We start from the raw sequence: 60948 nt of genomic DNA on the forward strand, positions 1-60948 counted from the left end.
TAATCATGGATTATGAATTGCCCTGTGACTGACATTTGATGTCACGCTGTCCCACTGACTTTAAAATAGTATGGTTCTGGCCCCACCAGAGTTTAGATAGTAACACTTCTCCCCTAGCCAGCGTTGGTAGATAAGAATTGTTTTGTTTTCCGATTGCCATAACACCCAGCCTCTGTGTTTTTGCCATTGAAGTTAGTATTCTCTCTAGCAGACTGGTAAACTGCACTCAATGACGTTATGCCCTGTCCCCCGGTTCCACTAACTGATATTGCATATCCGGACTATCTCTGCCCCGTGAGATGGTTTCTGTATGCAATATTCGTGACGTCTTGCATTATCTGTCCATTTGTAAACACATTTTCCGGTGTATTGATTACGATATGCTATATTAACCCTGTTCAATTTGAACATGGGCAGAGATCCTTGTGAAAACGCTGTCCGGACTGCATGCCTCCTTCTCTCCCGGTACAATGGTGAATACGAATATATCTGATTGAACCTCCTTCTAGCTCTGCTTGTCTGAAGTTGTCTTCCTTGTGTCTGTCAAATTCATTCTAAGGTATTTTGGTTAACTCTGTTATACTCTGACTTTTACTCATTATAGTCTAAAAAGGTTTTTAGAACCATTTCTGTAAGGTTACAAGCACTCTGCTTCTTTTCCGGTGAAGAGTATTTTATTGTAATTAGATTACTTCCAAAAGTATTTATACAGTTCCGGTGTTCCGTAGCTCTAGCTCCAAGCTAGCTCTAGCTATCGATCCTATTATATATTTATTAAATACAGTCCTTGTTTAATATAGTCTTTAAAGTATTTTACAGATAAATACTTGTGGTGGAGATTCTGTTCTTCCATGTATGCTAAGAGGATTGAAATGCCCAGAAAAACACAATGGCTACACAATGGGTACACCCATACACAGCCCACTGCGAAACTGATTTTCACCCACAATAAGAATGTTTTGACAAAACATATTATGTCTGTGTGGTGCTACTGTTCTGATCTATTCTGTACTGTAAGTTAGGACTGTATGTCCTAACCATGTCCCAGCTATAATGACAGACAAAATAAGGTTGGGTCCTGGGGAGACAAAGAATACACAATCAGGGGAGGGCAGTTCCATTTTCCAGACTTAATCCTCCACTTACAGTAGCACAGACACACGCACGGACACACGCATACACATGCCTCACACGCAATTTGTCTCTATTGCTGCTTAGTTCTCTCAAACCCTCCCAACCCACTTGGGAGGGTTTGACATGTTGTAAAAGACAATGACATACACATGTATGTCAAGATAACAGCCCCAAAGCTAAGGGAAATAATTCTCCAAATGATATATAAAAATCACTCCCGTGTGAAGTGAGGGGCGTTCTTACATCATCTCAATCCGGTCAATCAGAATTTATGTCCCCACCTTCGTCTTCAATGTTCGTGTTTACGCAATGTTTGTGTTTACACAAACACTCAAAACCGGCCATTCATTGTCAATGACATTCAATGTTTGTGTTTGTGACAGACCCCTCAAACATGATGTGAGGTACAGTATATATATGAAGCATAGCATATGTTTCCAGTCCACCAGATGAAGATGTCATTTTTGAGGGGCGCTAGCCCCTCCTATATCCAGCTTGTGGTGCGTGTGCACAAACTTCGTCCTACAAACATTACATTCCCATTGACAATGAATGGACAATTTATATCATAAAATACACTGTCTATTTTACGTCATGATGATGTACGATGCGCGCCCCTTTTTTAAGTGTTAAATGGAAGTGAAAATGATAGGTGGAGATCTTTGCGGGTGTTGTTTTTCAAGTTCAGCTAAGATAATGCTACACAATGCTACACAATGGGTACACCCACACAGCCCACATCTGCAGTGACTCATCTCTGGTGACTGGTCTTAATGTTTCAAAACTGGGCTTTATCACATTTTTCCAATGAAAGGACTGGCCTTCAATGGCTGTAATAAGTATCAACAACCACTGGGTGGAGCAATGTAGGGACACATTTTGTGTTCCAGTCCATCCCATCCCACTCCACTAAATGCCAAATCTAATCACCGATATTAACCACTTGTTATTTAGACGAATCAAGACAAGATGGCCTATTTTCTGTGAAGATATTTGACTGGAGGGAAAAGATTAGGAGGCCCTGAGGGACTCCGGTCAACCATAGGGTTCAAGTTGCTAATTGCCAAATCTAATCATTTGAGGAACAGTAAACAGCACAGGAACAATGGAGAATTGTCAGAGAAAAGAGAACAGCGAAAGACGGGAGAGTGAACTACAGAGAGAGAGAGAGAGAGAGAGAGAGAGAGAGAGAAAGAGAGAATACCTTTGAGGTTCAATTATCTTGGAATCTTGTTGGTGTAATTTTAAAACAAGGTAGCCAACATACTTTGCATCACTGTTAGGTACAGTAGGTGTCATCAGGAAATTATTAAGGACAACGATAGCTAATCAACAGAAGTGTTGACAACATTTGTCATTTCATCAAAATAAAAAGCCTGACTGATACCTGATTACTTTGGGGATGAATTACTCAAATGTATAAGGGGGGTAAAAAAATATACAATATGTGAAAAAACTGCAATCATCATCTGTTGTGACACATCTCCAGCACTGTCCACTTCAGACATCCTCATTCTGGTAAATGCATCGATATGAGGCGAGATCTTCACATCAATTTCACTTTGTTGCTGTCGGGAGGAAACTCCATTTTTGAGGTTTTTTATTATTCTTTTGTTTTTTTTGAAGAACTCAGTGCCACTGAACACCCTTTACGTCCGTGTGTTGGATATTGAATATTGAACGAATGAAAAGTAGCAAAAAGGACGGGTCATTCACTTCCCTAGGCTTACTTAGGTAGCCAGTAATGAGAGTGATACAGATGGTGTCATGTTACTTCTGGGTCACAGAGTACCGAATGTCTCAACAATGCAAGTGTGTACGGTTCTATAGCCAGGGACCTTATGACAAATAGAATGAGGCCTATGCAGTGGTACTGGAAATGAATCAGCTAACAACAAACAGGATGTTATGTTATTATAATGTACCACCTGTTGCTGGAGCAATGCTGAGCAGATTAAACGAAAAGCCACATGAAACAAAAGACTTCAATGTTCCACACACAAGAGTCCAGCCCCCCTGCGAGGTTCCAGAGTGCAGGAGGAAACAGAGATTCTATCTTTCCATCTAGGCATTTTCCCCATAATGTGGGTAACAAACTCAATGGATTTTGTGTCCTTGATATGTTTCGAATGAGAATGAAACGTAATGAAATGTACTTCTCATCCCCACAACACCCTGAATGTGGCATTATAAATCAGTGTTTCAAATATGAAATAATTGTGGCTATTTTTAATTTCTGGGATTTTTCCACAGCATTATTCATTAATACTTTTTGTATGTCACAGGGGTACGATACAAATGAAACAGCTGTTGCCATTTGTGAGGTCAAGTAACATTGTTACTGGATTACGTTATGCATGCCTTGAGCCTACCTGAGCTGAATCATTCATCATGCTATATTATTCCCTTTGGTTCTCTTTGTCTATCTTTGTAATAAGAGAGTAAGCGAGAGATAGAGAGAACTTCTGATGAGGTCTAATGATCTGGAAGCTTATGGGTGTTATATTTGTCACTCAGATGTTAATTCAAATAAATAAATAATACATACAACACACTTTGCATCACTGTTAGGTAGGTGTCATCAGGAAATTATTAAAACATTTTGGAGTTAGGTGGTTTCTTCCCAACAGCAGAGATATTATCTGTATGTGTAGCAAAACCCCAGCTTACCTGGATCAGTCACAGTTACAAAAATGAAATAAATAATAAAGCTAAATTATTAGTTTCACTCAAATCAAATATCGATTAACAGGTAATGGACTACTATAGCAACTTTATCAAAACATTCAACAATTCATACACGGTCGGTCAGCAGAGGCAATGATGCAAGGCTCATCAGTACCACTTAGTTCAGTGTGTTGCTCAAGGAGCCACTACTACTGCCACATAGGTGGGTCAGAAAAAGCTTGAGCAGCCAGTCAGCACAATGTTATAGTTACAACAAATCAGCTTCCAGAAGTTTATCTACTTTGTGTATAGGTAACAGTTGTAACATCTTCTCAAGAGTGTATACAATGATGTATAACTTTTACAGTAAAACTCTTTCTAGATATCAGATACAATATACTATATTGCTGTCAGTGATGCTATGTTATACATACAGTATATAATATGAAGCTCAAGTAGTGGCAGTGTATGTTGCGGGCAGGTGGTGTGTGTGTGTGTGTGTGTGTGTGTGTGTGTGTGTGTGTGTGTGTGTAGGGCACTCAGCTTTTGTATGTCCACATGTGGGAGTGGACATGTCTACCAAATCAGCAAATATGCTCATATTCACTGGAAATGCCAGATGTCAACACAAATTCTGCGTTGTTGGGCAACGGCTAATATTAAGGAAAATCTGCATTGTTAGGCAATGGTATGTGGTGTATTACATCAGAACAGAGCTTGATTTTCGGTTTTTTTTAACAATATTTCCCTCATTCTTGCGTAATATTTGACAATTTGGTATTAAAAAGGTCTTAAAGTTGTCACTTTAGAAATTTGCAGAATCTGCAGATACTCTATAGCCTATACACTTATAGTCTTATACTGTGTAGACTATGTTGGTTTGTTTACTGTTGAGTGAGAAAACATGTATACATTAAAATCATCTGGGGGGGATTCCCCCCCCTCCCCGAGGGCTTATCATGACAAAATGTTTGTGAATAAGCCCACTGTTTATAGGCACTTTGTTATAAGAAAGAAAACACAAACTACTATGTGTGAATTTTTCATGGGGTGGAGATTAGAAGACAGGTTTCAGTTTCTGCAGCAGATGAATAATTCATAGGGTGGCTGCTCCATATAGATGCAATGTATACCTTTGTACAGTTCTTCTATGTATGTTTTTATGCTTTTTTCTAGTGTGATGTGCTTCACTGTGATTGAGATTGTGCTTTACATTCACACATTCACACACATTCACACACTGATGCCGGAGTCCGGGGGAAACCATACAAGGCACCAACCTGCACACCAGGAGCAATTAGGGGTTCAGAGTCTTCCTCAAGGACACTTCGACACTGGGGGAGTCCAGGTTTGAACTGGGAACCTTGCGCTGCAGTTCCCCTCCGGTCACTCTACCCCTGGCCCTGAGCCACTGCCGCCCCATTTGTAATGTCCATTAATGTCCTGTCGAAATAAAGTAAACAGTGGGGCACACATAGAATGACACATTTGTCAGAATAAATATAGCCAAATTCATAAAACTGTAGGCTGCTGTGTGAGTGAGTGTGTGTGGGTGTGTGTGTGGGTGGGGGGGGGGGGGGGGGGGCGTGTCAAAAATAGAGTGAGTCTCATAGTTTTCTCTCTCCCATTTAATAGTTTATTTTATGTAAACAGCTTGTTGCACAATAACCGCCCGCTGAGTCACCACCAGGCAGCCATGGGTGTGCTACCTGGTCCGGCCAGATTCCTTCCACCTGTAGCCTACACCAGCCCCAATCGTGCGATGATTGCCATTGCTTCAAAATTTACTTAAAAAATGCTCTCTCTCATTGAAGTGAATCTACAATAAATATTCATTACCACCACCACCACCACCAGACACAGGTCTACTCTACTTACCACCACCAGAGAGAGGCGGAGGCAGTGGCACTGCTCGAGGCCAGGAGGGGGTTTCAACTTCAAGTCGCTTTTTGTAGCGTGTTGCAACTTGCTGGACAAGGTTCTATAGGGGAAAGGATTACATTAGCCGCCTAATCATGGTAAGATACCCTTCTCTTGTGTTAACCTGTTTTGCATAGCCTATTATGTAGGCCTAGTCGCTGATAGGCTAGAAAGATCATTTAATTACGGTAGTTAGTTTACTCAGGCTTGGGTTATTTTGCCTATTAAGGGTGCATACTCTATGATTAAGGGGCACTGTTCATAGTTCATAGGGGCACTGGTTCAATAGCCTAGTATTGTCCTACTTTTTTCCAATGACTAAAAGGGTCCATTGAATTACCGGTAGCTAAATCAGGAAAATACTACAGTAGCCAAATAAGCTCGTTTCAAATGAAAGCACAACACAAAAACTGTTACTGTGGATCATAGATTATATATCTATGCTGTGGACGACACACTGGTAAAGCATTACATTGTTTACAACAGGGTCCAGTCCAGTGGTCCACCATTTTCAATTCATCAACTGGTAGCACAGCGATGAGCTAATTAAAACACAAAGCTTTACTTTAAAAGGTTTGCGCTCTAAATTGACTTTCTGAAAGAGAAAAACAATTAAGTCGTCTTTCTTGGCCTACCCAGCATTTTAGCTTTATTACTCTGAGCTCAGCTCAAACTGTTTTTTATCTGAAACGAAGAAACGAATCGCCACCCTAACCCGAATCCAGGGGCATTTGATTAAAGGGTTAATAATAAGTTCCTCGACGCTGCATGGAAAATGTGACTTGAGCGGCCCGCCAAATGAAAGAAAGAACGTTGAATGTAACCAAGCGGGCCAGACAGTGTCTTCTGTCTGCAGCAGTTTACAGTACGAAAATTACAATGTCCATGCGTCATTTCCAGTGTTGCCAGATATTGCGACAGAAATAAGCAACCAGGTCTATGAAAACAAGCCCAACAGAAGCCACTCCGTCTCCATGACACGGTGACAGACGACATGAGCGCTTTAAATTAAGCTATTTCAAAACAGCCGATCTACAAGCTCACAATGCGTCTTGTAGATCTGCTATTTTCCAAATTATATATATATATATATATATATATATATATATATATATATATATATATATATATATATATATTATATATATATGAATGAGAGAGGTATTACCGTATTAGGCAGCCGCATTATATAGGGGGAAAACATTTGAACAAAAATTTGGACTAGTATGGTGGCCCCTGTTGAACCACTGGTTTAAACACTAGGAAACAAGCCCAAAAATACGCAAACCCGTCCCAAACAACCAAAAAATGGGCTATTTACAAGCAGAAAGACATTGTGGACATGGCAACGGCAATGGTCATTTCCATTGGAAAAGTTTTGCTGGGACGAGCATAATGTGCTACCACCACCACTAGGCTGCGTGTGCGCACCGTTCCGAAATGCAGAACTTAACCAGACAGCGCACATACCTTCTATTCCAGTCAACCGCACGCATGCTGTTCTGTATAACTGATCTGCACTCGAGTCTGACTTGACACATTAGTGAAGTTTATCCGTTAGGCATGCATGCATCTTATCTGCATTCTATTGAGCAGAATGAGTGCACTATAAGTACGGGACTTTTGTCAATTTATATGCTGGAGAAGACAAAAAACTTTTCTTCCATAGTCTAATTGAGGGTGAGTTTGTTCTTTTACTTACAGATTAATATTTTCGGGTCTTTCACGTCTTTCAAGGCAGAACAACTTTTTTTTGCCATTTATTTTTCCTTTTCCCCCTTTTTTCTTTTCTTTTTTACGCAAGAGGAATGATTATGTTTTTGCTCTATGGTCTGTAGGTGTTTTTGTCTTAAACCAAAAACATGTTCACCTACATACAGAGTCTGAATGATATGGTATTTCCTACGGTAAGCATTCCTGCTGCACGCTTTTGTTCATGCCGAGACTCGAGAGATGCACGGCTATATGCTAAATGAAAATGAGCCTGTACATAAAACATATGCTGTATTTTCAGTAGGCCTATCTATAATCCATGGATCATTGTGCACCATCTGTGCACAAAGTTTGATAAAGTTTGATCTGTGACATACTGTATACCATATAGTACGTATACTGTCTACCATTTAACCCCTGTGCTTCAATCAGCTCAGTTGAAGTGTGCGTATAATACAATTTAAACCTATGCATGCTTAATAAGGGCTGGTTTGTACTATAGGCATCATTTTGTATGACCATGTTGCTTGCCAAAAATAACAGATTGAAATGTGACACATTGCAACACAGTTATACACCAAAATACACATTTCTCAAGTTGAGATATTTATATTGAGTTAATTCACTTTCTGTCTTCAGGCCCAGAGCCCAGAGGAGCCACCGAGTCCTGGAGTCTTGGGACGTATTGGGAGCTGGTTTTCCCCTTGGCGAGGAAGGGGTCCCCAGAGCCCTACTAGCGAGGATGACTCTCCAGCCAACGAGCAGAGTCCCAGGTCAGAGGGAGAAAATAACGAGGAGAACCAGGAGCATGTGAGAGGCCCCCAGGCAGGGGAACAACAGGAGGAGGAGGGACAAAGTTCCAAGCCCCAACAGCTCCGCAGTCTCTCCAAGGATAATTTCTCTGGCGAAGGGCAGGACGCCACGCAGTCTGCCCACAGAGACGGCCCACCCGAGGACAGCACAGAGCCAACAGAAGCAAGTCTCTCAGAGGAGGAGTTTGTGGAAGCTGTAGAGGAGAGAACAGGGCAGGACGGGGAGAAGGTGGATAGCAGCAGCAACGGTCTTTCAGCGAGCTGGAGTCCCGCCTCTGGGAGGAATGCAAGTCATCTGACTTCCTCTTCTGAGCGGAGAGAGGCATGGCACTCTGACCAGGCCCACACCCAACTCCAGGCTCACGGTCAGGTTCACTCCCCGACAGGCAGGAGGATCCAGGTGTACCTGGAGGAGACCAGTGTGACTCACGGCGGGGATGATACATGCTCTGTACAGGAGGTCAAGAAGAGCATCCAAGTTATCTCCAAATCAAAATCATCGGAGGGTGTTGATTCACCAAAGGTCGTCCTGCAAGAGGGGTTTCAGCAGAAAAGGACAGTTCTGCGGTTCGGTGCACAAACTCATTACAGTGCCCTTGCGGGAGTGTCACTGAAACCGCGCATAGACACAGTGTCGGGACCTGAACCTGAGGAGACAGACGCTGACAGCATGGGGCGTAAAAATGCAGGGAGCCGGAATAAATCCCGGAAGAACATCCAGGGAAATAGCGGGAGCAGGCACCCGGAGAGCACGCCTTCTAAGGCCCAAATGGCCCCCGGCGTCTCGCCTACATCAGATAACCTATTGGCTGGTCCCCAGGCTGCAAAGGCAGAGGCTTGCGCAAACTCCTCCTCCATACAGGAATCCAGCTCTCAGGCCTCACCTGAAAGAGGGAGACACAAGCCTGCCTCCCACGCTGGTAGGAAGGACACACCTATGGGCATGCCACAGGAAGACTTTCAGGACTCAACCTTTGTAGCCACTGTGGCTTGTGTGGTTGATGACCAGGAGGACATGGATTATGCTGCCTACAAAGTGGAGAGGAAGACGGAGACTTCAGAGTCCAAACGCAGGAGTATGAAGGTTTCTCGGAGTGAGGTGAAGATTTTTCCAAAGAACTTCCTGGTGAATACTGAATCCACAGGTCCTCCAACAGACATGCATGAGGACCCCAATCAGCATTTTCAGTCAAGACTAGAGAATACCAAAGAAGAAGCCTCTGAGAAGACCAAACCTGACCCATACACAAGGTATGTATTTGTTTTACCCTCGAAGGTGTCTGCTTTGATTCATGAAGATAATAGCCCGACTGTCGTTTGTTTCTGAATGAAACAATGAATAGTCACCTTTATATCAACTGCTATGCAGTCAGCTATTTTAACCCATTCTGACCTGAGATCAGATTCTAAAAATGAATTCGTTCTTCGATTTTTCAAAAATAGCAGACCTACAAGATCGTATCGTGCCACTCGGTGGCGCGATATGAGCTTGTAGATCTGCTATTTTTCAATAGCTAAAGCATAACATGATGCTAACACCAAAATGGGTGCCCGTTCAGAATGGGTTAATGAACAAATGCACCATTTTACAATTAGAAAAATTGATTGATTACAAATGATCAAGTATCAAGTTGCTATGCTGGTATCTAAGGTTTTGGAAAAACCCAGTGGTATGACATATTGAGGAAGAACTGAGTGAGTCATAATGTAAACATAGCAACCCTTTTGTTTATGAATGCACTAAAATAAAGCTCATGACTCATGACACATTGAAAGAATGTGTCAATTCAGACTTTAGCTTAAAAGTTTACTTTTAAATAATAATGTGCTATTGTTGGTTATAAACATTTGTCATTGCATTAAAACATTTGATCTCCTCACATATTCAGACCACAGGACCTGAAGAAAATCGATGAAGAATCAAAGCCAGCCATTGGAAGGATTGCTGATAAGATAAGTCTTTTTGAGCATCAGGCCTTGGGGCGTGCAAGGAAGGCCACCCAAAGCCCCAGGAGTGCAGATGTGTCCCCAGCCCGGAAAGTCACCAACAAGCTGAAGGGAGATGTCACCAGAGAAATGGGGTGGCCGGATCACAGGTCAAAATCAGCTGAACGTGATGGCAATGCCAGGTCCAGCTCCGCTCCACCTACAGAGAGACTGAAGTCAGTAAAAGAGCGTGCAAGGGATTTTTCTGAGGCATGCACAGAAAAATCTGAGGACAAAACAGCACATCAAAAGCAAGCAATGAAAAGAATGCCCCCAAAATCCTCCAGTTCTGTCACAACAGCAGGGTCAGAGTTATCAAAACGGGATGTTCAGGGTAAACCTGCTAGTAAAGACAAAACACCAACTATAGATATGTTAAAGACATGCTCTAAACCAGCAGGACCAGATGCCACTACAGTAGATAACATTCCTATTGCTAAACAACACCAAGCTGTTTCCAAAACAAAAGTGGCCTCAAAAACCGAGTTACCTATAAAACCTGATGAAACAGATAGTCAATGCAAACAGCCAGAGATTAGCGCACAATCCAAAGCTCCAAACAAGACAGGCTCCCGCTCTAAGAGAAGGAAAAGTAAAGAGCCAACCAGCCCCATCAGTCAAAATAATGACATCAAACCAGACAGCTCAGTCTTTATGCTGGAGAAATCTGGTGGCACCGAGGAGCCTGCCTCACTCACAGTACAGCCTGTAGAGACAGTAGCATTACCCTCAGACAAATCCTTAGACAGTAAATCAAATGTGGAGAAACAGTTACCCACTGAAACCAGCCAGCAAGCATGTATTAAAGCTCTAGATGTGTCAGACAAACAGAGAAATGTGTTGTGTAAAAAAGACAACATTGACAAACCAGCACAGGAGAAGGGGGTATTGACAAAACCCCCTGTTAACAAAGATGCCAGACAGGATACTGCTGTGTGCAGCAGTGGAACAAAGGAGCCTATTGATGGCAATCTGAATATTTTACCTCAAAAGAGGGAGAGAGCTGTGGAGCAGAGGGTCTCTGTTGTTGAAGAGAGGGAAAATGTTTCCAAGGAGAACAGTGGAACATCAGCCCCCTCCCCCTTGCCTCTGGTACAGCCTCTTATTGAAGAGTCAGGTGCACCTGCTGAATTAAATAACCAGCAGCCAATAAGGCAGCCTGAAAGTAAAACAAAAGTGAAGGTAAATCAGTCAGACAAAACAGACATAAAGCAAGCGGCACAACCAGGAAGCAAAGGCACAACATTACGAAATAAGAATGCAAATAAAGACATTCAGAATGCATCACAATCGGTAAAGAATGACACGGCAAACACAAACCAGCCTAAAAGCAAAGACATACAGAAAACATTGAAACCGATTAAGAATGAGACAGGAAAAACACTGGAGGCTGAGAAGAATGAACGTGGCCAACATTCTATGAGTTTGGATAAAAATATGATTCATGGCACGGCCTCAGACAGTAGACCGGACACCCTGGAGAGAGAGAGTAGCCAGGCTGATATGAAGGGAAAAGAAGCAACAAAGCTTATTAAAGATATATCAAAGCCTGCACCCAATCAACCAGAGAAAGTTGTACAAAGTTTGGGGAAAATTATCGGATTGTTAGACTTCACTTCTCAGACAAAGCCCAGCAGTCGGGTAGCTACAACACAACTCGATAACACAAATGCTAATGGCTCCCAGACAAATTACACTGCAAGCGTGACAGGCAGTGATAAAGGGCTTGTCAAACAACCTCTTAATGAAGGGGCAGCTATAAAAGCTACAACAGGCCCTGGAACTGAAACTCTGCCAGTAGTGGTCACGGGGGAACCACAGCCTAAGCCTGTGTCTGTGGCAAAAACAAAGCAATCTAATGATGACTCACATACGCATGGAACTTGTGATGCTACGCAGGAAATCTCCCACTCTAAGCCTGTTGAAGCATCTATGGCGGTCGAAGGGGGCAGTGTAAAAACAGCAAATAAAGATATGTCACTGAACTCTCCCAATGATGTCCAAACACACCAAATGGAGTGGAAAGAAGCACCAGTTGCATCAGAAAAGCAAGGATGTCTTCCCTCATCTACGAGCAGTGAGGGAGTACATGTTGTGAATAAAAGTTCAATTATAAATACCTTGTCCCCAGAAGTCAAATGTTCAGGGGATTTAATGAAAGCTACTGCTATCCACCAACAGCATGAGATGTCAAAAGGGGCACAGAAAAGTAACACAGACAAAGAGGACATGACAGAGAGGCCACAGTACTCAGCCTCTGTTGCTACCACCACCACCACCACCACCACAATTACGGTGGAGACAAAGACAAATGATAACAAATCTGCTATTCTGGCAAATGAACTTTCACCCATTGTAAATGGTGACATCCACCCCTTCCCACAAGGCAACAAAGTTAATGATAAGCCTGGGTCACTCCTGTGCTCAGCTGCAACTCTCAAAGCCACTTCAACTGAGACCACAAAACTGAGCTCAGACTCTGCCCAGCGTCCTTCCCGGGATAAGCTACTTTCATCACGAAGGCTAAGTGGAGGTGATTCCTCATCTCAACGAGATGCCCCCTCCAGCTGGCTAGATGTGGACTTTCCAAAACAGAAGTTCCGGTTATCTGAGCCCAAACTGAGTTCTTCTGTCAGTGAGAGTGACCTTCTGGACGCATCAGGTGACCTCGACGATGACGAGTTCATAGAGAAAATCAAGAAACTGTGTTCTCCCTTCTCCCTGCCGCCTCGTAAACACAGCCACCTACGCCCCCCCCAGCCCTCCTTTGCCCTGCCAGCCATCAAGGAGGATCGCTTTGAAAAAACCTTTGACCCTGACGAATTCAAATTTGGCTTGAGGAAGAAGAAGGAATACAGCTTGGACGCGGCCTCCAGCTTTTTGAGCGAGCTCCATAGCAAAAGCACAAAAGCTGGCCTGAAGCCAGCCAGAGTCAGCGTAGCGGACAGGAGCATGCTGCTTAACAGCCTGGACCATCGCTCTAGGTCTAGGCTGCGGGAGATGACCACAGAAGAGGGGGAGGAGGTGGAAGAGGAGAAAAAAGAAGAGGAGAAAAAAGAAGAGTCGGCAGAGGTGAAGGTGAAGTCTCGCTTGGACGGGAGCTGCATCTTCAGTAGCCTCCGGACTGCCACCTCCAGGGGGAAGAGGAATGAGGTTCATGCCCAGGCAAACACTGAAGACGTGTCACCTACCGAAGCCCCCCAGCCTAGACTTCCAGCAGTGCCCGAACCACTGCTGCCTAGTCCTACACATGTAGCCCCGTTCCACGAGATGCTCGCCAGCCAGAACCCTGCCCTGGTTGATGGTGAGGCAGCCCGGTCTGTGGTCAGTGACTCAGGCCCTCCATTTCCTTCCTTTAACGACATCAAGCTGCCGGACTATTTAGAGAAATACCTCCCCCGAGAGCCAGCGAAATCAGAGCAGAGCACTGAAAAGCAGAAACAGCTCAACACAGAGGTCAGTTTAGCCACGTATTGCTCTTGCACATACTGTACATTGTTTTTTTTAAATAACTAGCTAGTAGCTAGCTACATACCACTTTGGAATTTACATCCATTTTTAAGGTAACTGCGATAAAATATACTTCAAGTGTAACATGTTAGCACGATTAGCAAGGGTATCAATCATGCTAACATACAAGAATGTACATGCATTGTCTGTAGCAACAGAGGAATTCCTCATAGAGGCATTCCTTATAGAGGCACCTTTCTCTGTTGTAAAATGTTACTACTGTACAACCCGGTAAATCAACTGCATGTTGGGAGTAGAGCGGCCAAAGAAATTGCTTATTTGATTGTTTCCTGTTTAGATTGTTGGAGGGATGGCGTCGTCGGTCACTGGCGGCAGAGCAGACAAGGACATTAAGCCTTGTCTTCCATTGCCTGACGTAGCACCTCCAAGCTTACTTGGTATGGGAGCAGACCAGAAAGTGAAGACGGGTCTTCGATTGCCTGATGGAGCAACTTCAAGCTTTGGTATTGGAGCAGACAAGAAAGTGAAATCAGGTCTTCTAGTGTCGGATGGAGCACTTCCAAGAATGCCTGCGGTTCCTCTACCCACCCACTCTACACTGCCTGGACTCAAACAGCATTTGGTGGAACCACAGAGGGAGAGGATGCATAAAAATTATGTATGTGTGCCAGACGTGTGTGTGTGTGTGTGTGTGTGTGTGTGTGTGTGTGTGTGTTTGTGTGTGTGTGAAACTGTGTTTTGGCAGACTTTATTTAGCAGGATTTATTTTGTCACTAGAATATTAATCATAACCAAATGTAAATGTCAAACACAAAGATAGTGAACTGCTACTCTAGCAGTTCAAGAATGCTTCTCATGCTTAGCATTATTCAGTGGTATAATAATGTGTGTGTTTTTTGCATTTCAGATAAGAGCTGTCAAAGGACTTCACAGGCGCCCCGGAAAGGTAATCACATCTCTGCCCTCACAGATAATAAAGCAAGCAATGAAAGAGGAATTTTAATGTAGAACGTATTGTTCTTCTACAACATCTATTTTATATATTTTCTTCTAGGTGTAAACGGAGTATACAAGAAATAGAACTGTACTGATGCTCAGCTGTTTATGATTAAGATGGCAGGCACTCCAGTGCAGTGATACGTTGCTGCATTGTACTGTCACGACCGTGAAACTTTACATGACGATTCATTGCCAAAATAGGCCATATTTAATCATTTTATACTCACAATTTGTAAAACATAAAATGGTGGAAATAGCTGACTTACAACCTCACAAAGTGTCCCATTGTGTGTATGTCGTGAGCTTGTAGATTGGCTATTTCCACAATATTTGAAAATGTGTGAACATTTTTCCACATGGGAACAATTATGACGATTATGCAATATAATTGCGATTACCTCAAATAATTAGCTGATTATGTAATTATGACAGGCCTAGTTGTTTGTGAAGAATGCTCTAATCATAATTCACATTAAAAAAAAAGTTGTTACTGACATTCAGGCTTTTCCCCCCCACTGTTTTCACTATAATAATAATTACAAACAGGGGAAAAGGAAGAACCATGACACTGGATTAGACAATACTACTCCGTTCTACTTTTTCTTAAATTCATGCATACAGTGTTACAAGTAAAATGCTCTGGGGGCCAATGGCTGGTCCTCAAGACAGCCAATTAAATCATGTATCTTCTCATTGGAATTCGTCACAGCACTCAAGCAAGTTAATTATTGCCTCCATATCTCCATGCAGGTGGTGTTGTTTGAGAAAGCTCCGTTTGAAGGCCAGTACTATGAGGTCTTCAGGGACCTGGAAGATGCAACCTCTCTCCACTTCTCCCACCTTATCTCTGTGAAGGTCGTCAGAGGATGGTGAGTGTCATGGTCCACCACCCCCTGTTACAGTCGCCATTATGATAAAAGCCTTATAATCAGGGGTGCACATAACATAAGGATTCTGTATGCAAGTTGTTTTTGTTTATTCTTTGATGTTACCTTTTGAAGTAAAATGTGATGTGATGTAGTATTTTTTGTTACAGAGGTTCAACACTTTTGTTTTAAATGTGTTCTAAATACATTGGATTGGATGTGTCGTTTTAGGATAGGCATTATAAGCTGTATAGCTTCAGCCTACACAAGTTGCAAACTGCATGTGGTATTGCATTGTGGTATTTGAGTATCTACTTCCTTTATATATATATATATATATATATATATATATATATATTGTATTTTTGTTAACTTATTGAGGGGTGCTAGCCCTTCCTATGTCCAGCTAGGAGGGTCTGTGTAAACACAAACATTGACGACAAAAGTGACGACGCAAATTGTGATTGGCCACTATGGCCAGAATGAGATGATGTTTGATGATGATAATAGAGCCCCCTCACATGGGTGTGATTTTGTTATTACTGAATGGGCCCCCCCCCCCCCTACTCTACTCTACCACAACGTTACTTTAGCCAGCATCATGAGATAGATTGCACATGAATACTGCAGCCGTAGCCTACTGAGGCACTCCATCACAGTTAAAATGAATTACTCACCTAATAGGGCGGAGGTTCCAAACTTCCAAAGTGTGCACATTGTTTAAGTGCATTGTACATTGTTGTAAATATATTAACTTTTAATTTCCACGTGGGTTCTTGTTTACTTGGTTAGTCTAACCCTAACGGCTTGTCATGGCAGCTTGGTTACAACTGAAACGACTTCCTTCTTCCTCTTCAAAATAAGAGCCATTGTATTTTGGTTCCCCATTCAGTAATAACAAAATCACACCCATGTGAGGGGGCTCTATTATCATCATCAAACATCATCTCATTCTGGCCATAGTGGCCAATCACAATTTGCGTCGTCACTTTTGTCGTCAATGTTTGTGTTTACACACTTTTGTCTTCAATGTTTGTGTTTACACAGACCCTCATAGCTGGACATAGGAAGGGCTAGCACCCCTCAATAAGTTAACAAAAATACAATATATATATATATATATATATACACTCAAATACCACAATGCAATACCACATGCAGTTTGCGACACATCCAATCCAATGTATTTAGAACACATTTAAAACAAAAGTGTTGAACCTCTGTAACAAAAAATACTACATCACATCACACTTTACTTCAAAAGGTAACATCAAAGAATAAACAAAAACAACTTGCATACAGAATCCTTATGTCCTTCTGTGCCTACTGCGTTGTTCAGTACATTATTGTTTGTGTTCTACATGTTTTCAGTTTAAGTTCCTCATTTGATGTTTTTCATGTGATTCATTGGCCTGTCTGTCTCTCCATTGTAGCTGGGTGTTATATGAGAAACCTGGCTTCCAGGGCCGGTCTATTGCCCTGGAGGAGGGTTGTATAGAACTGGCAAACGCCTGGGCAGAGCCAGGCACAGAGCCACACCCACCCATGGTGATTGGATCTATTCGACTGGCTGTTTGGGTTAGTGTTCTGGTCAAATACTCTTGCCTCCTTTGTCTATATCATCTATATCACCTCCCTTTGGGTTTCAACGTTAGCTAATTGTGTTTCAAGTGTTTGCACTCTGTAAAAAGAAGAACAAATATAAAGACTGTAAAATGTAAATACAATAGATTCCATGTTATGAGGTAGTGTAACGATAAGGGACAATTTAGGATATTTACATACTAGTCCATATCTAGACAACAATATCAGTTTCTTTTTTAAATAGTAAGTAGCCATGGGAACCAACAGTTCCCAAGCCTTGTGGCCCATAGATCTCCTGTTTTCATAGCGTGAGCGGCAGCCTGATGCTCAAGTACACCCCCCCGGACATGATGCTAGTACTTATGTATGTACACCTTGAAGACCTTAACAGGAGGAGCCCTCGTACAAGGTTTCTTTGACTATGCATCCACCTCTTGGTACCACAGCACCTCAAAGGCCCTTAAAACAAGGCTCCAGACCTCCCAAAACAAACTGGTCAGGCTCCTACTTGGCCTCACCCCCCGAACCCACCTCACCCCTGCCCACTTTGACAGGCTGGGATGGCTTAGGGTCGTCGACAGAGTACAGCATCTTGCAATGGGTCTGGTCCACAAGATTCGATACACCACCAAGATACCCATGTACCTGTCTAAATACTTCCTTAATGTAAACGAAGTCCACACCCACAACACCAGAGGGAGTGCAACAAACCATGTACAACCCAGATTCGGCACAAACAAGGGACTAAATTCTTTTCGCTCCTATGCCACCAAAATGTGGAACGCCCTACCAACAGTCATTAAGACATGTGAATCCCTTGACTCCTTCAAAACCGCTCTCAAAGGGCACCTACGGATGGCTGCAATTCGAAACTGGCCTCTGTAAAATCTGAATCCCCCCCCACCCCACTTTCCCTCACTGTATATTGTATCTTTTCCCTTTTTTGCTTCCCATATGATGAATTTAGCTACATAGAAATGTCTATTTGTATGTCTCTAAATGTTTGTATGTCTTTAAATGTTTTGATGAATTGAACAATGTGGACCCTGTTGTAAACAAGTGTAATGCTTAATTGGGTCGTCCACTCACAGTTGACAGTCTTTGTATTGAGTTTGTGCTTAAAATGTACTGTAAATTCTACAAACTGTTAATAAATATTTCAATCAATCAATCAATGTGGCAGGGACTTACCCCCAATGATGGCATTGGCTACCATTTTGTATAGTCTTTGGTATGACTTGGCCAGGATTGAACCCCAATCTTCCAGTCTCAGGGCGACTGAGACTTCTGAAGAGATTACTACAGGTAGCAGAATTGGAGGACGTTGGTAGTTGTGCATACTGTATTTAGTGTGCATAGGTGGTACAACATTTGCTTTAATTAAATTAAATTTGTAATTTTGCTTCACGTAAACATTCTTGTATCTGTTCCTAAGGAGTTTAGAATGAGTTTACCAGGGTTAACCTTTCCCAGGCTTGTCTCATCTCACAAGGGGAAAAGCCTGGTAATGAAATATGTCAGAACGCGGGTTTTATGTCTGGGAATGTCAGCTCTCTCAGATCTGCATCTGTTACTTCCTTGGGCGATACTTCTGGTACTTCCAGTTAGACACTCGTCTAGCAGGTCTCGCCCAGTGTGACCAGTACGAGTATGTCACTCCTGACATCACAAATCAACTGCATAATTATTGAATGTTGGGATGAGGCAAAACCTTTTTGTTTATGAGAATGTCAAATTATAACATAAACACAGTTGTGTTGTTGTTTCCAGCATTTAAAATGATCTGTTGTGTTGCCTTTAGTTTAAATCCTATATAGCCCGGCCTTCTAACTTCTGCTGGCTGAAGCGTGCAGGACTTCTCTTTACCTATAGTACTTGTTCCGACTTGTAGATCTGCTATTTTTTACCAAATGTTTACTCCAGAATAGGTACGCTACGGATCATGTGATTAAGGAATGAATATTGGTTAACTGGGTTATTGGATAATTTGTTCCACGACGGTTAATTGTTTTATCCCTAATTTTTGCAGGATTATAGCATTCCCCATATTGACACATTTACTGAGCCAGAGGGCCACGGCAGAGTGACACCATACCACGATGACACAGTAGAGACCGGCTCATTCGGCGTCCTACAGAACACTGCCTCTATCAAAGTCCACTCAGGAGTGTAAGTGTATCCCATCTTTAAACCAGTGGTTCTCAGGCGTTTCCATGTCAAGGAACCCCAAATTGATTGACGTATTTGGACGTCATTTCAAAAATAATTTGTGCCTGGGAGACCCTCAAAAGATAACAGCACTGCTGTGAGCTAGTTTAGCTGTGAGCACGTTTTGCTGGAGACCCCCTGGGATCCCCCAAAGACCCCTGGGGGTCCCCGGACCCCACAACTAAAATTGAATCATGCAGCCTATGTTTTCGATGAAAATGCTACTTTGGGAGTGAGCTAGAGATTGAATTTGAATTGAAATACAATACCATAAACTACATGGTTGTCACTACTGGTGGGCAAGGGTCACTGGACCCAATCCAGTGAAAGGGATATGGAAAAACATCAGATCGATGCTGTTTTGTTTTTACTATCTTCTTTCTATTTTCTCCCTTCACCTGGCAGCTACTGAGTGTGAGGCGGAGGAAACAGATAACTATTACTGCCTTTTGTAGTGCTGATCCTTTTCTGTGGCCTCAGTTCACTCTTACTCATTTGCCTTCCGCGGAATGTTCCTCCTGCCCCTACATGTTAGACCAGGGAGGGAGAAAGGCCGAAAAAGAGAGAGAGAGAGAGAGAGGCATTGATATAGAGGTAGAGAGAGCAAGAAAGAGGGGGTGAGAGGTGGAGACTGTGGCTCTACCACAGTCTCCACCCCCCCTCTCTTGCTCTCTCAGACAAAGGTGGTTTTGGCAAAGGAGAGCATGTTTTTCCGTGTGAGCAGGAGGTATTCAGGACATTTTGTGCCCTGCCCCTGAAAGAACTTTAATGACAGTAGACCTCTTCTCACAACCCAGTCACGCCTTCTGTTGGTTTACCTTGGCACCTCTGCTAAAAAAGCCACATTTCACAAATTGTTTAAAGGCCTCCTCCATCCCAGAATACATCTTTAGCTCCTCAAGCTAAAAAATGAAAGTCAACTACTCCCAGATGGCCATGCAGAATTCATCAGTACATCCAGGAATAAATCCGCATCAGCACGTCTCCAAGAATGCTTACACTGAGTTACAGTATCTGTGTGATGTCTGCTCAACAGATGTCGTTTTGAGAACCTGGACAGAGTAACTGAACAAACTATTATCGCCTCATTGTTTATGATACTACGTTCGTCATCATAAGTTGTCAGTTTTATATCGGTGGAGCTGGGTGGATTTCTCCTCCTGTAGTTAGTGACGGGTACATGCCTACCGTATGTGAACCTTTGTGCATCATCCTATGTAAAAGACTGCAGCTTGGTCTTTACACAACTAGCATTAGGGATTCAATCCCCACCAGGACCTACCCAATACCATGCTAAAAGTGAACGATACAACTGTAAGGGCTCGGGGGAAACATGAAAGGACATCCAGTACAGTATGTGTGATACCTGCTCTTTCCTCCAACGCACAGATGGCTGGTGTTCAGTGATCCAGGTTATCAAGGCCTGCTGGCGGTGCTGGAGGAGGGCGAGTACCCCTTTCCCGAATCCTGGGGTTTCACCTCACCCTTCATTGGATCTCTTAGACCCCTCAAAATGGTGGGTAGCATTATTTATTAATAACATAAGATAAACCTTCACTAACCCATTCAGATCTGAGGCTAATTCTAAAACCGCTGACCTACTGTAAGTTTTCTGAAAAACCTTATTATAAAATTATAGCAACACCTAAAGTGTTTCAGGTCTAAATCCCAGTGTCATAATGTACGCTACTATGCTCCAGGGGAGAGAGCATTATGATTCTGACGGACTATTGCAAAATCATGTCAATCAGCTGTTTGTAGGGCTCAAGAAATCTAAAGTATTTATGATTTTAATTATGTCATTGTGAAACTGGGTAATTCATTCATTCATTTTATTTCAGCAGCTGTTGCACCTTGCCCTCATCTTTTAGTATAAGAAGAATATTATACAACCCATCTTGCCTTCCATCAGGCTCAGAGACACAATAAAATCAAATCAAATTAGCCATAATCATGAGTCCTTATTATTATTAGGTGCTCAATATATTCTTCCTGTGCTGACCCCCAAAAACACATTCATGAATGTCACGAATCTGCTATTGTGTGGAACAATTTACATTTCAAAAGGACCTCACCATTTCACTTTGGATTTTGTAGACACTAATGATGTAGCCTGGAACTCACCTATGCTTTTTATGGCATAGGCAGCTCCCGGCCGAGGAGAAACGCGGCATGAGACTAATTACTTAGAGCGACGGAGAGAGAGAGGAGTGTGTGTGTGTGTGTGTGTGTGTCAATTTAACAAAGGTGCAGACGATCAGAAATCAGCAGAGAGTGAGCAATGTTTGCGCTACTCTATGCCGAATTGAAGTGGACTCAGACCCAGACTTTTTTTTTCCTCCCTGGAAATAAAAACGTCTGGGTTTCCGAGGCTACTAATGATGTGACACTCCTGTATATAAATGATTTGGTATCAAGGCTTTTCAGAATTATTATTGTTACACAAGGACAGGCGTTAAGGTCAGCAGACAGATAATATTCATAATAACTTTACTCTCACTTCATTACAATCAAGCAACCTTGTTATAACCTTCCTGTGCTGTTCTGCACAGCTATGAGTTATTTTTTATTTATTTATACCTTATACATTTAAATTAGGTGTTAGTAGATGTTGGCTGTTAATAATGTCTGTGTGCCTTCCAGGGTGGTTTGAAAGTGGAGAATCCTGATGAAGTCAAGGTATGTTCCGTGTACATTTCTGAATAAGCTTTAGTGATAAGTACACCACATTTCAACTGCATTTATCACAATGTATTCAAATTGTGAGTTGGGCTGAGAGCAGCTAACTAAATCACTGTTGCTATTGTTATGTTATTATTTCTGAACACTTACAAAATGCTTTGCAAAAAGGGCATAAAAAGGTTATTCATTCTATATTTGTAAATACTATTGTACGTACTACTATTGTTCAGTCAGACAACTCAAGGAGGATGTAATATATATATTTATTGAATAGAAGATAATCAATGCAATATATTTATTATGGTTTGGCGATGTATTGGATCTGCTTTTTAGGTACTCAGGTCAAGCGCATCAGTCCCGACCATAGGGACTCTGAATCCCCCGTACCTAAACAGTAGATCCAAAACGATAGGTGGTAGCTGGGGTGGAGGTGGGTGAGCACTTTGTATACAGCAGCGCACAGTATACAATAAAGCAGCAGCAAGCAAGCAAGCAGGAGGATGAATGCAAAACATTCGGTTAAAGTAGCCGGTATGAGATTTGGGTGAGCGTGTGATTGGCTGAGTGAATCATGTGGAAGAGAGCCTGATGCTGCGCTGGCCCAATTAACGGCCGGCGCGCTGACTGAGGTTCCCTGACTGAACTTGCTCTGTGCATGTCTACGACAGGCGCAAATGCTCATTAGTACCATCATTTAACATGTTGGTTACTGTATATCTGTCAGTGTTGGCAGGGAAGATGGTTTTCCAATACTTGTTTTGTCTTTCTGTCCAGGCTGTGCTATATGAGAAGCCTGGCTTTGAGGGCATCTGTCTGGAGACTGACTGTGATGTCTTCAGCATTGGCGATGATCAAAGCGACAATGTTAGAAATGGAACAAGCCTCGACTCAAACGAACTGAAATCTGTGGGCTCGTTAAAGATCATTGGAGGACTGTGAGTTGTTAACGTTTCATCGTGCTACGCTTTTACTCTAATTGCTTGTATTGGCTCGGTTTTGCCAACCACAGAGCTGGAGAACTTATAGAGTTTATTTAGGAGTGGGTTTGATGCCAGCAGGATATTTTGAGGTTACACAATGCAGTCGTGACTTGAAAACGCCACCACATAGAAATGGTTGTAACATTTCGCAATGTCTCTAGTTATTGCCATTCCCAATTTGGTTAATGACGCCATAACAAATTGCCTATACTGTAGATACATACATACACAATGAAGTTCACGATACAGTACAGTACATCATCATTGTCGAGATGAAACTTGTTCAAAACCTTCTTCAAAACTTCAAAACTTTCTTTCACATCGTGATGTGATGAGTTCAGTTGTGAGCTTGTAGATCAGCTATTTTCAATAAACAGGACATTAATTTATGAAAAAACATAGAACGATCAGATATGGAGACACAAGGTTTCTGCCCTAAGTAATCAAATGCAAAATGTCAACTACAAAAACATGCAATGAAACATGTCATCAAAGTAATGAAATGTGATTTAGGTGCCATATATCAGCATGGAAGTCAATAATTGGTCATAGGCACGAAACCACCATAATCACTGCTGCGTAGTTATACAGTGTAAGCCTCTTGTCCATTCACATTACTTTCCTGGTAATAACTGTTCCATAATTAGCAAAATCGCAAACATCTGATTTTAATCCCTGTTTCAGATGGGTGGGCTACAGCCAGCCAGGCTTTGAAGGCCAACAGCATATCCTGGAGGAAGGAGAATACGTTGACTGGCGGGACTGGGGAGGGGACTCCGAGCAGCCTCTGTTGTCACTGCGACCAGTAATGGCAGTAGGTTTCACACTGGGCTCACTCACAATACAATCTATGATTAACCCATTCTGACCTGAGATCAGATTCATACGAGGTTTCCACTGGACACACGCTGGTCTGACGAACCAATTCTGACCTGAGATCAGATTCTAAAAATGTCTGTCGCTCTTCGATTTTTCAAAAATAGCAGACCTACAAGCTCGTATCACGCCACTCGGTGGCGCGATATGAGCTTGTAGATCTGCTATTTTTAAATAGCTAAAGCATAACATGATGCTGACACCAGAATGGGTTAAAACATTTATTGCTAATTAATAAGTTAATTAAATAAACGATTCATAATCTATCCCTGCTTTGGGCATGTCTCATAAACAAAATGTCAATAATTATGAAATTGGTCAATCCACAAGTTCACAACGCATGAACTTGTAGATTTGCTATTTCCACTATTTTTGCATGACACTGTTGTGCGGGTAACTATACAAGTTCTGAATCGATTATTTGACTAATCAAAAAAGTTATTCAATAGAATAATTGATAAGTAAATAATCGGTTTGCACATTATTTTGTAGACAACCAGATGCTGTATGTACAGTATGAAACACAGTATAACCGTATAATATAATGCTTATTTGGTTTGTTTGACTCTATTCCAGGATTTCATGACACCACGTATAAAAATGTTCAGTGACAGAGACTTCAGCGAGTTGGGTGTCAACATTGACCTGGTGGTTCCTGTTCCCAACATGGAGGACACAGACTACGGGCTGAAGACGCAGTCTGTCGATGTCATGGGGAGCGTGTAAGTCTCACGTCTCTTATGGGTCACGTGTGCTATCATGGAAGATAACACAGTCAAACGCCTCCAGGGTGTTCCTCTGGAACTGAAAGCCCCTGTCGTCTTCAAAACCTGTTATAATTTCTGTGGTTTGAGGTTATTTACATATTATCCGTCGGTTCTGCTAGCGTGTTGGCACACCTCGCTCTCTTCCCCCTTCGACATACTTGAGGCTTGCTTGTGTTTTACCTGCTTTGTGCCAAGGCATGCACAACTCTCCACCCATAAAACAGCTGCCTGTCTGTGTTGTTTAGCTAGTACTGAAAATGTATATTGACAAATATAGACACAGCTATGGTATATTTCCTGCTTTCTTCTACCCGACCCTTTCATTCAGTTATATTACTAGTTCATTCAAGTGTTCAGGTGTGTAGTTGCCTAATCCCTAATGACTTGCCGGGTTGCAACTCCCTTGTTTGGTCTTGTCAAAGTCTTCCACTATTATTTGGCCATGTGACTGTACCACACCCTGCACACATGGCCATGCATGTACAGTATGTAAAATCAGCGCAAGGGTGGCAGACTATCACAGTGATAAAGCCATGATTAGCTGGGTAAAGCCGCCAATGAAAAAATTATCTCAGCTTATCTGGCATTTTGTGTTATCATGTATTGTATGAAGAATGGTGGAAGAGTCAGATAATATTATAATATCTGATTATTTAATTTTGTAATGTAAAGAACTATTATTTGCCATTATGGCAAATATCTTGATAGTTCTTTACATTACAAAATTAAATAATGCAGCCTCATATCTTCATTTACTGAAATCAGACTTCAGACTAACATGGGTCAAAGTGCCAAGTGCAAGAATACATTGGTAGAGGTTTGGGTTGTGTATTTTGGTTAGCTTGATGTAACACTAAATGTGGGCAAGAAATAAAAACATAATTGCTCCATTGATTAGAAATTGGTAATTCAAAATATGCTCCTCATTGACTTACATAGTGTACTGTAAACTACACAACCCAAACCTCTACCAAAGTAGGTTCACTTTATTGACTCACTGTATTGACTTTGACACGCATTGTATACCCTGCAGCCTATACAATGTGCTCTTGAAATAGAAAAGCCAATATAAAGCACACCTGGCTCCAATGTACACAATTGGCTGTGTTGCATGGATGGGAAGCCGATTGGAGAGGGCGTTCTCTGTTCCTGCACTACTAGCGACTCCTAAAGAATGTTCAAGGTGCCTGTTCAGCAGGGAGCCTGAATGGAAGGATAGCGCTTTTCTCCACAATGCGTTATGCTGTCCCAATGGCACTCCTCACTGTCAGGTGAAAAGTAGTGGCTGGCAACACCACGTGTGTCTCTACACCCTTGCCAAGTCCAAACAATAGGGAGGGATCAGCACTGCAGTGACATGGGCCTAATGAGGCAAATCAGAATTGCTATAATGTGTCTGCCACAAGGGCCGATCAATCTATAGAGGGACTCAAGTCCTCCGAGAGTCACATTTTGTTTATATTTGTTTATTTAAAAGGATCCGCAGTAGCCGATGCCATGGCAGTCAGCAAGTCTTACTGGGGTCTACAGCTGACATAGTATACAGTGCATACTGTAACACATTTCGAATATACATTATGGTATCTTTGAATTAATTATACTGAAAAGGTTCTACTGACCCTGTTCTGTAAGTCTGTAAGACTGTGAGAGATTTGTTTTGGATGCAGGTGACCATACTGATGAATAATAGTTTATTGTTTATATGTGATTGAATAACCAGAAGATGAAGAATAAAATCTCAGCTCAAATATGTTTGTGGAAACATTTGAGGTGAGAAATATGCAATATCGTTGCTGACCCTTGATATATTTGATCCACAACGCCTAGTTTGACAGTTTTATCTGACTGCTGAGCCAGGTGAGTCACGACAGGAACACCATGGCACTGACAGATTACCTTATTATTTGTTTTCATACCACCTACAGTAGCTATAGGCACCAGCTAATTCGACATTGGAGGTGTCACAAACACACACACACGTCACAGACAAGTTGCTCTATTTTCGTCCCTGCTGTTACTCGCGACGCTGCCCGCAGGTCAGCCGCTGCCCGAACATTACGAGTATAGGAGCTTGCTCTGTCCTAATGCTATTTTGGTCACACACATTTGGGAAGGCGCCTAGTGGAGTCTAGGCGCCCGTGAGCCGCAATGCCAAATTAGTTTGGTATAGTTAGGCCTAATCATCAGAAGTGAGTGCCTGTCAATTTCTTGTGTCCATTCCTTGTGTCCATTGTGTTTATAATTGTCTAGTCAAAGTTCGCGCAGCAAATGGGGTTTAATCCGATTTCCCGTACTTTCCTTTTCGCTTGATACCGTTTCGTAGAGACTCACCACACATACGATCCATATACCAAATGAAAGCTCGAACTTTGTCGAAATTTAAAAAATGAGCGAGATCTGAGCGACTTGTGCCTCAATGAGAAGCTGAGTGTTCTTGGCTCTGCACGGTGGGAAAAAAAGAGAAAAACGGCCCGGGGGGGTGGGGGGGGGGGGCGGTCCAATTTGTCTGTGTAATTAAGCTCGCCTCATTCATTGTCTCCACCAGGCCAAAGGCATGGGGAGAGAATGTTTTGCACTCCATCTGTGCACTCCGGTCGATGCCAAACTGTGCACACACACTCCCTGGACGCCAATGACAAACCTCTGCCCCAATTTGTCCACAAGGGCCTGTTATAGCGCCACCATGAGGCCGAATTTTGCAAAATACATTACTCGTACACATTTTATCAGGCAAATCGGTATACATTATCTCTAGTCATGTGATCAACACGGACCTGTCCGCTTTCCCATATTCCATCCCCAGATTCCCTTCCAAAGTTTGCAGGATTGGTCAGTTTTGAACAAAATGCCTCAAATCATGAACGCAGAGTGCAATTTGAGGGACATTTTGCATGCACATTCCCATTAGGCCGAGGAAGAAATGCCACTTGAAAATTCAGCCTCATGGTGGCGCTATAACTGGCCCATTTGTTTTTTAACTGCACCGTGTAAAACTTTGTATGCACACTCCCTAGAGGCCAAGGAAAAACCTTTGACCTGCTCTTTATAGCGCCACCAAGAGGCGCCACCAGATCTTGTCCAAATCTCATGCATATCGGTAGTATTCGGTACACATGATCGTCATGTGATCATGACGGGTCTGTTTGTTTTTTCATATTCCATCCTGATTTGGCTAACATTGGCTTCCAAACATTTCAGGAATTGCCCGTTTTGGCTGAGGAAGAAATGCCACTTGACATTTTTCCAAAATTGCTCCTGTCCTAGTGGAGACCTATTCACTATATTTTAGAGTTCTCTGACTGAAATATCTCTATTGAATCTGTCATATTTTTGTGAAAAAAGAATATAGCCGTATTGATTCTTCTTCATTCTTGGTCAGACTATAATGAAGCTATATCAACCTACAGACAAAATAACCCATTTGAAACTCTCATAATGGTGGCCAACGCAGTGTAACATTTTCCCCGCTTTAGGAGGCATGGCTCTAGCAGTCTTGAAGTATTTTGTGCTATGCCTGTAATTACATTATACAACCTCGCCCTTTCATGCCATGGCCCAATGAGCTTTTGACTAATCTGTGTGGCTCAGTCTGTTGACTCAGCCTTGCAGATAGAGAGTCATTTATTGCACGTGAGTGCGCACAAATGCAAACACATGCACGCGCACGCGTGCGTACACACACACACACACACACACACACACACACACACACACACACACACACACACACACACACGACCACCACAGACGTACTGTATAAATGCAATGCAAACATACTGTATTATCTCTGTCAGTCTGTCTTGCAGTTATTCTATTTTCATTCCTCATACTGACACACACACTTGAAAATGTGCTTTCTCTGCCTGTTTTTCACTTTCTAGTGGAAATGCTCACATGGGAAGGAAATACACACAAACACACATTCTAGTGCCAAAGAAGAAGTCATTGTTGCGGTCGGGCAGAAACCTGTTTTTTCACAGATACTTCGTATTTTAAAAATAATAATAATAATTTATTTTTTTAACATAAAAGGTTTCTGCCAAACAGCAACATTTCTTACGAGGGTACACAACACTGTAGTACTGTGTGCACAGCTATTCAGCCACTGTCTGTAATGTGGTAGAGTAACCTCACTCTAGATTCTGTTAAACTGAACTGTTAAACCACTGGCATCCATCTATAAATTCCTGGAATCTCTGTCTCTGTATTTATGTCTGTTCGTGGATCAGATGAGCAGTTTTCTAGAACTGGCCTGCTCCGGATGGGCAATTGGGCATGCATGTGTTCTGAACAGCGGGCACACCCCTAACATTGCACTAGAACAGTAAATTACCAACACAAATTATGCCTCTCATCACAAACTGATTGTTTAACCCATTCTGACCGGGCACCCATTTTGGTGTCGGCATCATGTTATGCTTTAGCTATTGAAAAATAGCAGATCTACAAGCTCATATCGCGCCACCGAGTGGCGCGATACGAGCTTGTAGGTCTGCTATTTTTTGAAAAATCGAAGAACGACTGACATTTTTAGAATCTGATCTCAGGTCAGAATGGGTTAATCAGACCAGTGTGTGTCCGGCGGAAAACTCGTATGAATCTGATCTCAGGTCAGAATGGGATAAGCGAGTCTGGGCATATGCAGAGCATTGCGGACATGAAAGTATATGTAACAAACCCAGAAATTGACACTACTGTACGTCCACACCAACAGCAGTATCTATTACATAGAATGATGTATCGGTGTGAGAATTGCTCTACAATCATCTTCATTCCTGTGTCCTCTCTCCCTAGATGGGTGGTGTTTGAAGAGCCAGGCTTCTCTGGCGAGCTATACGTCTTGGAGAAAGGCCTGTATGGAAGCCCAGAGGACTGGGGGGCGCTGCGTCCCAGAATTGCCTCACTGATGCCTGTCATGCTGGTAAGAGTGATTCACACGTAACCCTGACACATTACCAATTTTCGGAGGTAGCAAGGTCAAGGTGGCTTGATAATTAAATAAACACCCTTAACCCGATTGGGGTTACACTAAAAAACTCAGCTTCCCCTCATGCACCTGTGCACAGTGTGAAGCTCAACAGCGCCACTTTCTCACTTGTTGGTTGGTACCCTAAACAGACAGACAGACATGGGGACACACAAAGCTACATGATGGAGGCGGTGTGCCCACCGCTCAAAAATATGTGCGAAAACCTTCTTCATTCTACTGGTCTAATATAAAAGCTTAAGGTCCTTGATCTCATTCAAAGGTTGGATTTGTATTCACTTCGATTTTCTGGGTTTATTTCAGGATGACTATGAGAATGCAGCCAAGTTTAAGGTGAGTAATTCACTTTTAATCTTGTTCAGGTGACATTTGGGTGAAATCTATCTAAATCTGGGGAGTTATTGATCTGGGATGAGTCAGACTGGACGACTAAAGCCCCTTTCAGATGGGCAGCCAGTAATGCGCCTAGTAATTCATTTTCAATGAGACCTGCGTGGTTTTTTTTGGTACGCGCCTCAACTCACCTTAAGTTAAGGCTCATTGTTGTGCTGTGGGTCGCTGTGTGTGTATCTCAGGTGCTGCTGTTCTCCGAGCCTAACTTCCAGGGCTCTGGCCTCATCCTGGAGGACACTGCATCTTCCCTGCAGGACAGCTTCTCCATGGCATCCTGCAGAGTGCTAGCTGGCAAGTGAGTACGGCTCCACCATTTTAACAAAATGGGACTGTTCACAGTCAGTTCAATTGTGATTCAATGCATAACACGTTTTTTTAACATTACATTGTCACTTTTCCAGTGGTTTTCCAATTGGTGGCAATGATGTGTTAGACTCGGTATATAGACAGTAGAGTACACCACCATGTTTTGCATGTTAATTGCATTTATATTAATTTACAGTTTGAAGGAAAGAACAGCGTATACAGTAACAGTACATGACTTAGGACACAGTAGAAGATGAAATAAAACATGTCCATGGAAGGAGGACAAGGATCCATACAAACCTAGAGGTGTGCATAGTTAGAGCCGTGAAATGCCAATAAATAAATAATAAATAATAATAATATCGTAATGTGGCATAATAAGTGTTGTTTTCCTGGTTTTAAACAATTAACAAAAACTGACCATTTGCAATACCTGCCAATCTACAAGCATAACCAATACAGAAGGAAAGACATGCCTGAAATCTCTACAAGTGAAATATGCAGTTAAATGACATAACTTCATGCCAAATATTCTATAAGAGGCACTAATTACCCATGCTTTGGAAATATGAATTCCTGATGCATCCAACCCATACACCACTTACATTCTCTCAAATTCTAATCAGATGTGTGATGACTTTCATTTAACATTTATTGCATTGTGTGTGTGTGTGTGTGTGTGTGTGTGTGTGTGTGTGTGTGTGTGTGTGTGTGTGTGTGTGTGTGTGTTTCAGCTGGTTGGCATACGAGGGCCAGGAGTTCACTGACAAGATGTATGTGTTAGAAGTGGGGAACTACCCTGATCTGAGATCAGTGGGCTGTGTGAATCCCACCTCCTCCATCCTCTCCCTGCAGACAACTGGCTTTGTAAGTTTCACTTCAATCATTCTAACCGCATAGCGTGTTCCAGGTGGAGATCATTAAAAAAAATCTGTACGTAAAGAAAGCAGCATCATGGCGGCCAATCTTCCTCCCACAGAATTCACTCTCTCACTGTCTCTTCACTCTCTCCGTAGGAGTTCTCACTGCCGTCCATCATTCTGTTTGAGCGCTGTGGTCTGCGGGGAAAGAGGGTGGTGTTGACGGCCGGCTCCGTCAACCTCCAGCTGGCTGGGGGCTGTGGCCGAGTCCAGTCTGTCCAGGTGGAGGGGGGGATGTGAGTACCGTTCTTTGACCGTTTGACTAAGTCATAACCATGTTGGCTTGTGGTGGCCATTTTTGTCAAAATGTAATGCTTGCCACGGACATACAAAATTGAGCGGTCAATAATATTACCAGAAAACACATGAAGAGATGGCCCTGAATGACCATAACAGGTCTGTAACTCTGAGGGTGTACAAATGGGGTTAACATTTGTTAACCCATTCTGAACGGGCACCCATTTTGGTGTCAGCATCATGTTGTGCTTTAAGCTATTGAAAAATAGCAGATCTACAAGCTCTTATCGCGCCACCGAGTGGCGCGATACGAGCTTGTAGGTCTGCTATTTTTGAAAAATCGAAGAGCGACTGACATTTTTAGAATCTGATCTCAGGTCAGAATGGGTTCATCAGGACCAGTGTGTGTCCGGCGGAAACCTCGTATGAATCTGATCTCAGGTCAGAATTGGTTAATGGGGTTCCATTTGTATACTCTCAGAGTTATGGTGGTCCTTGCGCAAATAAAAAGTTTGAGAACCACTCATAATGTGTTGAACTTGTAGTAGATCCTTGTCATACATATTCTGAAGAAAACCTGGAGACTTAGTAATTGGGTATTATGATCAAAATAACAACATTATAATGGCGTGTAAAACAGAAAATCTAAACTTTGTGTCATTTCGTCGCGTATGGACATATTGATGACCCCTGAATGTAATAATAATAAGATTGCCAGCATGATGTTATTAGGAATGTGTCACATTTGTGTGTGTGTGTGTGGGGGGGGGGGTGGCTGGAACAGAACTCACTATGCTGTTGAAGAAACTTTTGTCTGTCAGTTAGGTGTGAAACAGAACATCCATTATCTTGCACATGCCCTTCAAACAAAGACTTGGTAGCTCAGCGTTGGGGTGGCTGGTGTAAAAAGAACAGTGCTCACACAGTTTTGAGGACAGACACGGACAAACCTGTCAAGCAGTGTTTGTGTGGATTTGAGTGCATGGAACTCTTCCCTGTAGCTATTCATCACCACAGAGAGCACATGCAATATTGACATAGCAATTCCTTCAAGAAACTTCATTTGAATAGCATTTACATAATTGCTTCTTTTGAAATATCAGAGTAGCAGATTTTGGACCACTGTATATCCTTGGAACCTGACAGTTTATAAAATGTAGAATGTGGCAGATTTAGATACAGTTCCAGTGGAAATGTGAGGGTGATGTGCGAGATTCAGATGGCACTTGTCAGTTCACCCCGAGGGAACAGAAGGCCAGACCTGTCTGTGTAGTGTCAAATTCCAACCACAAGAGAGAAGAGGGATTCAGCCAGAGAATGGAGCCATTGAGGGCATGCAGGCATCACTGAAATATCCATTTGCCTAAAACGTATGAAACATTGTGGGAAACGTTTTGTGGGCAAGGAATTGCATGGCAGCATTGAAACACAAAATGTCAATGATTTACAAAAGAATTCATTTGAAAACATTTTCTTTTTGGCTTACGCCTTTTATTGGTTTTTTGAAGGGACAGACAGTAGGCTGACAGGAAAACGGGAGAGAGAGATGGGGGGGAAGACATGCAGTAAAGGCCGTGTCGGGCTCGGGAGTCGAACCCGCGGCACACTGCGACTGGATTACCAGTCGGGTGCCCAGACGGTTACGCCGACGCCTGGGCTTGAAAACAATATTGATCTTTACTTGTACTAAACAATGGCTTTCACCTGACTCCCCCCTGTCAGGTGTAAAGGAGCAACTTGGACACTCAAGCATGAAGGAAGCATGAGTTAAGTCCGTTGCTCTCCCCAGGTTGGCGGAGGGTGTGTAGAGCCCAGGATCACATTAGATGATTGACACAGGGGTGAAAAATGGGTTACAAAATCGTGGGATAAAAAAACAAAAACAAAAAAACAATGGCTTTCAAATAAACAGCTGAACTTTCTGGCAGTCACAATCAAAGAGCAAAGGAAGGCATGCTAGATGTGTGCTGCCGAATATCCTTTGAATGTCTGAGTTTTGACATGATTAATTTATTAACAGGTGGGTTCTATACGAGGGTATAAACTATCGGGGAGCTCAGATTCTGCTGAAGCCCAGTGAAGTACCTGATTGGCGCACGTTCTGCAGCTGGCAGCGAATTGGATCCCTGCGCCCCCTTATCCAGGTAAGAGGTCACATGCACTACGGCTACTTCAAGGGTGTTTTTTGGCTGGAACATGAAAGGCCCATCAGATGGACATGTTACTGACTGAGTGGTCAAGTTACAGCATTAGCCTAGGAACGGACTAGCCGATTTTCTCCCAATCGGAGTAATTTAAGAGATCTACCTAAATCTGCTGTGGCGACGCCTGAAGGGAAAAGCCGGAAGATAAAGAAGACAAACTCTCACATTTCAGAAAATTGGCATGGCACATCCCGTGCCAAGCCATTTACCCACATGAACCCTATCGCCACTAGTTCTCTGTCTGTAGTGTCACTCTGATAACAGCAAATCAACCTCAGTATGGAGTGGGTATTTAGTATCACCATGGATGGACAAAGCTTTCCTGTATGTACAGCTGTGTTATAAAGGTCATCCAATTACTTACAAGATTGACTTAATCATAACTGCCAGGTGCAGCAAGCTCTCAGTTAGCTCATAACATTAGCTTCTGTTCCCAATCGCACTTCTCACTTGCGTTCTCATACAAACCCCTTACACAACAGTCAGCAGCCAATACGGCTTCATGTTGCGGCGAGGATGGAAGCATTCCTTTTGTGGTACAATCATTTTCTTGCTGTGTGAGCTTAAACCTTGTACCAGCCTCTATCCTAGCGCCATTGAACAGCCATCAAACCATAATAAAGGTCAACCCAGACCACAAACACAAGAAAATTGTACAACCCTGTGTGTGGACAAGGTACTGTACTGGCAGAACTATGGGCTGTCATTTGATACGTGCTGCTTAAAATCATTAAGATGATAAACATGACACAAGTAAAAAATATAATGCAAGGGACTGGACTTTGCATTCTGGTAACATTGGATGGGCATTATTTACCTCAAACTCTCACATACTTATTACGCTGCATACTGTGTTGCGTACCTGTATGCACACACCAATAAATATTAACTGTGCAGAAGATGGTGCTGATGTCATATTTTCATGCGGACAGACTCTGTATAGATGTGCCTCTAGATACTCCAAATTAACAGAAATTGCATGTGTCCCCTGAGCAGAAGCAGGTTCCCTTCCATTTGAGGAACAATGCGACTGGGATGTTGATGTCAGTGACTGGGGAGTTGGAGGATGTGAAACTCATGCGCATTCAAGAACTAGAGGAGACAGGAGGAGTCGAGCAGGTCTGGTTCTACAGTGAAGGACATCTCCATTGCAAGGTACCAGTACCGTCGTCGAAGCTATCCCAAGCCAACTATGCTTTAACCCATTCTGACCTGAGATCAGATTCACACGAGGTTTCCACTGGACACACACTGGTCTGATTAACCCATTCTGACCTGAGATCAGATTCTAAAAATGTCAGTCGTTCTTCGATTTTTCAAAAATAGCAGACCTACAAGCTCGTATTGCGCCACTCGGTGGCGCGATATGAGCTTGTAGATCTGCTATTTTTCAATAGCTAAAGCATAACATGATGCTGACACCAAAATGGGTGCCCGTTCAGAATGGGATAAAGATAGAACAATAGTTCTATAATATCATTTATTTCTCTTAGCCTAGCCAAACAACACTTTGTGTACGTATATTTCCTGTAGGTCAAAGCTCACCTCTGACAAGTTACACCAGCCTAGGGGTGGGCGATATGGAAAAATGTATATCACAATATTTTTTCAAGCCGTTTCACGATACATGATATTATCACGATATTCTTTCATGCGTTTTTTTTAAGGTTATTGTTCCTTAAGTTACTTAACAGTACAACCTCCTACAAGGTAACAAAAACTAAAAGAAAAAGGAGTAACAAACATTTAGACAAATACAAATTTTCGCTAACGTTCTACAAAAGTATAAATTAAGGTATAGAACTGCAAATCATAGAATGCGCATTCGCTGTATTACGATATATATGATATCTCTGAAAAGGCATATTGTGGAGACAATATTAATCACCATATCGCCCACCCCTAACAGCCTCTGTAGTGATCTACAGTCGATAGCTGTGTGCAGAAGGGTGACATCAGCCCTCAACGCCTTCTGTCAGAAATAAGAAATATGAGCTTACACTTTTCTTACATGAGTTGGGCATTGTCATAATCTACTAGAGTCTGGAAAACCATTCTGGCAGCCAGCTCGTAGCATTGCTGGATGCATGGGCCAACAAAAGCAGTTGAGGGATTACTATGCAGCTGGTCAGAACACCCTTGATGTTGTTGCTAGTACAGCATAATTATCCAGAGGGTCATGCTGAATTTCTTAAACCGCCTGTGGAGGTACAGACCTTGTTGGGCCCTTGACCTTTCAACAAAATGTCTATCTCATCTTGTTTACCAGTATCATTCATGTCAAGTGTGAGACGGAGCAACGCAGATTCATCAAGTCTCTCATCATATGAGTCATAATATGACTCAGCTTTAAACTGCATCTTGAAACCCTTTGGGCAGAAACTCAAACCACTGAGTCCTAGTCCTAGGACATAATGCTATGCCCGTTTAGATAATTGACATTTTACCCCTCCCTACCCCACTCGATGCCAAGTTCTGATTATCTAAGGGATTGTACTATCTAGTCCTATAAGCTCAACTACATACATTTTAATCAATGATAAGTCAAAGTCTCTCTTATATAGAGATTTGTTCATACAGTACTTTATAGCAGTGATTCCCAAACCTTTTAGGTCGAGACCCAAAAGAGATTAGACGTTTGCCCGGGGCCCAAACTAGTGAAAATAGCAGATCTATAAGTGCACAACGTGTCACTTTGAGCGCCATGAGCTTGTAGATATGCTATTTTCACTATTTCCTAAACATTTGTTTTCTAATTCATGTAATTTCTTGATTTTTCTTTGATTTCTTCATGAAATTACTGAAAAAAAAATCATTTTTGCTTTTTGGGAATGTTTTTTTTAAATGTTTTTGAAATAATGTAGGAAAACTAAAGGGACCCATGATGTTCCGCGACTCGCAAATGGGTCCCGAACCATTGTTTGGGAATCAGTGCTTTATAGTATAAAGTTCATGACTCCATTAGACTATTATACAGTATTATAGAGGTTGGTGCAATGGACTGCATATACTGAGTAACAGTGACTGAGGTACTTTTCTGTCAATTACAAATTGACAAATTAGCAGACACTTATACCTACAACTTAAAAACTACTAGACCAGGTAAACAATGAACCCAAGTTCAGAATTACGACTTTACTGTAGTGTAGAATTTAAAACCACGATAAGACACTTATGCAATATTATATCAAGATATTGCCCAGGCCTAAATGCCTTTTACACCTTATGTAAAGCACTTTGTATTCCCTGTGTATGAAATGTGCTATGCCTCAGCTCAACCAAACAGTTTCATCGATGAAATGTAACCACTAGCGAAAATAGCTGACCTAGCTATAGAAGAACTTATAGATTGGCTATTTTAGCTATTCATCATATAACTAAGTATACAGGACTTAGATAGATGGTTAAACCCTAGCAGAAGTCTCATCCTAACCTTTCCCCCCTGTGTTTGTACTGTGCGTAGCTGCTGGAGGAGTGCTGCCTGAGCCCCAGTGGGAGTGTGATCATGGCAGGGAGCCGTATGGGTCTCTCTCCGGAGCCCAGCAAACAGCAGCTGTGGAGCATAACACCTGACGGTCTCATCCGATTCACTGCCTCCCCTGATCTGCTTCTGGAGGCTAAAGGTGGGCTGGAGTGATTGTGAATTTGTGACATGTGTTGACCACCTATTCTACTATGTCGTGTCAAATATTTGCAAATGTCTCTCTTTGATGTGTGATGTGTAAATGTGTCTTTTTGATTCGCGTCTTCCTTTGATGTTTGGTGTGTGTGTACTATCGGTTAGTACTAGACAAGTTGGGTTTGTCACTTAGCATAATACAATGTGTGCCAGAAGCCAGGTTTAGACAACATTAGAAATTGAAAGTCAACATATTTAGCCTTTCTGTTGAAGTTTAACTTGATACCGTCTTCAATGCTGTAACGTTGCAAATCCCACTGAAATTCTAAAACGCCATGCAGATTAAAATAAATTCTGTATTTTGCACAGATATGAAATTACACAGCAGAAAATTCAAACTATGGTACATTACTGAGTAAGTCTCTGTATCATTCAGAAGTAATTTAGACTCTTACATCAGGTAGAATTACAGTTAGAATCAGTTCACAGGTGTTTCTGTAAGAGGCTTCCTTTGGAATCACTGTGAATTAGTGACACCTTGTGGAATAAACCATGCTAGTGTTAAAGATACAGTAGGTTTACATTCACTGTATTCCTTTTCGGGTTTATGATCCGGTCGCGAGCGGATGATATAGTTACATCACGTTGTAGTCATTGTTTTGTAGTCATCAGGCAGGACCCATCAATCTGGAACTTCCTGTCCTTCAAACCAATTCTTCTCAATAAAGCAATTTTGTAACACAGACCAGGCTTTCCTCCGAGGTGGAAAGCCTGGTGACGCGAGGTGAACAGACACTAGATCATTCTCATTTAAGTAATGTTTAAAATGTTTATACATTTCAGACCCCAATTACAATCATGCCTTTATAAAAGAGTAAAAATAAATTATAGCCTAAAAGACTAAGAAATGAACAAAGCTATAACATACTGTAAAGTACAGATGTGTGCAATATAAACATTTCTAATAACACAGAGCTCATTCAAGGAAATGAACACACCAAAAAGAAAACTAATAAATCTACTGCAATATTCACGTGCATGTAAACACACTCACTGGTGAGCAATCTCCTCTCTCTTCTGCAGGGGGTCATAACTACGACAAAAACCAAGTGATTCTCAACACCTTTGATCCAAAGAAACTCACCCAAAGATGGACAGTGGAGATTCTTTGAAGACCTATGAAGCAGCATTGGAGCCCCATGGAAGCAGCATTATTGGAGCCCCAATATTCTCTGAAAGAGCATTCTGTGCCCGCGGGCTCTGGGGCAAGGATGAGATGCGATGTTGGCGTCAGCGGGACATGTGACATGTCCTGCTAAAGGACCATATCATTTCCCATGAGAAGGTCAACATGGGGGAGTTGTGGGAAAATCCATAAGATTGTATTACTAGCCACTTTACACACCAAAAGAAAAGGACAAAGAAATGGCATTCATTACCGTTATGAGAAAGGACTCGAACTTGTAATGCGTCATGTATATTGTTTTACACATCCAGTAATATACCATGAGGTCTATATAGTATTTCTTTCACATGAATTAAGCTGCTTGCAAGTGTAATATTATAAATGCCTCGCTCACACCTTGTTAATGCAATGTTCTTTTTGGTACAGGTATTTTATTCCTGCCGTTTTCCATTCTATGTGTAAATAACATCAGAGATGATGAAATCCCCTCAGTTGTTACTTTCTTGTACTTTACACTCAAACTGTTATTTTCAAATGAAATAAAATGTAAAATGTGTATTATCAGCCAATATTTCAAACACTTGCATGATTTCAGCGACGCTTAGTAAAGTAAAGGAAATCCCAATCAAAAAATAATAATCCAGTGATAAATCTATTATTTTATTTTTGTAACCAACAGATATAACCAGTCAAAACAATTACAACATTGTAAGTTAGGCTTTTACCATTTTATTCCCCCAGTGTAGCTTGAATTCTTTACTTTGGTTCACTTTTACATCACTGAAAAACCCTGGATGGAGGCTAGCAAGGTTGTGAGAGGTGTCATTTCCTACACAGTAAAATCCTCGGTGTTAATTCATCCATTTGAAGACTATGAGGGTGTTAAAAAAAGTTCACCCTACGGGTTAAATGAACATTGAGGATTTTACTTTGTATGCAGCTAGCTGTCACATTGACAGCACATGGTCCACAACCCTCAGCCATTGGATACAAGTTGTACCATTCATGTAAGGTGAAGTCATGCATGCTGTTGACTGCACATCCCCCGTGATCTTTGTCTCTCTGGACAGCTGAGCTCACTCCCATTCAGTAGTTGTCTTTGGGAGATCGCAGAGAAAAATATCGTCTCTCCGCATTCTGTCTATTATCTTAGCGTGGCTCGCTCCATGACATGCTCTGCCTCTCTGGGAAGGTCCTCGGCCATCTCTTTGGCCTGTGTGATTCCTTCATCCTCTTCTACCACTCTGACCACAGTCTTCCCCCTGGCGTGGCCCTGCTCTGCCTTCTGAAAGGCCTGAGGCACCTGGGCGAATGGAAACTGGGCCTCCACCACCGGCAGAATCTGAGGTGGACCAGGAGAAGCGTTATCATAGATAACCAAGCCAAGTCAATCTCTCAGGGAACACCTGTATTTATATCCGTGCAAAAATAGGGCCAATTCATACTGCTATTTTAGAGCCGAATAAAAGTCGGTTCGGCTCTGTAGAGCCTACAATGTGACGTCATTTGAGGTTTGGGGGGGGGGGGGTCCTAAAGTCGGCTCTTCGGTGCTACTGAAAAATTTCAGGTGGGTGGCAAATCTTCAGCCCATCAAGGGAGAAAGTACCAATTTAACAGCTTCAATTTTCGAGTATTCCAGTTCCAATTCTGTCTGCTCATTTCTTTGTGTCACCACTTCTTGTACTGGTATTTGTGTGTTCACTGACTTAAAACACATTTTGGAGAACCCTATTACTGAAGACCAATGAGTATCGGAATATAACCTTGTAGAAAGTATTAAAAAAAGAAGAAATATAATGACATGCCTAAAATTGGGGGGGGAAAGTCCTGATGTACAATACTACTGTAAACATTGTGCATAGTTGCATATTGCAATAATATTGTGTGGTTGTCACAAAATCCCCAAGGCACACCTGGACTAGTCACATGGCACACAAAGTGTGCACGCTGTTTGGGAATCACTGCTTTATAAATATATCGGGGGTAAGAATGTCCACAATCCTGAATTTCCTGCCAAATCATCCCCAGCGACGAAGTCATTCACCGTTGCATTCATAGTGTTCAACGAAACAGAAAAAGAAAGAGATGGAGGGGTTTAGAATGTGATGAGGCTGGACAATACTTAACTACACGCCCCACCCCACTACCCACCCCCTCACACACACCCACACACACACACCACTCCAACCGGACTTGTTATTCTTGTCAGCATCTCCCGTCATTCTCAATGAATGGGGAGCACAGCATCACACTGCAGACCGTCCACTCCAGTCCACACGTCTGAATGAGAACCAGAGATATGGAGTCAGAGGTTGTGTGTGTGTGTGTGTGTGTGTGTGTGTGTGTGTGTGTGTGTGTGTGTGTATGTGTGGGTCATCAATACGACTTCCCACCACACAGCCACCTCACACACACACACACACACACACACACACACACACACACACACACACACACACACACAGATCGGAGCATGCTGCTTGCTGTAAGCCCTAGGACAAAAGGTCTGAGGTCCGGTGCGCTTAACGAATGGCTGCTCAGCACTGTTTGAAAACCCATTCATAGCCTGCCGGGGGCGCCTGACTCATCGGGCCGGCAGACCAGCCACAACCAACCAGCACAGCGGGGAGGAGGTTGATCTGAATAGGGCAGCAAGCAATGCACGGCATCCCTGGCACGCTCCTGTGTTCAGTCTGGTGTGCAGTCTCCCATTGCATCGATGGTGCATACTTACATGCCGCACGCAGTCTGACAAAATTGCTACATAACACATCTTCTCCCCCGTCATTCAGTCTAGGTTGGTCAGTTTGCAGGTAGCCGTGCGGCTACATACAGTAAATAAATATATATACCTTTCCTGCTTCCACCAGCTGGCAGACCTCGTCCAGGGCAGGGCCATCAGGAGCATAGAATCCCCAGCGGTAAAACGCCCCGTGTGACATAATGTTCTGAGAGGCAATCAGAGAGGAGAGGAGACGATAACTAAAGATGCAAGATAGATCATTATGTCACGACACTAAGAAACACCGGACAACAACAGGCTTAGCTGCCATCATCATTTGGTTATTGCGGTGTATGGATTTTTCATACTGCACCTTGAATTCTAATGTGATGGTGCAAGTTTTTCAGTGCACTGAATACTGTTCCCCTCAGACAATTATGTTGCTACTTGCTAGAAGAACTTATTGAGAGAACTTATATGAGAATATGATAATTAAATTAGAATACATCTACAGCACTCCAAATAGTATTGAGCTTGGGGATAAATAATAATAAAACAACTCATTCATGTTCATCTCATCTGCCACCAAAGTACGACAATCAAACCTTCATGCATAGTTAATGCATGAAGTCAATATACGTGGATGTAGGCAAAGTAGTATAATACTTAGATTTGCTACTAGATGTCAACCAACAAAACAAGTCACCAGTGACTAATAGGCTGTTTATCCCACCTCTGGCATTTTATTGATGACATACCGAAGAAAAACAAACTAATTTAATATTGAAGCTACAGCTATGCACAGATTTAGAAAGGTGTTAAGAAGCCAGGTGACACAATGAGTGTGTACACAACATGTTCTGGGCAGTCTGTGATACATTTTCTAGGCGAACAATCAGCACATAATCACAACAGGTCCTTTCGTGATGCAATTTGAGCTTGTAGATTGACCGTTTGTCGATATGCAAAGCATATAGGGTTTAAGTGGTTGTTAATACTATTTAATAATTCATGCTAATTATGAGCCTCACTTTGCCACACCTCTAAGGCTTTTGAAACACTGGGGCCAGTTTCCAAACAGACAGCAGAGCCTCATTTTCAGTCTTTCTGCTTCTTTCAACAATGTTCTCAAATTATCCACCAGAGGGTGCTGTTAGGCTGTACTTGCCCATTTGCAAAGAGTCACTGTCCAGTGTTGACTGCACTGGGTGTGACTGACTCATAGGTCTGAGCTCCGCCAAACTGACCAGGCGACTGCTCCTGGGGGGGGACAATGGGCCCCGGAGGCTTGGTGGGAAACACACAAACACTGGTATTTGCAGGGGGAGAGAGAGTCAGCCACAATCTGCCCAAATACTGCTGCTTCAGCAAATGACACGCACGCACACACACACACACGCCAACCCTAATGCCGCCAGCTCTGCTGTCAGCCATGCCTGCACAACCCAAGGATAACTTGACTCAGTCCCCAGAGCAGCCCCACCCTGTTCCAAACTATTCATCCACTCTCTGTTCAGTCCAAACTCACTACACCTATTACACACATGCTCCGCAAACAGAGCAGTTGGAATTAAAGGGAACACGCTCCCAAAAACAGGGAGCTTTCACTCACACACACACACACACAAACCAAAAACAAATTAAGTCTTGAGATTCCCTCTTCTGCACATACTGTATATGCTGTCAGGTTTAACCCATTCTGAACGGGCACCCATTTTGGTGTCGGCATCATATTATGCTTTAGCTATTGAAAAATAGCAGATCTACAAGCTCATATCGCGCCACCGAGTGGCGCGATACGAGCTTGTAGGTCTGCTATTTTTGAAAAAAATCGAAGAACGACTGACATTTTTAGAATCTGATCTCAGGTCAGAATGGATTCATCAGACCAGTGTGTGTCCGGCGGAAACCTCGTATGAATCTGATCTCAGGTCAGAATGGGTTAAATTACACCCTACAGCGTATGCTACAGCTGATCAAGCAGAAACTCTCGTGAATAAAGAATCCATTACAAAAGCAGAGTCAGGTTCCTGCAAGCCTCTTTGTTGCCTAATCCACCAAGGGAACATCAGTCCGTCTGATGTGGAGGCTGAAAGTTAATCAGAGCAAAACAAAAACATCCACCAGCTGCAACAGGTGGACACCCACTTCACTGTGATGTCATTTCATTTTGTTAAGGTCATTGACCCATTCTGACCTGAGATCAGATTCACACGAGGTTTCCGCCGGACACACGCTGGTCTGATGAACCCATTCTGACCTGAGATCAGATTCTAAAAAATGTCAGTCGTTCTTCGATTTTTCAAAAAATAGCAGACCTACAAGCTCGTATCGCGCCACTCGGTGGCGCGATATGAGCTTGTAGATCTGCTATTTTTCAATAGCTAAAGCACGACATGATGCCAACACCAAAATGGGTGCCCGGTCAGAATGGGTTAAGGTCATTGAGCTTTTATGCGTGGCATGGCACTACTGTGTAATTCTTGACATTGTGCACCGTGTTGATCATTGATTACCAATTCCAACAAAAAAGGTGATTTCTGAGGCATTAAACAGTAACGGCTGGTTAATGTTAAATGGGCCGCAAAAACTCCTTTCCATTGGCAGTTTTTAAATATTCTATTCAGTCCAAATCTCCATTTCCTAAATATAGGTATACATTCTTAGACATCTGTTAATCTTCTAATATACATGAATGCCAATAGGACAATCAAAACTAAACTAAAATACTTAGATCGAGAAAAGAAAAGTATCTAATTTCAGACATTTTCTTTGTTGCTTTTACAACTTGCTTGTTGTTTTCCCAAAGCTCACTGAACTGTATTGTATTCCGAATCAAGGCGCCAATTCATATTTCTTCCGGCAGGTGGTTAGACAAGTCAGTAAAAATGAATATATACATCTTTCTACCTACCTCTCACTTCACTTCATCACTCCCCTATGTGTTTTAACTTTTTATGTGAGTAAATTAACTAAGCAAGTAAGCTCAAATGCTTGTTTACCTGTATGGCCTTGCAGTGTAGGGAGAAGCCTGAGCGGATGGTTCCATCCACTAGGCCCATGGCGTCAGTGTTGTGGAGGAAGGGCGATACCAGGGTGACGTACTTGGCCCCAGCCCAGGACCTAAGCAGGCCCAGAGCCCACTGGTCCGTCTCACCGCCCACGTTGTCGAGAATCACATCAAACCTGCACAGTGTCAGCCTTATGAACAGGGGAGTATCTGGGAGGCAAAATCCTTTTCAGCGTTGCTACGCATGGATTAATATATTTAAAAACAAAACACACAACATGCTGATGGGATGATGAGTTACAAGATCGTGGACTAAATTCAGTATGACAAATCGCTTGTTAATGTGCCAATTCCTTTTGGGTCAGAGAGGAGGTTGTGGTCGAGTGATTTTATTTCGAGAAAAAGATGTGAGGGTGGCGAATAGGGGCATCTAGCATCCCGTCAGGTCTCCATGGAAACAACAGGAAGTGAATCAGATGTTCCTTGCTTTTTAGAGAAGGTAGAAAAAAAAACACTCTATTAGAGCCACACACAACTCTTTCATTACTTTGTACTTCCTCCACACTCCACCTGACATAAAATCTTAAGAAGACAAACTGACACAGGGGCCTATTTCTGGAAGAGAACATTCTCTGCTCAAATTCATCTTCTATGAATAAGCCAAGGATATCATTACATCTGTTTGTTCCTCCGGCCTTCTTTAGAAACACGCTCCGGGCATTAATGCGGTTTCCAGCATAATCACACATACCTCTCCATTATCTCCAGCTGTGCAGCCACGTCCCCTGCAGTGTAGTCCACCACCTCGTCGGCTCCCAGCCCTCTAACGAGTCCCTCCGCGTTGTGAGAGCATGTTACAGTGACGTGGGCACCCCAAGCTTTCAATAACTGGCAGCGCACACAGAGGTAAAGAAATATACATGTCAATCAGTGCGCACATGTTATTGTCTCCACCAGCCGAAGGCATGGGGAGAGTATGTTTTGCACTCCGTCCGTCCGTCCGTCCGTGTGTCCGTGTGTCCGTCCGTCCGTGAACAGCTAATCTCAGCCACCGTTAACCCGGTCGATGCCAAATTTTGCACACACACTCCCTGGATGCCAACCATGAACCTCTGCCCCAAACTTTCCAGAACGGCCTGTTATAGCGCCACCAGGAGGCCGCTTTGTGCAAAACAAGTTTTTTCACAGTACACCTACAGATTTTGTCCAAACATCACGCAAATTGGTACACAGTCTCTCTAGAGCCATTCAACGAAACGGGTCTTTCAGATTTATCAGACTCCATCCTGATTGGTTAAGATTGGCTTCCAAAGTTCACAGGAGTGCTCAGTTTCAAACAAAATGCTGCAAATCATGAACACATCGCGTGATTTCCGTGAAATTGTGCACCCACATTCCCACTAGGCCCAGGACGAAATGCCACATGAACAATTTCAACTCAGCCTCAAGGTGGCGCTATAACTGGCCCAAAAGTGTTTTTACCTCTAACTGCACGGATCTGTGGATAACCTGGTGGAGACCTGTGCCCGGAAGGGCACTTTTTCTAGTTTATTTTTCTTTTAAACCTTTTTTCTCCACAATTTAGTTATGCCAATTATTCCCTCCCCACACACATTCCTGTGTTGTTTCTGCTGTTGTAATAATAATAATAATAATAATAATAAAGAATTGCATTTTATAGTGCTTTTCTATGCATTACGTGTCTACTCAAAACACTTACAATGGTTCATTCATTCATACATTGGGAGGTGAAGTCAGTCAACGCCAGCGTCCTCACTTCCCACATAAATGGTGGCAAGCTCACACCAACCAACTCATTGGAGGCAATGTAGGGTTCAGTGTCTTGCCCAAGGACACTTCGACATGTGGACAGGAGGAGCCGGGATTCGAACCGTCGACCCAGGGATCATTGCAACGACCTGCTCTACCTCCTGAGCCACATACCGACTCACCTGCCATTGAGGAGCCCCCAACAGGAGGATGTAAAGCCTCCGCCCTACTCCTCCCGCCCAACACTCCCTGCTGACAGGCACCACCCCAACCCGTAAGGTGTATATGCAGTAACAATTATGACCCTCTCTGCCCGGCTTCCCTCCGCCGCACACAGGCCTGTTGTATTCGTATAAACACTCGGCAAAGCCGGATGCACCACAGTGCATTCTAAGCCCCGGTGCCCCGACTCCGCGGTGGTGGGCAGCTACTTTACCACTGTTCCACCCGAGTGCTGTGGGCGCATATTCACGCAGAGTTTAAAATGGTCAGATATGATTGCTGATGGAGCTTGTGGAGTTTGACTTACCTGAATAGAAAATGTTCCCACACCTCCCGATCCTCCAGTGATCAAAACTCTGGAAGAAAAACAATTGGGAAATACAGAGTCAGTTACAGTACAGAAGTACAACTACAACAATGGTAAAAAATATTATGTACTCAAATTAAATTAATAAGATAATTGTGCTAGTTTAACCACTTTGATTATCGGTTGTATTTCACGAATCCGTTGCTTTCAACCTGGTGTACCTATTTTGGAACTGTCATCACTGTCAAACATTTGCTTGTAGATAGGCTATTTTCTGGGGGACTTTCTAGAAAACATTTAGCAAAAAGGGAGCCCACAGCCAGAGACTATGGCTATTTGGGGGTCTTTTTTAGCAAAAGGCCGATGCACACCTCAGAAGGCTAGTGACTAGTGATTTGGGGGTCTTTGGCATGGAAACGTTTGGGAACACATACACCAATTAATTGGGATTATTTGGAAATAAGGGTAATGCATCTAATTTAAGTAACCATGCTGGAGTGATAGTTGCCTTTTGTCGGAGCAGTTGTCTCTGCAAAGGCCACCTGCATTGACGATGGCAGACAAGGCTGTAGAGGCTACATAGGGAATGGATGCTGCCTCCATGTGACTCAGCGATTTTGGTTTGTGTGAGACCTGTAACACACAAACACCAGCTCAATATCAACAAGCATATTCAAAGTGGCCACAGTAAAATCTGTGTTAATTCGTCCATTTATAACTCGCCGAGTATACAAATGTAACCAAAATGGTTACACTCTCAAGATTTAAATTAACACTGAGGGTTTTAGTGCGTGTGACGAGAACTACCAAGAAGCTGCCATGTGAACAGAGCTTCCAACAAGCCAAGGGAACGACTCCAAACAAGCCAGGGGGTTCAGAGGAAACACAGGGCAGTTTGTCTGTCTGCCTAATTGCTGCCTCAGACTCACGCAACCAGAATAACTTAATCCCAATTAATTAACGTACCGTAAACGGCTGCAGGATAACATAACAGGGCATACCTCCTCCAGGCATTTTGCTGTTCATTTTGCTGTTCTGACACTCATGCCCTTTTTGCTGCTCGCTTGAAAACTGAGATATCATATGGAATTTCATTCTGTTCAAGGTCGAAAGGTCTGACAATAAACAAAATGTCCTACAGGATTTTGGTCAGTTTGCAGTAAAAAAGATAATAATAATAAAAAGAAAAACAAATAAAAAAGGTAAATTGACATATTTATTGGCAAAAAATAGATTGCATTACTTTATATTCTTGTCATGCTGCTGTAGCCAATTCAAATTATCCTTGCTCTTTTTCCTTTTTTGCCATTTAACATTGTCACTCAATTGTACCAAAGAGCACCTTGTTTTGGGATTTCTAGTATATATTTGTTTTAATCTGCCATATTTATTGTTGACGTTGTTTGTGTGTGTGTGTGTGTGTGTGTGTGTGTGTGTGTGTGTGTGTGTGTGTGTGTGTGTTAGCCCTGGTCCAGTGCATTAACAAGTTCTCCCCAATGCCCTGCCAGGAAAGCCTCTGCTGCTCACTGCTGAAAATTCCACTGCCGTGCGAGGGATCCGACTTTACCAAAAATAAACAAAACCACGTCGTCACTCATCAAAACAAAGCCTGTTTTGCGTTGGTGAATGTCTATTCTCCAGTCTGGGAAGCCTCGCAGGACCCCAGATTCTCTGTATAATATACTTTTTGGACATAAAATAAAATAGTGTGTGTGTGTGTGTGTGTGTGTGTGTGTGTGTGTGTGTGTGTGTGTGTGTGTGTGTGTGTGTGTGTGTGTGTGTGTGTGTGTGTGTAGATAGAATCAACTCATACTGTACCTCATACTCTGTAAGAGTCACAAACTCTGCAAGGCTTCCTTGTTTCCATGGAGGCACCGCAGCCCACACCTGAAACAGGCAATTTGGCAGCTAACTCTTTGTTGTTTGGGGTTAAATAAGTATTCTAAAACGGGTAGTCCCAATACTTCATTCTGATTGGCTGGTTACCGTCACGTGACCGGTGTAAATTTCAGCTTTATATGATGAATTCCTGTTCTGTTCTTTAACTACATAGAAGTGTCTATTTGTATGTCTCTAAATGTTTTGATGAATTGAACAATGTGGACCCTGTTGTAAACAAGTGTAATGCTTAATTGGGTCGTCCACTCACAGTTAACAGTCTTTGTATTGAGTTTGTGCTTGAAATGTACTGTAATTCTACAAACTGTTAATAAATATTTAAATCAATCAATCAATCAATCAATAGCTGAACTGGGGAAGGGGAGCGCTTGATTGATTTACAAACACATGCCGTGCGGGCGTCTAAGCACCGCCCGGCTCATAGGACTGTGAATGTGTGGCTCCAGGCAGCCCCGTAAAAACATCAAGCGCTATTCTCCCGTCACATAGCCTACTTGCCCAACAAGGAAGTTATGTGGCTCGCTCTGGTAGCGCAAAGCGTAGCTACTTTTGTGAATTCAATAGTTTTATTAGGTTAATATTGCTATATGTTTGTAACCGTTTTAGAAAAGCAATAAGCCACTCGAGGCTTCAGCTTACCGGGTATTTTAAAATACCCGGTAACTCGTGGTTTATTGCTTAAATACATAATGTCAAATTAACTTAGATTGTAGAATGTTATTGTTCTCTTTGCGTCATCACATTTCCTCTTTGGTCAAATACATGTTTTGTTTTAACTGTCTGCAGGGCAGATCCAACAATGAGGGGACAGGCCAGACCATTACCTCATCTCCTGGAGTGAAATGGGTCACTCCAGAGCCACAGTCCACCACCACGCCAGAGACATCACGGCCCAGTATCAGAGGAAACTCACTGTCATTCTGCATCAATATCTTTGGATCCCGCCTGAGGTTCAGCAGTGTAGCCCCATATCCACCTAAAATCAAAGTAACGCATTGTGTTTAAAATGTAAAGCCTCTGTCACCTGGTCCATAGCTCTAATGCCGGTAGAGCAATGCGACTTTCGACTTCCTGCGCTTGCATGAAGCGCATGAAATAATGAAACATGGTGGCATTAAATGTGATAAATGCTCCATTGTACTCGGCCATTAAATAATTCCATAGACGTGGAGTGAAATATTGTCATATCCATGTGAAAGTTCTGGCACAAAACGTGTATTTAATCAATTATCTCCACTTTTTCAAGAGATGCACACAGATGTCTTTCTCTCCGGGCGAGGGGCCCGGAATGATCGATGGACTGATTTTACCAATACTTCCTGTTGCTTACCGCAGACGTCATCACCAATTGACCAGGGAAACACAAAAGTTTGGGTCACACAATTGGCAAGTGGTGTGATTAATTACCCAGCACCTATCGCAAGGCACCTGCCAATTGTGTGTCCCAAACATTTGTGCTTCCCTGGTCAATTGGTGATGACGTTTGTGGTGATCATGTTTGTGGTGATCAGAGAAATTTTGATAAATGAAGTCCAGCTGTCATTCCGGGCCCCTTTGCCCGGAGAGAAAGATGTCTGTGTGCATCTCGTGAAAAGGTGGAGATAATTGACTAAATACACGTTTTGTGCCAGAACTTTCACATGGATATGAAACTAGAGGACCATATTTCACTCCACGTCTTTGGAATTATTTAATGGGCGAGTACAAACGGAGCATTTATCACATTTATGCCGCCATGTTGCGCCCGAAAAGAAATTAACCTGGATCCATTCTAGGACTAAGAACACACCAGTTGACTGGTTCAACATGAATCGACGGTTTTTCCCCTCACTTATGTTTCTTTTCCCTTTTTAACTCCTTTCCTGTTCTGTTCTTTGGCTATATAGCAGTGTCTATTTGTACGTCTCTAAATGTTTTGATGAATTCAACAAGGTGGACCCTCTTGTAAACAAGTGCAATGCTTTATTGGGTCGTCCACTCACAGTTAACAGTCTTGTATTGAGTTTGTGCTAGCCCCTTTCGGGACCCTCCATAAAGCTTTTCTGAAATTTGGATGAGTTTTATGTAGGGTCCCTGCTCATAACTATATTTTCGTATGGGAATTCTGGAACGTGGACATAAATATTCTCTCTAAGATCGTATCTGCGGTGTTTGACGGCCTTTTTTAGTTTAAGTTATTCTGAATTTGTGAACTATAAGTACCTATACAAACCGCTGCGAATATCTCCTGTGGCGCGGAAGCCGTTAAGTATTTTTAATCTTTGTTTGACCGATTTGGTCGCTTTATTTCTTCTTGTTTGTTTACCGTTTATTGTACCGCCTCCCGGTGTGCGGTTGGCTTGTGCGGCTACGGCCCTGCCTCTGATCTGCTCTGTCATAGCTATAGCGCCACTAGCTAGCCAGATAGACGGTACAATGAGGTGTCAATAAACAAGGAAGGAAGAGAAGAATCAAAGCGACCAAATCGGTCAAACAAAGATTAAAAATACTTAACGGCTTCCGCGCCACAGGAGATATTCGCAGCGGCATGTATGGGTACTTATACTTCACATATTCAGAAGCCCTCACACGAAAAAATGTCGTCAAAGAGTGCAGACAGGCGTTATCCACGTTGTTTATGTTTTATGTATGTCCACGTACCAGGTGGCAGGATACTGCTGGAACAGGACCCAATGGTCTGTGTCGTCAAAAAGTCAGAAACTTCAGTACCATTGGGTTCTGCTTGGAGGGCTACGTTTGTGCTTGAAATGTACTGTACTTCTGCAAACTGTTAATAAATATTTCAATCAATCTCTATTTGACATCAATAGTAAAAATAAACTTCAATAGTTCATTTTAAATGTCTCTTATTGTTACTGTTTCTTAATGCATTTGATACAGTTTGATTGCATTTTAATAGTATAGTTAAAAATGTTGTAACATTATTTATAACTACAAAATGCACCAAACCTGACTACCATGAGTCGCTATTAAACATTCAATCTTAAAACATGAATGCATAAGTGCACAGTAGTTACCACTTACCCCTCATCGCTATATCGATTGGATTGAGGCTAGCAGCATGAACCTGGATCATCACATCACTGTCAGTAACAGTGGGGATGGTGGCTTCGTCTGTGAACCTCAAGACGGCATTGGTACCATACTCGTCAACAACCCAAGCTGGCATACAGTTCTGTTGTCTTGAAGACCTGCAAAAATGTCTTCTGCAATATACATTGCATCTTGCACGGGCTAATGTTTTTGTCGAACCTACCGCTGTCCTGTAGGAAGGACATAAAAGTCTTATCGATGTCAATAGTCTGAGAGACCCCATTTAAGTACTATTTCTGTCTGGTCTTCACAGTGTCAGTAATCCTTTTAACCTAACCTACAGAGACATTTGGAAGTAGACAGGAGTCACAGCTACAGGACACTAGCTAGCGAGCTATCCAGCTAATGTTAGCATGTCAAGGTTGGCTCATGCGCTCACTGAATGTTATGCAAGTCAAGATAGGACACATTACGGACGCATGGCATGCCGTATTATGTAGATACTATCCGCTAAATTGGGCGAAAGGCTCTTCGCTATTCGTCACACAAATAAACGAGTGCCATTATTACCAATTAGCATGATACTCTTCTAAATCCTGATCCCTAGCTGTACAGCCATACCCTTTGAACTCAGTGCAGCAGCCAATGAGACTTCTCGGCTGAGTCAGGAAAACAAAACGTGCACTTCAAAGAAGTTGAAGGTTTGCTTCTGCAAAATCATTAGAGGTCTAACAGGGCATAAAATATTAAGCACTTGAAAGTACCATAATTTAAAGATAACACGTGCCTCATCAATAGGGTTGAAACTATTATTCTGGGAGGAACCATTCAAGTGTGGTTGTCTATTCTACACATAGTTATATTTTTTTCCTTAAAATAGTCACTCTTTATCACAAGGGTTTAAGTGGTGATGATGTCATATTAAAAGTCCTATATCATAATAATAGAAAACCTATAGATTATTTATGACATCAGCATGGTGACATAACACATAATAATGGAAAACCCCATCAAGTAACTCATACATGACTTCACCTTTAAAGGTGTATTCAGTGATTTCACTCAAAAAACCTTAGGTTTCGTTTTTGGCTGTGGGACCCAGCCTTTCGTCCAATCAGGATAGAGAGTCAAAAACGAAACCTAAGGTTCTTTGACCCCCAGGGGTTAACTGGGGACAGGGAGGAACTCCTTATATGGCCAGCACACTCTATAGTAGAGAGGATTATAAAAAAAAAAAAAAAAAAAGTGATATTTGAATTAAGTGAAATCACTGAATATACCTTTAACTTCAAGTGACAAGTTGACAATATAGCTGCAAGCATCAAACTGGTAATAGGCACAAGGTCTTCCCAAGATGTTATATAGCTTTTGAGCGATTCTCACGACCCTCTATCAGATTTCAGAATTTCGAGGAAAACGACAGCACAGAACTGCCAAAACTGTGAAAAATGGCGTAATCCGTAAGAAAACAATAAGGACTCTACGCCCTTCGGGCTTTACCCCTAATAATAAACAAAGAAAACAATAAACACCATCTAGTCAAATTACCAATTCCCAGAAATTGCAAGTGAAAAACAAAGTGTGGTTCCTTCCATCCATTCCATCTATCCATCTTCAACTGCTTTTTTTTTTTAAATATAGTGTCGGAACTAAAGCCTGTACCCGCATCGAGGACCTGCCTATAGGGAGACGCTCGTCGTGAGGCATCCTTACCAGATGACCGAACCACCTAAGCTGGCTCCTTTCCAGCTATTCTACTCTGATTCTCTCGCATGACTGAACTTCAGGTGTGGTAAGTGTCAGTGTGGTGAGTGTAGCAAGTGTGGTTGCCCTTACGTAAACCCTGATAGGCTGATACGTTGTATCAGTGTTTACGTAAGGGAAGATGCTGATGTCAAATTATGTCATATTGTATGTCATTATGTCATACGACATACGTCATAATAATGGAATAATGGAAAACCACACCCATGATGTTCAGAACTCTAAAAACATAATAAACCGACTATAACAATAGTCTGGTTGCCCTGCCACACTGACTAGAAAGGGGAAATTCTGAAAAAGTGCGGTTGCAATTTGGTTGCAATTTCCCTCGAGCAGCTCGCTAGGTACAGTATGACGAGGATGTATTGACCCACATGACGTCACAAAAAGTTTATACGGTATGTTTATCTGGAATAAAGTCGCCAGGACATACTTTTTTAATGGTAGCGATTCATGGCTGGAGCCAAGCTAGTCTGGTTGTGCAATTACACCAACTAGAAGGGTGAAATTCTGGGGGGAAAAAGTGTGTTTGCACCAACCGGCGACCACATTTAGCTCGCTAAGTAAAGTAAGATGATGATGTAACATCACAGGAACCCTAAAAGGTTTATACGGAATATATATAAATAAAGTTGGGCAATTAGTAGGCCTATAGTCTGGCTGCCTTTGGCAACCACACTAAGTAGGGTTTCAGTGCTTTGGGCTTGCACCCCTATAATGCAATAAGCAAGATGATCTCTAGCAATATGTATATATTTTCACGCATATAATCACTCTCATGATCTCTTGGCAACTTTGCAGTGACACTGCAAGGAATTTGGCTGTTTGCTGAAAGAAAGAATAAAGGCAAGAGAGAGGGAGAGAGACTGACCTAGGGGACCCTGTAGCAGTAGACTATAATCATGATTCAGCATGACACCGCGCAACAAACAGAACTTCCACTATTATCAGAGCACCCAGAGGACACACCACTTATTGTGTGCTTTGTCTTTGCAGCCTCATTACAGTGGGCCTGCCTAATAGTACAGTTTGTCAGTATGCAGCCAAATCAGACCAAACAAGCCCTCAGTTTGATGTTGCTGTGAGCTGGGGTGCAGTCTCTCAGTGCTGAACCATAGCCAGAATGATTAGAGCGTTTCCCCCCTTCAGCAAGAATGGGTCAGACTCACCTGATACTTTTGTCATGTGACAGTAAGTTCATATTTTAGTTGCATCCTATAGCTACTGACATTGTCCTGTGACGTGTCATGCAGTATGCTTTAGAGTCACAACTATCTAAAAAGTGTGTCTGTGTGGAAGATCGCCCTGCTTCCTGGAAAGTATAGCCATGGTTATCTGGGCCTCTTTGCCGTCTTGGGACCAGTGGCCTAAAATCACATAATGACTCTAAATAAAGCAAGGCTCTTAATTTATCTAATTTAATGGTCAGGCAGAAAAGACTGCAAATGTGCACTGTCACCATCTGACCAATGATAGCTGCTGTAATGACCACTAAACCTGACGTTTAGATAGAGAGTATGGATTAATCCTCCCCCCAGGGCATCTGGCCACATCTCTTCTGTGCAAGTAATACTTCTCACTCCCTCCCCCCCCCCCCCCCCCCCCTCCTCTCTCTCTCTCTCTCTCTCTCTCTCTCTCTCTTTCTCTATCTCTGGCAGTCCTCTCATTATTTCTCCTCTATCCTACAGTGTCTTGATATGATTATGCAATTCATGCATGCATTCAGTACTGTATAAATGTTGTCCATCTTCTGTTCTTCCCTATTTCGTTCGTCATCTGAACCATTGTTGCAGAGATTCTTTGTTAGGGAGAACCTGTAGCTGAAAAGGATTATATTGGGGCACGGTGGCACGGCACAGTCGGTAGTGCAGTGCTGTCGCCTCACACCTAGAAGGTCCTGGGTTCGATTCCCGCTGGGGACACTGTGGGCGCTGCGGGCATGTTATAGGTAATGTGACGCCCAGGCATGGGCGTCACATTACTTATTGTTTTGGCTCAGCCCCGGCCCCGGCCAGCCCCATGACTGTCCATAGTGGCCAGCCCTTCATGGGGCTGGGGCTGACGTCATGTTGTGATGTCACGCTGTCATCCGTTTCTGTGGTTACATATCCATCCATATTTCTCTCTCTCTCTCTCTCTTAAATCAGGCAAACCAATTATCAATCAAGTCTCTAGATGCCTGGCAGACCACAGCCATGTAATGAGTCTGCAATACGGTTGGGCATCTCACTGCTCCCTGAGCAGGGGAGGATAATGAGTCGAAATCTTGTTTACAATGTCACTGAATGGCTTCTTCTGAGCCAAGACAGAAAGGAAAGGATAGCAGCACACGGCCACCTTTTGCTGGTTGGGCTCTGGGAGGATATTTTTAGAATGAACGAGTGATTGCTCTCCTTGGAAACTGCCCCACTTGTTCTTGATTAGGTCAGACTGACACTATGGTCCACAGGTCCAGTGCCTTGGATACTTAACTCACCGACAGCTTATCTGGATGACTGCAGGGAAGATATCCAAAGAGTTAGAGCTCTGCATATAGAGCACTTTGTAGAACGTCATTACAGGGCAATGAATTGTCACTGTGACTTCTGGCAGAGAACTATGCGCTAGCAGACCTGTTGTTTTGCTAGCCGAGCCTGCTCACACAGAGGAAGCACATTGTTTCCTATGTTCATCTACGGAGAGTTCATTGAGAGTTTTGTTTTAGGGCACCTCTCCATTTCAAGAAATGTCTCTGCTCTACACCAACGTAATGCATGTTTTCCCTGAACCAGAGAGATCAGAGTTAACAGGCACCAGAGTGCACTCAGAGCAGATAGGGGTTCAGTCAGTGCTCAAGCACACTTTACCAGTGTGCCAGAGTGGATAAAATCAACGCTGCAAGCAACAAACGTGAGACCTTTTAGTTGCCATAAAGTCTCTGACATGGCTCAGATAAATTACTACAGGAAATATAGGGATGTAATTCCAGATCCCCTATGCTTATAGCGAGTGTTTTAGCGCATCCACCTTTCTCATGTCTGTCAGCCTGTATTATACTGCATCTAAGGAGGTTTTGACATTATTCATGAGTTCTTCCAAATACAAAATAGTGGAATATACGACTATAGCTCCATTTGGAACGTCATATCTACACTTTAGCGCAGAGAAGAGGTTCTGTGTCAGGATATCGCAGCATTTTCAACGGGGTTTGAGCCGTCCAAAAACCCTTTTGCAGTATCGTTTCCATAAACTGGCTAGCTTTTAGACAGAGGTGAATCAACCACATACAAAGCTTATGAAGTCAGCCAGTACCATGTTTTCCCAATGCAGTCTTACGGAAGCAGTACTGCGCATGCGGACGGGCGTTGACTGGACTACATTTTTATTTAAGCCTGATTTAAGCAGTTGTTTCAGCCGTGTCTTAAGATTGTATGTGTCGGTCCTAACTTTATCATCTGTAGCTCGGTTCTGATACCTTAACTTTTTGGGAACGATACTGCGAAAATGGTTTTCGCCACTGTTTTTGGACGGGCTCAACCCCATTTCTACTCATGCAGGGATATCCTGACACGGAACCTCTTTTCGGAGCTAAATCGTAGATATGAGGTTCCAAAACGGAGCTACACTACGTAATGCCTGCCTGGTGCAGTTGTGTTATGACTGCAGTGCACACACAAATACACACATGCACGCACGACACGGTCACCGCACAGATGGGAGTCTGTGACACAGGAAGCACAGTGCATTCTGTCATTCACGGCACAGATAGCATCTTATCTACTGGCTTCCTCCATACTGCAAAGGCAGCATCAGATATACAACACACAGCCCATGCAGGCTCTGTTTATCCTGGGGATTATGGAGCATAGTATGTGCTGATGGCTGACGGCTGAGTTATTGCTCTCAATTTGAACGGTCCAGACTGAGGCAGAGGGAACTTCCAACTTTGACAACCTGCTCCCGTACTCATTAAGCATGCTGTACAATGTACATATGCTTTAGTAGTTTACAGACACAAACTCACAAAACATGTGCACGACAGCATACAGTACACAGTACACTCCCTCCCCAACTTCATGTGAGTGTGAGGTCTTGTTTTCTTCTCTCATGTACCTTTCTTTTTTGTACCTTTTCTGCCCCACTATATGCAAGTGGGCCAGTTGGGACGCTGAGTTTTTGCATGCACTCTTCTCTGCTTCGCTGTGGGACAAAGTGTCCAGTAAAGTTCATCTGGACTTCGAGGAATGGAGGAAGGCAGTGGAAGTGGAATGGATCCAGGTTTGAGTAAGTGTTGACTTAAGTGGCTGCGCCCCTGACGTCATCTTTATGTGCGTTCCCTTCTCTCTCCATAGCGAATTGATACTCCCTCTGTGTTTTTGAATGGGGGACAATTAAAATACTACATGGAACGTTGATAGAATTAATGTGGATATTGAATGTACTATACAGTATATAACTGTACTGTATGTAACTGTCAGTTATTTATTCTGTTTTGTATACATGAAAAAGCTGAAAGTGATCCTTGATATGCCTCAACCATATAGCTACAGAACCAAAGTTGCAAACCACTTGCACAAACACTCCAAAACCTTTGCCACAGGCCAGTGGTGTATGACACTCAATTGGGCACATCTGAAAGTAAAATAGCTTCATTACACAAAATGCCCTACAAGTGGAGTGTTAGCAGGGAAGGACACACAAGGTGGTCAGCGGAGCAGGCAACCTACTTCTGATTTCGCCAAGACGAATGGCTCCTCAGTCCTCTGACCTCCAGTGTGCATCAGGTCAATCAGGGACATGATGAGTTGTGGACCATTGTGATGAGTAAGTTATTAGGCTGATTGTCATGTGCAGATAGCAGGGTTTTCATCTGGAGCCACTCGAATGTAGCCAGCCCCCTGCATTTCACGTACTCCACAAACGGCGTTCAGAACGCTCCAATGTTTCCTTTGCCAATCAGGTATCTATCTAATTTACCATTCAAATCTCACATACACTTCCTGTTTTGAAGATGGCAGGTGCTCTGTCTGTCCCATTGCATACGCCTTCCGCCTACAGATTCTGTAGGATTGAACAGGAAGTGAGGCTCTGTCATAATGACTTGAATGGTGAGTAGAATGCATTTACGGCTTATATATAGTCTTCTGACCACTCAAAGCACTTACAGTAACAATTTGTCTGTGTCTGTGTGTGCGTGTGTGCGTGCGTGCGTGCGTGTACTGTAGCCTATATAAAGCTGAAAAGAATAAGCGGCCGAACTACTGGCAAGTTTAAAGTCTGATACTTACAGCACAACAGTAAGTAAGTGTTATACCATGTTGGAGCTGAGACAGTGGCCCCCACATACACAGCAGGGCCCTGCAGAATGTCACAAGGAGCACACAATGATGCAGGACTTCCTTCCACGGATGTCTGAAAAGAAACCGGGCTGAGATGAGGGCATGGGAGTTATAGTGATTAAACTATAGTGGATAGGGATTCAGAGATGTGGAGTGTTAAAATGCAGTAGTCAATCTACAATCCTTGACTTAGTGCAAATTATGAGAGAGAATTAGCTTGGCTGTGCATCAGTCAGAGGTACCTCTGTCTGCAATATTGCCAACTGGTCTCTGTTCCTAACACTGACTGCAGGGAGTTGGAATCTACACACAGTATGTCCAGGGCTGGACTGGCCACCGGGCATACCGGGCATTTTCCCGGTGGGCCGCGACCATAGGGGGCCACCATGATTAAAAAAACTAAAACTAAAAAGAAAAACGTATTATAATTTTTTTTTCTTTTTTTTTTATCAAAGTTTTTTTATTAATGTTCACACGAAAATATTATACAACATTTTTCGAACTTCTTTTCCCCTTTTTTCCCTCCCCTCCCCCCAGAGTTCCCGCTCTGAAAGAGCCACAACCCCGGTATCTTGCACCATATGAAATAAAAGGCCCATACAAATATACATAGACATAATAGAAGACTAATAGAAGTATGCAAACAAATAATAATAATAATTCTTATTTTTTTTGACAGGCAGGCAGGCCAATAGGCGGCAGGCCACCAGGAAAGGTCCGGGCGGGCTGCCATTCTGCCAGTGCCATCATGATAATTTCACGGTACCTGTATCAGTGAGTGACAAATAAACCCTCTACAAAGGGTTGTGTAGTTGTCTGTTGGTTTGTATCATTTAGGCCTATGTTGTTCTGTAAAAGTGGTGGTATTAGGGCTTGTTTGTTTGTGTGTGCCGCGACGGAGCGGGCGGTAGAGTTTCTGCTATCTGCGCGCTGGTTGTGGTGGGCCGGTCTGGGCCAAATTCAAGCGAAAATGCCCGGGCCGAATTTTTGTCCCAGTCCAGCCCTGAGTATGTCACTTGAATGGTCTTCTCTGTTGTGCTCCCAGGGTTTTGCTGACAATTGTTTTAGCAAGACTATGGTGGCTGATTGGCACATCGTGCTAATCGGGCCATATCGTCTCTAAAAGCAGTTGTCTGTGCAATTTCACACTAAGGTTTCATTAACTCGGATTAGATTGTTTATCAACACTGTGTGCCAGACATAAATGGGCACTGATGAAAGCTTGACACTGACATGTCTGTTGTGTTCCTCATGTTGAATACAGTGTTCTTGTACTGAAAAGGCAATTAGTTGAGGGTATCTGGGTTAGCATTAGTGGCATGATGGGAATTGGCAATAACTAAATTGGGGAAATAGTAAAAGCAAAATGTGTATGCAACCGGTGGTCTTAATTGTTGTGATATTTGTTTTTGTGGAATGCATCATATACGATACACTATAGGCTTGATGTGAAGCATTTAAAGCTGACATTTCTGAGAATACAAAATGGCAAAAATGTCTTCCTTGTGTTGTTTTACACTGACCAATCAAGTGGGCTGAATCACAAATCATGGTTGGTATTTATGTTTTATTATCAACTGCTTTTATTTAAGTTTCATAAATACAAATCTACATGGAAAATAAACATGAACACATCACAAAAGACGGATGTTAAAACTCTCCCCCAACATAATTTGGATGATATTTAGATATTTAGACTATAGATTCAGTCCATACTATTGGAAGGTAAACTGGAATGTTTTCGTCAAAACATAAACGTCAGTTCTGAATACACTTTTTAAATACTTCATCCATCATTTTGTCACACAGTTGGGCGCTTAAAGTACAGGTGTACAGCTTATTAGGGGTAGGCGATGCTCTTATAGCATGTTTTTGAATCTGACATTCTGTGCTGATGATAATTGTTATATTTCTGAACGTTATTTCTAAGTTTAGAGCAATCTGCTCAGAGATGTCTTGTAAGCCTGTTATGTGTGCTAGGCTTATGTGCAGCCTTTAAATCTGTCAGGTGGTTTTGACAGGTAAATCGAACATGGAAGTAAACGGCATCCCTTCTTCTATTTTTAATCACAGAACAGATGGTGCAGAGGCACACACAGACTACTCTCTCAGTCACACATCCATGTATTCAGCAGTTATTGCGTAGTCGTGTTTCATTCATGTACACTGTAGTTTCCTGGCTGGGCCTTTGTCGTAAAAGCCTCTTCTTTCGACACACTCCGCTGTAGACAGACTGGATGGGAGCCGCTCCCAGCAAACAGGTGGTAGCGGGTGGCATCAGGTGTCCTTCCAAAAGGTTAAAAGAGAGACAGCACGGGATGGAGCTCGTCCTAGATATGCATTTAGCTCTATCAAAGGCAGTCTCTGAGGACGCACAGCACAGCAC

General features: G+C 42.7%; 2 protein-coding genes across 6 annotated transcripts; one reads left to right on the forward strand and one right to left on the reverse strand.

Moving 5' to 3' along the window:
• The first annotated feature begins 5585 nt into the window (after positions 1 to 5585).
• Positions 5586 to 39063, forward strand: LOC310876298 (uncharacterized protein). 5 transcript variants are annotated; one of them, XM_083789807.1, is made up of 23 exons: positions 5586 to 5819; positions 7560 to 7628; positions 8074 to 9497; positions 10136 to 13688; positions 14041 to 14361; positions 14611 to 14649; positions 15453 to 15571; positions 17002 to 17146; positions 19182 to 19321; positions 20750 to 20876; positions 22004 to 22039; positions 22817 to 22977; positions 23707 to 23836; positions 24475 to 24620; positions 29460 to 29586; positions 29956 to 29985; positions 30228 to 30340; positions 31086 to 31218; positions 31368 to 31507; positions 33529 to 33652; positions 34706 to 34867; positions 37176 to 37335; positions 38415 to 39063. In XM_083789807.1, exons 2-23 carry the CDS (start codon positions 7584 to 7586, stop codon positions 38501 to 38503), a joined length of 7464 nt encoding a protein of 2487 aa, XP_083645933.1. In that variant the 5' UTR covers positions 5586 to 5819; positions 7560 to 7583; the 3' UTR covers positions 38504 to 39063. The 5 variants fall into 5 exon arrangements, with proteins under 5 accessions (XP_083645933.1, XP_083645935.1, XP_083645932.1 ...); XM_083789806.1 differs by lacking the exon at positions 5586 to 5819 and adding an exon at positions 7229 to 7401; XM_083789809.1 differs by lacking the exon at positions 7560 to 7628.
• Positions 39064 to 39164: 101 nt separating this feature from the next.
• On the reverse strand, positions 39165 to 52108 carry LOC310876299 (reticulon-4-interacting protein 1 homolog, mitochondrial-like). The gene is made up of 9 exons (XM_083789810.1): positions 51472 to 52108; positions 49272 to 49423; positions 48367 to 48435; positions 47057 to 47181; positions 46549 to 46597; positions 45001 to 45137; positions 44242 to 44425; positions 41370 to 41465; positions 39165 to 39859 (listed from the first exon to the last, which is right to left on the reverse strand). Exons 1-9 carry the CDS (start codon positions 51761 to 51763, stop codon positions 39662 to 39664), a joined length of 1302 nt encoding a protein of 433 aa, XP_083645936.1. The 5' UTR covers positions 51764 to 52108; the 3' UTR covers positions 39165 to 39661.
• Positions 52109 to 60948: the final 8840 nt, after the last annotated feature.

This window comes from Protomyctophum parallelum, assembly GCF_964188405.1.
Source record: "Protomyctophum parallelum genome assembly, chromosome: 19".
In the NCBI taxonomy this organism is placed as follows: Eukaryota; Metazoa; Chordata; class Actinopteri; order Myctophiformes; family Myctophidae; genus Protomyctophum; species Protomyctophum parallelum.

Coding starts and splice junctions, on each gene's coding strand:
- LOC310876298 (XM_083789807.1), top strand. CDS start 7,584: ATGTTCACCTACATACAGAGTCTGAATGATATGGTATTTCCTACG. Junction 22,040..22,816: donor AGAATCCTGATGAAGTCAAG/GTATGTTCCGTG, acceptor CTTTCTGTCCAG/GCTGTGCTATATGAGAAGCC. Junction 31,508..33,528: donor GTCCAGGTGGAGGGGGGGAT/GTGAGTACCGTT, acceptor ATTTATTAACAG/GTGGGTTCTATACGAGGGTA.
- LOC310876299 (XM_083789810.1), bottom strand. CDS start 51,763: ATGGGGTCTCTCAGACTATTGACATCGATAAGACTTTTATGTCCTTCC. Junction 49,424..51,471: donor AATCGATATAGCGATGAGGG/GTAAGTGGTAAC, acceptor CTTTGATTTTAG/GTGGATATGGGGCTACACTG. Junction 39,860..41,369: donor AGCTGGTGGAAGCAGGAAAG/GTATATATATTT, acceptor GGTCCACCTCAG/ATTCTGCCGGTGGTGGAGGC.